Consider the following 72,089-nt stretch of genomic DNA (forward strand, 5'->3'; position numbering starts at 1 on the left):
TAGGTGGATCACTACCTCAACAGGAAATGGTTTTTCACCATGATTAAGTTTTGCAGCATCTGTGTTACCAATGGCAGGATTGGCAGAAAATTGTGGCCCCGGACCACCGTTCTGGTGGCACTAAAGTAAAGTAGACCCTACCATGTACCATGTAACACAAAGCGGTGCTGCAGGTTGGTCAGCATCTATCCATGCTGTTTCAGACCCATCAGTGCTATGAAAAGTCTGTCTTCTGTTTTCCACTGCTAAAAATGAACCAGTAACACCTTCTCTGATAACTGCTGGACTGAATATGCACCTAGGAACTGGCTGCTAATAGAGCAGAATGAAAGAAAACCATGGTCTTTAAGCAGGGTCAAGCTTCGTGTATTGCTCTAGAGTACACTGCTTGGCTTCTGACAGAGTACTGACCTGTTCCATCACTTATATTGGCCTTTCTGAATCATGACATTACAGTGAAGATGGACAACAAATCTCTTAGAAAAGGAATTAGTATATCTAACAGTAAATGTAGTTTAGAAAAACACAATTCGCCACAGACAGTGGAGGCTTCATACATCACAGACCCTGGCACTTGGCCTTGGTATGAATATCTTGAACATCATACATTTGGAAAACTCGTGCTCAACAGTAAACATAGTATGCTAAATATATTTTTTGAACAGTAGATGGATGTCATGGGTTTACAATCTGTGGTGGAAAATACTCTGGTCTTGAGAAGTTGTAATACATCTAAGAGTCAACTGTCTTCTTACAATGAACATTTTATTATAAACTAATACAAGCACACGCTGGAGCTTGGAGAGAGAACTCTCTCTGCAGATGCTGAAGTAACACCCGATTATAAACCATGCTTAACTCCTCCTAGTTGCTGGGCAGACCACAGAAAACAATCATTCTCTCCTCCGAAGCTAAACTGAGCTCACTAAGCATCAATCACTCACTATATTACTTTATTACCTTTAACCTTTAGACAACTGGTCAACCAAGCAGCTGACAAAAACAGATGCCCTGCAGGAAACTCTTCCTGTCTCAGACTTTGTCTGCACATTCCAGACAAGGATCATATGACTTAAAGAAAGCTTTGTGCATTGACACAAAACACAGCAGGATAACAGCAAATCAATGCATATATGTCTAATACTTAATTCAAACCAAAACCCATAATAATTTCTCCAACACTCTCCCTCCTCTTGGTCCTACAGGACCAACAATAAGAAGAGAAATTGTTATCAGAACGCAAAAATACATACAGAAGACAACATTCTCAAAACATCAGGAGCCTCATGCCTATAAGGTTTTAAAAGAATCTTTCAGAAATTACAATAGTGAGGAGCCATTCACTTCAGCTTCAAAATCTCAGTCTAAGGATAAATGTAAGAAAAGTGGAAACAAATCATTCCTCTTCGGGGGTGACAGAGGTGTAGTGAAGACACTGTCGGCGTTCTGGTGGGACTTGGCATGTCACAGTGGCAGTGGAGCGCTTCTTTCACCTCTCACTGATCTTGCTTGAGAGCGAAGGCTGGTCTTCAGGTGTGAGAGTAGACTATCTCACTTACCCACGCAACCACAGGGATTATTCTGCCCTTTGTTGGGTGGTGCGTTATTCTTCTGTAATTTCAGACTGAAGAGCTTCAGGAGGTTCAAGCAATCTGTAGTGCCAAGCAGCTCACTCTGCGACCTTTACCACTGTCTGGGTCGTCAGGAAAACCTGAAATGGCCTAAACCATCGATGTTGGTTCCAGCGCTGATGTTTAAAACTTCTTATCAGGACAAAATCTCCAGGCTGAAGTGAATAGAGCTGCGTAGATGCTGATCCATGAAGGGCAGCTTTCACCTGTGTGCAAATGCCTGAAAAGGGTTCTTATGAGGTTAGGACAGTATGTTAAAACATTACTTTCACACAGAGCTGTGTCTGAACAGGCAGTCTTGGAGGGAACTATGCCCACTTGGGTGAGGGTCCTGCAAAAAGAATCACAAAAAGGCCCATGTTTCCATGTTACGCATGCGCATGTACATCAGAACCAGAAAAAGTACTTTTGGTCCAAGGAAGACCTGAAAAGAGAGCCAGAAGGAAATTTCCCCGTCTGCAACCTGTGGGAGGAAAACATTCAGGAAAATGGCATCCAGAAAGTCATTCATAAGAGAGCGCCAAAACATGGACTTGTTTTCAGCTAAAGAGTAAGCTCAAGTAACGAGAACTGAGATGGGAGAGCTACAGCCTCCACCGCGTCACAGTCAGAGCAAACAGCATCAAAAGGAAAATCAAGTCAGGGTCAACTAGAGGTCGGTCAGGGGCCAGGCCTGGGGGGTGCAGAGGATAGTCAGTTTCAGCTAAACAGTCATGGAGTAAAACATGAACAATACAAAGCAACAGTTAGGGCCACTCAGTTATCTGGTAGGTAAGCATTCAAAGTAACCAAATTCATTTAATTAATTATTGCAAAGTTCCTATCAGGTAGTCTCATCTTAATCAACAACCAGAAAAATCCTCTAGTACTGCATAGCAGGACATGTGTCAAACTGGACTCCCAGCAGTCTGACCAACACTTATCCATGCTGGAATTTCCTTTCTGATTTACTGCTTGTGTTGTTTATGTCATGTCTGCTAAATGACAGAAGCAGAACCACACTGAAGAATCTCTGCATATATTAAATAAAGCTCATTCAGAACTGTTGATTTAATCAGTAATGTAGTCTAGTTTAGTCTCATGGTTTACTCTGATTTGTCTCTCAGACTCCAACAGACCCATTCAGGAGCAACACACACAAAACTGAGATCATGATAAGACTGGCTTTCTATTCCAAATATATTGTAAACATAAGCATAAGCATAAAGCAACAAGATGTAAACCCATCTTTAACAGCTGGACTTCAGGTACTGAACAGCCAGAGACCTTCAGGTCATAATAAAGCTGTTTGTTTTCTATCTACATTTGAACTAAAGCAGCATTTAGAAACAAACTTCTAATACTGATGGTAAAGCTGTTTTCATCTACAACAACACGACACACACATGTACATGCACACACTCACAGCAGCACTTCTTCCTTAATGATTTTAATGCAAACGTGTGTAACAGAAAAGGCCAAGGCTAACGGTTTAGCATAGTTAGCTTAACTTTGGAAGTATCAATACTGTTACAAATAATCTGCCTCATATTCATGTTATTTTGAGGACATACAGGGCTTAAATGACTTGTTTGTTTACTTATTAAGCGTGTTAACTAAGAGACTGGTCTGTTTACTGGCAGCCATCGCAAGAGTTGCTTCTACTATTTGAATAAAAATCATCTGATGTGTATTTTAACCACTGAGCATGTCTGCTTTAATTCAAAATAATGAGTTCAGATTAGGGATAAAACACCAGCTGTCAGCAAATAAAACACGGAGATTGTTGTACCTGTGTTGCATTCACTGAAGTCGGGAAATTACAAAGCTACCTTCTTATTTAATGTCATATAGCGGCTTATTTTTTTCTCGTGTTTTTGTTTTCTCTTGACATCTATTCTGTCTCAAACATTAAAAACTTAGTATTCATCACTTTTTTTTTTTTTAAATCTATTTATTTTCCTATAAAGCATAGCGTGCCAGAAGTTAACTTGTCTGTATGAACTGTTCAGCTTCCCTGCAGCAGAGCAGAGATGTCTGTGACATTGTTCAGTTGCAGAAGTCTGCAGGAGTGCAAAATTTTATGCATGCTCATAAATGTGGTATAAAGCTAAGCAGAAACAGTGAGTAAATGTTTGGTTGTAGGGCCTCATTCCTTGGCCTGGTCTTGTGGATAATCATTCAGCTCGTATCACTCGATATGCTCAGGAGTCAGACGCGCCACAGCCACCATGCCCTCCTCCAATCAGCATACAATCAGGAATTCATGCCAGGAAGTGCCCGACACATGTTCATCAAAGCTTCCTGGTAGATAAATCAGATTCATATGTGTAATTAACAAAGAGTGACATGTAAAGGATCAGAGAGTGGGCAAAAGTTCCAGGAAGCAGATCCAGGTTTTCCACAGAGAACTGAGTGAACCCAACAGTCTTTCTGACAGAATCAGGGTGCAGCTTATTCCAGAAAACATCATCTGACTCTGTAGTCGGGGTGGGACTTGTGCTGAAAATCCCACAACTGAAACACAGTCTGAGGACAAGGAGGATCCATCACCTCTAGAGGTCAAAGGTGAAAATCCAGCTCACATGTCCACCATAGAAGCCATATCCACACTGTTCACAGTCACAACTAACAGGGCTCTGCCAGACCCTCTGGTTCTGGGATTTCCAGGCCATCAGCAGCGGCCGGGTCCATGCAGCCACATCTGCATATCAGGTTCTGCTCCAGGACTTAGATCTGACACAGAAGGGAGGTGGAATGATGCTGTAGGTTGTAGGGACCGTTTCTGCTCCAGTCTCCTGACTGACCACGCGTGACACCCAGAACTCTGCAGTGACCCGGATCAAGAACTCACTCTCCCCCAGCCCCTCCTCTGAATCCCCTTCAGGCAGGATAGACAATTTTAGGACCCTGTGGACCAAGCTGCATGCTGACAAGGGTTTAGAAGGGAACGCTGCAATGTGTCCAACACCATACAGCAGACGAGCTTTTGAGACTGAACCATTTGGTCATGTGGTGTATTTTCTTCTCCAGTAAGGGGAAAATAAAGATCATAGCCTCATAATTATAATAGTTTTCTTCTGAATCCTGTGGCAAACATATTATGTGGACCATGTTCTGTGCAGTGAACATCATGTAACTTGAATATTACATTGTAATTGTGTGTGTGAGACTATATTGTCAGTGGATTCATAACTCAGTTCTCTCCTGGGAAAGCTGAACATGATCTTGCTAAGAAGATACACTTGTTCTGAGAACTTCTCTTCTCGCTGTTAGCTCACATTTAGCTAAAGTGAATTTATTGCAAGGGAAATTTACTCTAGCAAAGTTACGTTGGTTCACCATTCCTATTTTAAGGTCAAGAATTTTCTTTTTTTCCTAACATTATGCTTATTTTCAGCATCCTTCAGCTGCATTTTTTATTTCCAGTTTATCTAAATTTATTTAGACATGCTAGGCATAAATTTATAATAGCAGTAGTAAAGGAATAAAAATCACCTTATGAATGTCTGAAAGGGAACAGACAGAAACAGAAAGTTTATTGCCTACACAATGTACAGTAATTTAACATAATAAGTTCCTAATACTATAAATCACATCTCTCACATTTCAGATTTTTCATTCTTAATATGTTGTTGCTCTTTAAAATGTTCTCAGGTGATAATAAAGAATGCTTTTCCTTAGGAAAAGGGTTCCACATTCATACAGGGAGTGGCTTTTATGCTCTTATAAAAGCTTTAGGAAGAAAAGCACAAGCAGCTATTTTACACAGGATTTATATGTTTGTTTCTGCCTAACATGCTATGACATCATCTCCTTCAGTGAGCAGAAGGCCTTTAATAAACACACTCTTTTCCTCACTTCCCTCTCTCATACATTTTTTTTTTGTTTGTTTTTTTTTTCTTACTGCAGTAAATTAGATTTTACACAAACAATTCACTTCAACAGTTGGATGAATGCATGTGAATGGGTCATGCCCCCACGTTTGTCTATCCCCACACAAGCTTCTAGGCTCTCCTGCGAGAGTCCGGTGTGGCTTCACAAGACGTGGTTTTAATTCTCCACACAATCAATCCAATCAAGGAAATTTTACACAACCACCCCAGTTTCCCCTCACATGAAGACAGAGATTTCAACTTCTTAATGGTGCTGTACATCAACCTCCTACTGCAAAGGAACTAGTTCTGTTTGCAGCGGATGTACACAGAGGGTCAATCCCACACCTTTGTAGAATTATCAGGCAAAATTCTCAATGTCTCCAGAAACCAGCCCACACAGTTTCTTCTCTGTTCCTCCTCACTCAAGATGGCTTTCCTCTCAATTTTCTAACTCAAGGTTGGCCTGGTCTTGCTTCTCGAGCTCACAGGACTTACTGACTAATTTACTGGTCTCGGTCTTGTAACTCACAAGATTTACTGGTCTGGTCTTGCTACGTCTAGCTCACAGCACTTACGACTTGGTCTTGTTACTCACGATTTTTAACTTAAACTTTAACTTAAACTTAACTTAAACTCACAGGATTTTATTTATGACGTCAACCTGATCTCGTCTTAAGTTATTCTCTTATCCCTTGAGTTATTCTTTCGATGAGGAGGTGAGGAGGAGAATCCCTGTCACAATGAGAATAATGAAGACAATTGACCACCAAACAGAAAAATATTGTGATTATTAATTAAGACATTGATCATTAATTTGTGATAAATTTCTAGTAATGTTTGACTCCAGTTTGAGTCTGAAAATTAATGTAAATTTAGAATAATACTTCTCACCATTGTCTTTTCACACTGGTTCAGAAGGAGTCCTGGCGTAGTCGACCACGGGTGGGAGAAAGACGTCCTGTCCTCTGAAATTCTCTAATTGAGGTTCTTAGGATGAATCTGTGGATTCAGGTGGCCAACCCGTCTATCCCCAACCTGGGCGGACTGACGCAGGATCCCGAGACGAGCCCCCAAAAACTGTGGTGGAAAATACTCTGGTCTTGAGAAGTTGTAATACATCTAAGAGTCAACTGTCTTCTTACAATGAACATTTTATTATAAACTAATACAAGCACACGCTGGAGCTTGGAGAGAGAACCCTCTCTGCAGATGCTGAAGTAACACCCGATTATAAACCATGCTTAACTCCTCCTAGTTGCTGGGCAGACCATATGAAACAATCATTCTCTCCTCCGAAGCTAAACTGAGCTCACTAAGCATCAATCACTCACTATATTACTTTATTACCTTTAACCTTTAGACAACTGGTCAACCAAGCAGCTGACAAAAACAGATGCCCTGCAGGAAACTCTTCCTGTCTCAGACTTTGTCTGCACATTCCAGACAAGGATCATATGACTTAAAGAAAGCTTTGTGCATAGATACAAAACACAGCAGGATCACAGCAAATCAATGCATATATGTCTAATACTTAATACAAACCAAACTCATAACAATTTTCCCCAACAAATCCCTGCTAAAACCACAGATCTCACCTCAGAAACTGCTGTATTTGTTCTGCTAACTTTCAGAACATAAACATACTAATTGGACGTGAACCAGAGCACCATTTCCACTTATGGTGGTTTATTATACCCAACATGTCATCGAGTAATCCTGACAACAGACATGCCAAGTTTGTCTTGAAAATACCATATTTCTCACTCAGCAAGAACCAAAGTTTCATAAGGCCAAAGGACAGATTCATCTTCAGTGTTTTACAAAGAAGCAGAGAAGTTGAACAAACGTCTGCCTTCAGGTTGTCAGACTGACACGGTCTTTTTTCTTAACATCATCCTCAGAAAGTGTTTCTTTTTAAATTTGTGCTTCTCTGTTGTTGATAAAAAGCCTGAATTAACACCCTCAGAACTTGATCATGTGGCAGGTAATCCCTCCGTTCCTTTGTCATTAGCTCCGTTCTGTTTTATCTTGCTAGCTTTACTTTGACAGGATGCTAAATGAGCTGTCTCCTGGGCGATGCACGTGGCAACATAATGAAGAGCTGAAGTGTTTAGCAACAGCGACTGAGTGTAACCAGGGACAAATTAATTCAACATCTGACAGGAAGGAGCATTGTACAATTAGTTTTTTCCCTGGACTGTTAGCTTCGGAGGCGGGGGGGTCCATATGTAATTTCTGCCCACTTGCTGACCCCTATCAGCACATTCGTGTTCGTTTACCTCCTGGCAACTACTACAAGCTAATTGAAACAGAGATAGCAGATATTTTCACCCAGCAAATAAATGAACTGGACTGAAAATAAAAAGTATTTGATGAAAGTCAGAAAAATTAGACTCATATGAACACAAAATATCCAGGTGCAAATATAGACAAGAATACAGAGGATAAGAACTGTTCCAGTGTGTTTTATTTTCCCCAGCAGGGAAAGTCTTGGACTTGACCCTCTGCACATTACTGCCTTCACAGATACAATAATACCACAGTTTCACTCCACATAGCAAAAAGCACATTTACATTCATAATCCCACTACTTCGACCCTGGCTCCTGAGGGCCACTGCCCGGCAGGTTTCAACACACCAGATGCAGAAGCTCTCAACGCCCTCTTCCCAGGTTCTGTACCCCCTTTATTTTGAGCCATTAATCTGGTCCAGGTAACAAGGGAAATCCAGAACCCGCACACATCTGAAAATACTAAAATATTTATGAATAAATAACAATGAAATATCCAAGCACCATTAATCTGTTGCACACTCACAGTTCAGACATAAACATACTGGGAATCCCAAATCCCAATGGAATGGGTGGGGGGGTCTTTAATACAAACATTTTGCTTAATTTTGTGGTGATCAATCTGAGTTATGATCAATGTTGAATTTCCAAACATAGTGGACAGTTATCCAAGTTTTGTTCTTAAAACCATCATCTGTGTTTTATTAAAACACACAAATGAAAAAAAGAAGAACAACAACTGACTAAACAAACTAACATAAATCGGTTATACTTTACTTTTAATTTTGGAATGTGACAGCAAAATATGCAATAAGAAAGCTATTTTTGTGATGGATGTTATCTCCATGTTGCACTGTGGAGCCCAACACCACATCATCACCGTTTCTCTCCACTCAATGTGAAGGACTGCAGCTGAAAACTAAAAAAGAATCCATCATTTCATGACAAATAATTAAAAGTGCAAAGTGTTTTGTAATTACACATTTTAAACTGACATATTAAAATGGAACTGCAGATTGAAACATTATGTAAGGGATAATGCTTGACGAGTTGTCCATTATCAGAAATGAATGGACGATGTGAACAAATGAACCGGCTCCATCCCACTTTGGTCACATAAGAAATATTAAATCAATTATAAATATGAATGCCTGCAGGCATATATAAATATATATATATATATATATATATATATATATATATATATATATATATATATATATATATATATATATATATATATATATATATATATATATATACACATACATAATTAAACTTTCCCTAAAATCTTTTCTGTTTGCATGCCTGCTTATTCTACTGCAGTGTATATATATATATATATATATATATATATATATATATATATATATATATATATATATATATATATATATATATATATATAATTCATCTGAGTCTAGTTGGGTCTGCCTTGCTTCTTCTTGTGTGAATAGCTTGCTAGCTTGCTAGTCACGCTAAAAGTCCCAAGGAGATCTGATGCCTTTGACTAGTTTCATCCGCCACGTGACCCAGACAGCCAGCCTGTCCCCAGAGTGTGGCCCCAGCACACAATACAATACCCACAATTCTCTGCTCACATTTCAGTCTGTTGACATAAAGGTTCAGAGCCTCTGAGGATCCTGAGCGGATGCGTGACATGAAAGAGAGGACATTTCACACAGAGGACAGGAGGAAACACAATGCTGATTGTGGTGATGCAGAAATCCCTCTTGACATACAGCTGAAGGGAAACATATTGCCTCACCACAGTCACCCCCCCCCCCCCCCCCGACCTCTGGGTGAAAACTGCATGGTCTCAGTCTGTGATCAGAGACTTACACTGTCACATCACACAGACAACTGAAAACAGACAGCAACCCATCAGGTAAACACATCTTTTCGGGTGTCCGTAGTGTAAGAGTGTTAAACCATGACAATCAGATGGAAAACACTCTCCTGCTAAGAAAATGTCATTCCAATGTTTTACAAGGACGACATAAAGCAGATGCCAGTTGTTCCCAGTTACAGCTGGAAACCAGCACAACCAGCATGGTTCCAGTTATAACTTCTTCACATCTCCCGGTGTGAAATGTTCCACACAATAAAACAGTTCCTAACTGCATGGAGTTGCATTCTCCTCATGTATGCCTGGGTTCTCTGCAGGTACTGAGGCTTCCTCCTGCCATCCAAAGACACGGTTGGTTCATTACCCCGACTTGTTTGTTTTTTCTTTAACTCAAATAAATGACAAAACAGTGTCTTATATTACTAAATTATAATTTAGCACGTTTGATTATTTTTCCTTATTCCACTCTCCAGTTATCTGAGTGACTGTAATATATTCAGCCTTTTCTTTAATGAAAGGAGACGAAGACATCTGAGGACGACTGGAATGAAATCCATTGTGGTTATTGGACACAATGTCCTCCCAGCTTATCTGCTGGGACAAATATGTGTGTTTATACATAAAAATAAATGAATAAATGGTCTGGCCGGTGTGGTACCTACAATGGCGCTCTGCTGCTCATTCTGTTCTATCAGGAGCGCAATGAATTCTGGGATAGGAGAGGGCGCTTAGGATGCATCTCTTGTATCCTTCGTTTTAAGCTGATCTGGAGCCAAACAAAGTGCGACCCAGAGGACTGGGAGGAACCTTTGAATTGGGACAGCACTCGGCACCACTATGACGTATGCAGCCGATGAATCCACACTGGGAAGTGAGCAGAACCTGAATTGAGACAGCCGGGGTTTCTGTGTTGTGCTTTTGCTCTTCTTCTTCTTCTCTGTTTTGTTCCGTTTGCTGGTTGGTTGTCAGGAGTTCAACTCGACACTGCCCCGTGATTTCTGGTGGTATTGCTCCAGTTCCTGTGTAAAGTGATGAAAAGCCAAGACCCTTAAAAATGGACCAAATTGTGAGCATTCAGGCCTTTCCACCCCGGGATCCAGGCGAATAAAGGACACAAAACCGCAAACAGATGGATTCCACATCAAGCCACAACAACCATGTGCTGATGCTGCAGATAAAGGAGGAGAACTTGAGCAGTTTCCTTGTTTAATCCAGGATCTGAAGCTGGACCAGAACCAGGGACGGACTTCAGGACGTCCTTTGGAAAGTTGGAACTTCTGCTTTAGTTAAAGCTGCTTGCTTTAAGTAACAGAGAAGAAATAATAAAGATGCTCATCATGATGATACAAAGTCTGCATGGAAAAGGTGCGAATGTGACGCCTGTAGAGTTGTATTTGAACAACAAGTTTCCCCTTGGGAATGAATAAAGTATTCTTGTATCTTGTGTAACACGCCTTCTCTGATTGGTCGATTATATCTGTTGGATGCATAGGCACTGATACTGTGAGTGCTTCGGGGCCCGAGCACCCATGGACAATGTCGAGCACCAACATGGGATTGATAGCAAAGTCTGTCTGACCAAGCACAGATGCACATGCTCAGAGAAGTGGTTTCAAATTTATGCTCAGGTGACGTTCATTGAGGATGCTAATTTTGACAGAAAACATTAAAGTTAGAAAATGGACAAGTTTGTGATCAGGAATCCCCAAACACCAAGGGATTCCAACGCTTCAACAAATACAACCTCCAGTTGTACCAGCGCTCCCAATTCTGCCCACCCAAGTTGCATAAATATTGAATATTGAAGACAAAAACAGCCTACGTAGCAGGTGAAACCAGCCAAACCATTAGAATAATATCTCCCCATTCCCACCAGAGGGGGCGCTGCACTAGTATTTAGCAGAAGAGAGGACCAGACCGGCGTGAAGAAGAAAACTCTGTTTCTTCCACCTGCCAGTTAAACATGGAGACCAAACTATGGCTGTTTTGGGTTTTTATTGTGTCTTATGCAAGTATACTGCAGAAATCCACTGCAACAATGGACGTAGTATGAACACCAGACGAGGCAGAGGACCCTTAACGCCATCGCTATGGATTTACCCACAATGCAACGCTACGCCACATCCAGGAAGGGACTCTTTTGTAGTCCGCTTCCTGTATTTGGTCCGCTTGGAACGCACCAAGACCTGCGTTTGTAGGCGGACCGAGTCCGGTTGTTTGGTCTGGATCAGACCCCCTGGACATGTCGCCAGTCCATCGCAGCAGGGAACATGGAACATGGAAAATAACTGAAATATGTTAAAAACGTAACATAAAAATCTAAAATGTAAACATGATCTGCGACTTGCACAGCCTGTTTTATTCTTCCTTCTTTAGCCACGTCTTTCCTGCGACTCCACAGACACTTAAACATGTTTTAATACATGAACAGAAGGAAGTTAATTAATCTGTTCAGGATAATTTGCACAGCGCGTCCCACATGACATCCACAGAGGACCTCTGTGTTGCTGCTTCTACTGGATCAGTGGCACCAAGCTGCTGCGGAGTAGCTGTATGTTTTACTAAAAGAAACCACGTTGGAAGTTTTAAATGATAAACTGTTTAAATGATGGCAGATTAGGATAATACAAGCTTTTTTAAAACTCATATGTCCACCGTAAGGCTACAGCTGTTGCTTTTTAAAAGGAAAGTTTTCCCGTAAAGTAATAAAATCCATAGATCAGCAGACCGTCATCCTGACTGAAAGGATAAACCATCTTATGATGAAAGAAAACAAGAGAAAACTGCATGGGATGCTTAGAATGAAGCTGTTACTGGGGCTGTGCTCCTGCTTCTCCTCCTCTCGTCCCCTCCTCTCGTCCCCTCCTGCAGCATTTCAATTACTGCATCACCTTCAGTGAAGGTGGGACCCCAATTAGTTTCTGGACGAGCAGGAAGGCCAGAGGGAGCAGGACACGGGGAAGTCTAATTAGCACAATGGAAAGTTCCCGTCCTGACTTCAACTTTAAGATGAAAAGCACATCGCAGATGTGTGTGTTGGCTCAACAGCATCCTGCAGAGCTCTGGTCAAAACAATAATCTTGCCTGCATGCATAAACTCTTCTGGAGCAAACAGTGGTAGAAAGAAATCCACATGCTGAACAACTGCTTTACTTTTTTTTTTCATTTGTTAGTTAAAAAATCTGCATATAAAAGTTCCATATGATGGCCGACGGCTGCAAACCTGCTTTATATGTAAAAACATGCTGCATGTAGGAAAACAACTCCAGAAGATTCTACATGAAGCAAAACATCTTCACGAGACTGTCATCATCGTTTTCTTCCTTTTGTTATGGTGCGAGGACCCCCCCCCCCCCCACAGGGTTCATTCTTTTGTTCACCTTCTAATGTCGTCAGACGTCTTTTTACTTCATCCCTCTTCACATCGTTTCACCAACAGCATCAACGTTTTCATAAATTACAGTCTGATTTCTCTGCTGTATGTAGACATGGAACATGTAGATATGTAGACATGGAACATGTAGATATGTAGACATGGAACATATAGATATGTAGACATGGAACATGTAGATATGTAGACATGGAACATGTAGATATGTAGACATGGAACATGTAGATATGTAGACATGGAACATGTAGATATGTAGACATGGAACATATAGATATGTAGACATGGAACATATAGATATGTAGACATGGAACATGTAGATATGTAGACATGGAACATATAGATATGTAGACATGTAACATGTAGATATGTAGACATGGAACATGTAGATATGTAGACATGGAACATGTAGATATGTAGACATGGAACATATAGATACGTAGACATGGAACATGTAGATATGTAGACATGGAACATATAGATATGTGTCACATATATATATATATATATATATATATATATATATATATATATATATATATATAAAAAATGATATATATATATATATATATATATATATATATATATATATATATATATATATATATATGTACACACACACATTTCTTCACGGGTGATAAAACAGAAATCCTCATGCTGATATTTTGTCTGTCAGTGAGGAGGTGGTCAGTGAGTGAGTCGCTGCAGCTAGTTGCGGACATGATGGGAGTAAATCAGACAAACATACATGAAACTTTACAGCCAACATGTGGCAGAAGATGTCATCTGCACATGATCCTGGTAGGAACACCCATCTCTTTCACATTTGCACAGAAGGATGACAAACAGCCTGCTCTCTTCGACCACAAGGAGATGCTGGGGGGACAGAAGCTAAAGAAATACAGCAGGATTTCTACGCAGCTTTTCCAGGTCAGCCAGGTGGAAGACTCTGCGACAGAGGACAGCTCTGTTATTAGTCTTGGTAAAACAGGAACATGCAGTGTTACCACGACTGGCTACACAACATCTGGCACTGTAGGAAGAACAACAGCTGCTGGGGATCAAGGTGATGACACTCAGGTGTGCCAGTGGCCATGTTTACTCAGCATGCATGGCATATTGAAACTTGGCCTGTGTTGGACCCCATTTAGACCAAAGTCAACCACAGTTTGGCAGTTAATGACTTTTCTGATCAATGTGCTGTAAATAATGTCTGCTGCAGGTACCACACTAACTCCTTATTATGACCACGTCATAAAGAATTATTCCATTTAGAATCATCCCATTTTACATCATATAACTTTGACCTTAATGTGTAGAAAACTTTCAATTTTAAATAAATTGAACAACTGTTTCTCAAATTTGTGTCTCTAAATGATCAGAATGACCAGTTTTCCCAAAATAATAATGATTTTTTTTCGTGCTCCCCACAGATCAATATTCTTACAGTTTTGTGCTGACAGTGATGCTTTAAAGCCAGTCAGACTAATTCAGCCTGCTGGAAAACGCAGAGGTACGTTGATGCAGAGGTGGAACTGGCTGTGTTGTCTCACCTGTGAACAGAAAATGAAAATTCATCTTTCATTCGTATGACTGATGACTGGATGTCCCGAGGCAAAGCCACTGCTGGCTGCTGGGACAGAGTTTTTGTAGTGTGATCATGTCTCTGAAAACGTGTTTTTCTCCAGGATGAATCATCTTGACAGTGACAAGACAACACACACACGATGTGAGAAAGACAAACAGGCGGCTTTGGATCTGTGGCATAACATGAGTTTACAGCTCAGGACCAGATGTGACTGTGAACAAGCCTCTCCTTCTCATTGTTCTGTTCTGACAGCGTAAGCCAAGCCAGCAGGGAAAACATAAAGATATGAAAGAACCATCCCATTATACTTGGAACATGCCTGCTCTTGCCTGGAGGCTCGATTTTGTTCTTCAGGTTGCAGGAATTGGGAACATTTCCCTGCGCCTGGAAAGGACTGAAATCAAAATTAGGCCACCTTACTGTGAGAAAATCCAATCTGTAGGGGTGATATATCCAGCTCATTATGCCCTCACTGACACACATCTAACAAAGGAAAAAAGAACTGGTCTGTCTTAATATCACTGCAGCAAAGAGTTCAACGTGCTACTTCAGTTCTAACAGCTATGGGTGCCGAGCCAAGGCTAAATGCAAGGACACCAGACATGACAGTATATAATGTCCCCATGGACACAACTGTCCAATACAAACTGCTCAGAGGGCTCGTTAATAAAGCTGTTGCACAAAACCCGCCGTACGCCAATAGACAACTTCTGGGGTTTCTAAAAGCAGGACTTGGCGGTAAAACGTCCCGACCTCCACGCCAACTCTGACCCCGGCGTACGACAACATCTGGAGAAACGGGAAACGGCGACACCAAAGGCAGAAAATAAAAACAAAGAAATCTGAGCCATTTGTTCCAAATGAAATGTAAACTTTCCCCCAGAATGTTGGACATTAACAGCATCTGCAGAAGAAGAGAAAAAGTTCCTCCAGCACGTAAAACGTCCAGCAGGAAAATGTTCTGAAACCAAGCAGTTCTACATGTTAGAAAAGCCACATCACACAGTTAATAAGTCGTACAGAAGCTTCCGTACTAATAAAGCTCTACATGAAGACCTGCAGGTAAAAGGAGGTGGTCGCCATGACAACAGCCCATCATCAGGCTGCTCAGGTGTTTCCTCCACCTGCAGATACAGAACATGAAGTGATGGTTGGATATAAAATGCTCCCCAATGTGGCTTATCTGTCCCTGCTGGTGGACATGGAACATGGAGACTCTGGACTCCAGTCCGGCACCTTCCAAAGGGAAGGGACTGACAGGTCGGGTCCGCTCCTTTTCCCAACCCAGAGCAGAGGAACAGAACGATGTTCTCCACAGCCAGACGTGGTGTAGCGGCCATCGGGCAGATGGAGGCAGGTGGAGGTGCCTCCATGCCCAGGAGGAAACCTGTTGTACAGCTGCAGATGTGTGCAGATAGTGGAGACGCTACATAACATGCTACTAAATGGTAACGTGTCCCGTTCAGCTGCGACCAGCGCTGTTGTCCCCGACCTCCAACCATCATGTTGGAACCAAACTGCTGCCAAACGTCTAGAAGTGATGCAACACATCAGAGGTGGACAATTCTCATTTATTCACAGGTTTATCTTTAGTGTGGTTTCTGTCAGGGTGGTGTTTATTTCTCTCCATCTCCTGCACCTCCTCCTTCATGGCAGTTATTGGTTCCTCTGCGAGGAAGGAACACCACACAGGAACACCAGTATGTTCCCAGTAAATAAACTGGAGTCAGAGACGTCTCATTTATGTCCGTTCATTTTATAATCTAAAACAAAGGAATGAAGCACTTCCAGCATCATCTGGAGCATTTTGTTCCAGCGTATCTCTGGACTCCTTCATTTTCCCGCCAGCTTCTAATCTGTGGGAGTGGGCAGCGCCCCCCCCCCCTTCCTCCTCCTGTGGACCAAGATGCACTTTCTCCCTACATTTTATTGTCTGACCACTTTATTTGTCCTTTCTGGATAAGTCCGGTGTCTGATGAGACGCTGACAGCATCTGTCCCCTGCTGACCTCCTCTGTCTTTCTGGTGGTGGTGATGTCCATCCCGTCTCCACCAGATAAAATACTTTTACATTTTACAGCTTTATCTGTTAGAATTTCTTCCTCATTTTCCAGAAAATTCCTCTTTTTGGCTTTTTTCCTGCAGAACCGTCATGGAAATGAGATGGATTAATATTTATCAGGGTGTTCACCTGACCTTTTATGGCCAACATGTGGGCGTGGCCAGATGTTCCCTCACATGCGCAACATTTACTGTTGATCCTGATTTATGAAGCGAAACAGGCGTGGGACGTGCTGCTTTATAAACAGGGGAGTTTCTTGTTTTCCGGAAGTACGCCGACTGTAGTTATTCTTGCTACACAGGTTTAGAGATGAGGCCCTTAACATAGTTATTGTAAATACTTGATAGAAGCTATTCATTCTTCTTCACTCAGTTCCGCAGAGAAACTCACAAGTCAGTTTGATATGAAATGAAATGAAAAAATACTTTATTAATCTCCAAAGGGAAATATTGTAGTATATAATAATAATAACTAGAGGAGGTCTTGTTCCGGAGGCTGATGGCTGCTGGCAGGAATGATCTTCTGTATCTTTCAGTCTTACATTGGACCTGAAGAAGCCTCTCACTGAACACACTTTGTTGTTTCATCACTGTGTTGTGGAGAGGGTGTGAAGAATCCTCCATCATCTTCATCAGCATTCTTCTTTGGACAATCAGCTCCAGCGGCTCCAGAGTTACTCCAAGCACAGAAGCAGCTTTCTGGATCAGTTTGTTGATTCTCTTCAAGTCTCTGGTTCTGATGCTACTACCCCAGCAGATGCTGCAAAGCTGACTGCACTCTCCACAACAGACTTATAGAAGATATGCAACATCTTGGTGCAGACGTTAAACCATCTCAGCTTCCTTAAGAAGTACAGTCTGCTCTGACCTTTCTTGTAGATGTAGTCAGTGTTGCATTTCCAGTCCAGTTTGTTGTCCAGCTGAACTCCAAGATACTTGTATTCCTCCACCACCTCCACCTCCTCTCCCAGGATTGAAACAGTGCTTTGTTTATTCTTCTTCCTCCTGAAGTCACCATTCATATATTTTGTTTTGCTGCTATTTAATATGAGATGATTGTCACCGCACCATTTAACAAACTGACTGACCAGTTCTCTGTACTCTGCTTCTTGTCCATCCCTGATACACCCCACAACTGCAGAGTCATCAGAGTATTTCTGCAGATGACAGGACTCAGAGTTGTACTGGAAGTCTGAGGTGTACAGAGTGAAGAGGAATGGCCAGAGTACAGTTCCTTGTGGTGCACCAGTGCTGCTGACCTCCATCTCAGACACACAACCTTTCAGTCTCACAAACTGGGGTCTGTTTGTGAGGTAGTCATAGATCCAGGTGGTTGTGGAGGTATCCACCTGGAATTTATGGAGCTTCTCACATAACAAAGCAGGCTGAATGGTATTAAAAGCACTGAGAAATGAAAGAACATGACCCTCAGAGTGCTGCCTGAATGGTCCAGATGAGAGTGTGCTCTCTGGAGCAGATATATGATGGCATCTCCAACCCCAAGTCCATTACGATATGCAAACTGGAATGGGTCCTGAAAGGTGTTTACTTGCTTGTTGAGGTGAGCCAGTAAGAGTCTCTCCAGGACTTTCATGATGTGAGATGTCAGGGCAACTGGTCTGTAGTCACTTGGTTCAGCTGGTTGTGTTTTTTTAGGCACTGGAACAAGGCAGGAGGTTTTCCACAGCACTGGGACTCTATTTTGTCTCAGACTGGTGTTGAAAAGGTGCTGGAGAATCGGACATAGTTGTTTTGTGCAGGTCTTGAGAACTTTGGGGCTGACACCATCTGGACCTGCAGCCTTGTTCTGGTTCAGTTTCTCAAGTTGCTTCTTAACCTGATTGCAGGAGACAAACAAGGTGGAGGTCTCAGGATGTCCTGATGTGGAGGGAGATGAAGCTGTGTTCTGGTCCATGACTGAGCTGCAGGGTGACAGATTGGAGGCGTGACAGGAAAGCAGTGGGCTTATGGAGGGTGTGTGGTCTGTTGGGCTGGAGGTAGGGGGTGAACTGAACCTGTTGAAGAATATGTTCAGCTCATTAGCTCTGTCCAGACCTCCATCAGGCTGGTCCCCCTTTAACTTGAAGCCGGTGATCTTCTTCATTCCAGACCACACATCCCTCAGGTTATTCTGCTGGAGCTGATTTTCTAACTTCTTCCTGTAGTCCTCCTTGCACTTCTTAGTTTGTGTTTTAAGTTGTTTTTGCGTTGCCCTCAATAACTCCCTGTCTCCATCCCTGAAGGCTTTCTTTTTGATGTTCAGCAGCTTTTTCAGCTCACTGGTGATCCAGGGTTTGTTATTGGGGAAGCACCTCACTGTTCTTGTTGGGACGATGCTGTCCACACAGAAGTTTATGTAATCTGTCACACACTCAGTCATGGCGTTGATGTCGTCTCCATGAGGTTCACAGAGGACGTTCCAGTCTGTAGCCTCAAAGCCTCCTCTAAGAGCATCTTCAGCTTCAGCAGACCAGATGTTGATAGTCTTTGTGATGACTGGTTGCTGCTGAACGATGGGCTTGTAGGTGGAGGTGAGAAGAACCAGATTATGGTCAGATCTTCCTAAAGGAGGCAGGGCAGAACAACTGTATCCATTATTCATATTTGCATAAAATAAGTCCAACATCTTATTTTCTCTGGTGGAGCAGCTGACAAACTGCTGGAATGTTGGTAGAGTTGCAGAGAGGGAGACGTTGTTGAAGTCTCCGGAGATCGCCATGAATGAGTTTGGATGCTGTGTTTGTAGCCGAGCAACGACGGAGCTGATGACATCACAGGCTGTGTCTGGTGCGGTACCAGGTATTATATAAACCACTACCAGAATAACACAGGTAAACTCTCTGGGTAAATAATATGGACGGAAGCTCACAGCTAACAGTTCCATGTCCCTTGTGCATATCTTCTCCTTGACAGTCACATGTCCAGAATGACACCAACGCTGGTTAACCAGCACTGCAATTCCACCACCCTTTAGCTTTCCGCTGTGTTGTCTACTGCGGTCTGCACGGACCGTTTTAAAGCCCGGTACAGACACATTACAGTCAGGGATGTGTTCATGCAGTCATATCTCGGTGAAGCACATAATACTGCACACTCTGTATTCTTTCTGAGACCTTGTTAGCATCTCGACCTCGTCCGTTTTGTTAGCTAGCGATCTCACATTACCCATGACAACTGTTGGGAGAAATGGTTTAAACCTCCATCGCCTTCTTCGTTCTCTGACTCCCGCTCTGCATCCTCTTCTCTTTCTTTTCAACTCCATCGGGATTTGATGTGTTGTTTCGCTGATAATCCTGATTTGGGAGAGTTTAATCAGTTGATCCCGATTGTAAACAAGTCTTTCGTTGCCATGGACACTCATTAAAACAAGCCTTGAAAGAGCAAAAATATGCAGAAAAATCTTCCTTGCAACACACCCTCCGAACCGGCATGAAATCCTCAGAAAAAAATACCTAATTTGAGGTAATTTCTATGTGAGAAGAGTTTGTACTTTAAAAAAATATCAAGATAGCAAGTAAGAGTTACTACAATCTGCTGCCAACAGACGGTGCAATCTAGAATGGAAAAAAAAAAAAAAAGCAAAGTTATGTAGGAATAATAAAACACAACTGCATGTAACAACAGCACAAGGACACACTGACGTCATGTTACATCATACTGTTAAAAGACTACGTTTTCAAAAAACCATGTTCATCCTTTGCTCAGCTTACTAATGTTTTTTCCTGATTTTTTTTTCTCTCCTAAAAACCACATTATAATGAGAATTATCATGGAATGGGGGATTCTCATGGTGATGAGGTGGAACGGGAGATTCTCATGGCGATGAGGTGGAATGGGAGGTTCTCATGGGGATGTGGTGGAACGGGAGATTCTCATGGCGATGAGGTGGAATGGGAGGTTCTCATGGTGATGAGGTGGAACGGGAGATTCTCATGGTGATGAGGTGGAATGGGAGGTTCTCATGGTGATGAGGTGGAACGGGAGATTCTCATGGTGATGAGGTGGAATGGGAGGTTCTCATGGTGATGAGGTGGAACGGGAGATTCTCATGGTGATGAGGTGGAACGGGAGATTCTCATTGTCATGGGGTAGAACAGGGAATTCTGAGGAATGATTCCAGTACCATGAAGAAGGAAGACAGTACCGAAGGAAGAAAGGGTCTCTAACCTGGTACTGGTATGGTGGACCTAATAAAGAGGAGGTGTATTTTCAGTCTTTTGGTATTTTACCTTCTCTCAACAAATATCTTCAGAATGTTAAATTCTCTGAATTTTATATAAGTAAAGTATAATTTATATCTCTTTTTATTTTCACAATCTTATTGTTGTGATTTTATTGTTACAAGCCCTCACAATCGTTTATGAATTGTTTTGAATGCATCTCTTTATTTCACACATCATCTCAAACATTTTTCTCTAAACTAAACCCCATAATATTTTTTTACTTCTGTTGTTATTTTCTGCAGCTTTGCTGCCTTAAAAATCAGTTGTTTTCACCCAGAAAACAGCAGCTATCAGTTTCACTGTCTCAGCTCTCGTTCCACATCTCTCATGAAACCGATTGAAATCATTTAAGTCATTATTTAAATATCTGTTCAGGCAGCTGTGCAGAATTGCTTCTGTGTGGAACATCCACCTGTCACCAGTCGCTATGACATCCACAGAAAACCCTGCAGGACATACTTCTGCACTGTGTGTGTGTGTGTGTCCGTGCTGTGTGTGGTATTTGGTGTTTTGGCTTATCTGGCTGTAGAGAGAGGTATAGGAGCTCGCTGTGTAATTGAAATGTCATGCGTACAGGAGAGGAGTTTGACTGAACGGGAGCCTTTAGCCATGCCCCAACGAGCCGGCGACAGATGAGCAACAGCTTCTCCAATGAGAAGTGGCATTCCCCGACCCATTCCTCCTCCCTCCTGCGTCAAGCCATCTCGGCTTCTCCGGCTTCCCAGTCTCTGTGATTCCTCCCTGCCTATCTGCAGTCTAACAGTGATTAACGATAGCGCTCGGTAGTTGCTGAAATATTAAAATAAATGGTTGGCTGAATCGAGGTCTGACGGCAAGCCAGTGAATTTATCATTTTTATCTGAGGCTAAACTATTGTGTTATTGATGGCAACAGTGAGCGAGCCATTCAAGTGTACCAAGGCAGGTGGCAAGGAAACTCCCAGGGTCTGATTGCTGTCAAGCAGGGAGACAACATATTAATTCATTTTCACTTTGTCCGCAGTGATTAATAGAAGTGTCCTGCCTGGTTTATTTGCAAGCAGACACCTACCAGCTCCTCCCCTTCTCTGCTGTCAGTTGCTTCATTTCAGGCCATTCCACACCCACGGACAACACCAGATTACAGCTAAATAACCTCTTTTTTATCATTCAACTGACCAGTTAAATTTGGTCTTAGGAAATCATTCAGAAACATGGAATTTCTCATGTTTTTCACTTATCTTTGAACAGTGCCTTTCTGTGTGGAGTTTGCATGTTCCCCCTGTGTATGCGTAGGTTCTCCATCTTCCTCCCACTCATAGGACAGGCATGTTAGGTTAATTGCTCTGATTAATTGATCACCTATCACATGTAAGTTGCTTTGGATAACAGCATCTGCCAAATGACAGAACGTAGAACAAAATTTGTGTTTTTGATTTGCTTGGTTTATATGTTTGTGTAATTGAAGGGCTTATTTTTAATTTAATTTTGAAATTATTTTAATTTTATATTTAATCCCTGCTCTTTTATGTAAAGCTCTCTGCACTGCTGTATAAATTACTTTGGATTTTATTGGTTGTTAGAAAAACTGTTAAAACCATGCCAGAAATCAGCAGTAACATGTCTCACTCTAATCATAAAGATAAAAAAAAAAGGCAAAAACCTTTTAAATGTTTCCTTTAAATGCTTGACTGGTAAAAAATAATATATAGTTTATGACAATAAAGCATTGAGTGAAAAATAAAAGTGAAGTTTCAGCTTTTTTCATGAAAAAACAAAACGTTACAGTATCTACATTCACATCTGGTGAAGGTCTGTAACTGGTTAGATACTGATCTACAGCTGGTTAGAGACAGGTCTGTAGCTGGTTAGAGACAGGTCTCTAACTGGTTAGATACTGATCTATAGCTGGTTAGAGACAGGTCTGTAGCTGGTTGAGACAGGTCTCTGGCTGGTTAGAAACAGGTCTGTAGCTGCTTAGAGACAGGTCTGTAGCTGGTCAGAGACAGGTCTGTAACTGGTTAGAGACAGGTCAATAGCTGGTTAGAGACAGGTCTGTAGCTGGTTAGAGACAGGTCTGTAACTGGTCAGAGACAGGTCTGTAACTGGTTAGAGACAGGACTCTAACTGGTTAGAGGCTGGTCTGTAGCTGGTTAGAGACAGGTCTGTAGCTGGTTAGAGACAGGTCTGCAGCTGGTTAGAGACAGGTCTATAGCTGGTTAGAGACAGGTCTGTAGCTGGTTAGAGACAGGTCTGTAACTGGTTAGAGACAGGTCTCTGGCTGGTTAGAGACAGGTCTATAGCTGCTTAGAGACAGGTCTGTAACTGGTTAGATACTGATCTACAGCTGGTTAGAGACAGGTCTGTAGCTGGTTAGAGACAGGTCTCTAACTGGTTAGATACTGATCTATAGCTGGTTAGAGACAGGTCTGTAGCTGGTTGAGACAGGTCTCTGGCTGGTTAGAAACAGGTCTGTAGCTGCTTAGAGACAGGTCTGTAACTGGTTAGAGACAGGACTCTAACTGGTTAGAGGCTGGTCTGTAGCTGGTTAGAGACAGGTCTGTAGCTGGTTAGAGACAGGTCTGCAGCTGGTTAGAGACAGGTCTATAGCTGGTTAGAGACAGGTCTGTAGCTGGTTAGAGACAGGTCTGTAACTGGTTAGAGACAGGTCTCTGGCTGGTTAGAGACAGGTCTATAGCTGCTTAGAGACAGGTCTGTAACTGGTTAGATACTGATCTACAGCTGGTTAGAGACAGGTCTGTAGCTGGTTAGAGACAGGTCTCTAACTGGTTAGATACTGATCTATAGCTGGTTAGAGACAGGTCTGTAGCTGGTTGAGACAGGTCTCTGGCTGGTTAGAAACAGGTCTGTAGCTGCTTAGAGACAGGTCTGTAGCTGGTCAGAGACAGGTCTGTAACTGGTTAGAGACAGGACTCTAACTGGTTAGAGGCTGGTCTGTAGCTGGTTAGAGACAGGTCTGTAGCTGGTTAGAGACAGGTCTGCAGCTGGTTAGAGACAGGTCTACAGCTGGTTAGAGACAGGTCTATAGCTGGTTAGAGACAGGTCTCTGGCTGGTTAGAGACAGGTCTGTAGCTGGTTAGAGACAGGACTCTAACTGGTTAGAGGCTGGTCTGTAGCTGGTTAGAGACAGGTCTACAACTGGTTAGAGACAGGTCTATAGCTGGTTAGAGATAGGTCTGTAGCTGGGTCTTGTTTGCCTCTCTTCTTAGTCCTTAGCTATTATCTCTGTGTTCATGTTTGTGTTTACCGTCCCAACAGCATGACACAGATGGGCACCAAGTCATCTGATTCAGACAGATTTGGATGCACTCCATCAGGTATATTATTATTAGTAAACTATTAAAGCTGGGAGAATAAACTTTTCTTGGGAGCTGAATCTTTAAAAAAAAGCCAGACTGGCTTGCTTCTGTGCAGGATGCCTGACTCCAGTCCTCGAGGCCCAGTGTGCTGCAGACTTTCCATGTTGCTCTGCTTCAACTCTCTTGACTCAGATTAATGGCTCAATAGAAGACCTGTGCACATCATCACCGATCCATTTAATACTAATGAGGTTCATTAAATACAGCAGTAAAACACATAATACCTGCAAGATAGCAGGCCCGGACCTGGGTTGGGGTTCACTATTCAGCAGACATGTAGAAAGACAAAAATCTGACACATGAAGTAAACTACTAAGCTGGTTAGTTACCTTTTATAAAGTTACTTTGTTTTTCATAGAAAAGGGCATATTGACAGAATGCTGTTGTTCAGAATTTTCATGACAAAACAATAACAAAAATACAATTAAAGAAATGTATAATTAAATGTATCCAGCTGTTTTTACAATCTGGAGGATTTTCCAATAAAATAAAGTTCGGACTGTTAGAAGTTGTGATAGGTCGGTTACTTCGGGAATCTAAAAGGTGTTAGCCACATTGACTCGTGGTCAGAAAAGTTTATTTAGAGCTCTTTATATAACCTCTCACTTATACTACCATGCACTCACACAAACATGTGGATAACTTCTCATTTACAATGCGATCAGCTGACAGAAACACATTCATAACCTCTGACATACAGTACAGTTACCATTGATTCAAGTATGTGTGTTTTATATATATATATATATATATATATATATATATATATATATATATATATATATATATATATGTGTGTGTGTGTGTGTGTGTGTGTGTGTGTGTGTGTGTGGAGGGAAGGTGGGGTGGGGGGTTTTAGTTCATATTCATGTATGTGCAGATTTTTACAAATTTACATGTGAAATATTTCTTCTGTATATATGTGAGAGTTGATTTTATGTGTATGTACGAGTCATTCCAGTAGTATATGCATAATTTCAGATGTGTGTGTGAGACTTGAAAATGCTTTGTGTTCTTTGCGATGCCTCATAGAGTACCGTGCAGTATGCACTGTGTTTTATGTTTGTTCACAGCTTGTAGCATGGATGGGAATAGCGATGGCGCATCAGTGACATAGGGAATTATGTTGAAACAACAAAAAGTGTTTTCCATGAATACATAAATAACTTGTCATATTTATAAGTGCATTTGGGACTGTAGCAGCAAATGCAATCTATCTATTTATCTATCTATCTATCTATCTATCTATCTATCTATCTATCTATCTATATCTATATCTATATCTATATCTATATCTATATATATATATATATATATATATATTTAAACATATTTAAACATATTTTTTACTTCAATCAATCACAACATGTGATTCTACAGAGGAAAATAGACAAAACAGGAAATTTGTCACAAAACTGACCCCAACTTATTGTCTCTGTTTATACTTGCTTGATGATAATGAAACAGAAGCCATCAATTTAGAAATATCTTCCACAGACTGGCAAGTCCTCACAAGGATCTGCACTGCCTCCAGCAAAAGTTAGCAAAAAACTAGCTCTAGCTGGTGTCGCTTCTTGCATGATGCAGAATCTGTTACTGCAGTCCAGCTAGCTGCCTCTCCTGTACATGTTGGTGTGGCACAAGAAAATTCAACAAAGGATTGAGGCTTTTAAGTCATCTAGCATGTAGGCCTACTCCAGTTTTGTTTTTTAAACTTTTAAAACTCTCACTGATGTGACGTATGCAGTGAAGAAGCATTCCTTCATATCTATTGGTTCCTATAAGCATAAATCCCTCCACCAATGACATCATGTACTTCTCCAGCATAAAGAGAATAAAAGAAAACCAGCAGTAGCGTGATGCTCACCTCTTGCCTGAACCCAGAGTGCCTACTAACATTTCAGAGATATCCTACAACAACTCTTGACTTTGATTAAATAGTTAGTGTATTAAAAAGCCGACATCATCGGCAACTTCTGTAAAACACGACACAGATGTGTAACTCATAACAGTGGAGAAGAAGGTAAGTCTTCATAAGTTCCTCTTTAATTAGAGCGTATGGTTTTATTTCTAGTAGCTGTCATTTGTGTTTGTATGATTTTTGGTGCTACAAACAATGGGAATATGTTGACATGGAGGATTTCTAAAAACATAAAATTTCATGTTGGGACAAAAGAGTTTACGTTGATCTATGGCATGGGTGCCCAAGTCCGGTCCTGGAGATCCACCATCCTGCTGTTTTCAGGTGCAACCCTTCTCCAACACACCTGAATCAAATAAGTGGCTCGTTAGCAGACCTCTGCAGAACTGAATGACATGCAGAAGAGGAATTCAGCTATTTGACTCAGCTGTGCTGGACAGGGGTTGCATCTAAAGGTTGCAGGATGGTAGATCTCCAGGACTAAACTTGGGCACCCCTGATCTACAGGGTTTGGTTCATGAACTTAACTGAAATTTTTAAGTCTCTCCTTAGCTAATTGCACTGCATCCGCTGTAGTTATTTTATAAGCTAGCTTACTGCCGACTGTTAACGTAACTCGTGCTGGGCTTTCTGTTCCGAGTTTCTGTCTCTCTTGACTGTTGGCAGTGGTCAAATATGAAATATGTTTCCTGATTAATTTTGTTCTGATAATGAAAAAGACGTTCTGAATGTGCTGCTACTTTATTGCCAACTGAAATGACCAAATAATCTGTATTTACACATATACCCACAATCTTCAGAATACACAAAGAGAGGAAAAGTTAACTCGGGTGTTGTTAAAAGGTGAAAATCCTGGCACCATATCTGATTTGGGATTGCAGTTGTTTGGACTGTTTTTTGCAGCTAGCTAGCTAGCTAACAATAGACGGATCAGTGAGTTAATGAATGATTTGTTCAGAATTCAAACATCACTAATCAAAACTATATGTGAACAAGTTTAATAATAGAAAAACACCATATTTAGCCAAAGTCAGGAATCTTTGTAGTTTCTCAACAGGAGAGTTTAGAAATCTGCTTGTGTCCAGAGACTAACAGAACATGTTAGTATAGGAGGAGACGGCGCCTTTGCAGATCTAGCTCCAAAACTGTGGATCTGCCTCTGACTGTGCAGTCTGCTGAGAGTCTGTTAAATTTAACATCTAGGCAAAAAACACATCTATTTGCTCTGGCCTGTGGCTGATCATGGTCACAGCATGAGATTTTTTATGTTCAATTAAATTCAATTCAGCTTTATTTATATAGCGTCAAATCATGGCAATGCCATCTCAAGATGCTTTACAGACAGAGAAGAAAACATAATGAAAGCCAATTCATAACAGCCTATATAAGGAAACCAACAGATTGAGTTGAGTCCAATTCAATCTGCCATCCTGAGCAAGCACACTGGCGACGGTGGGAAGGAAAAAAACTCCCTTTTAACAGGAAGGAAACCTCCGGCAGAACCCGGTTCAAGGACAGGCAGCCATCTGCTGAGTGGGGGGAAGAGGACAGAAAGACAACAGACAACAGGAACTGCTACTCCCGGCCAGGGAGACCTGCTGAGACAGGAGACATACATGTTAATGATGCTACACTGTTATTGGGGGGGGGGGGATAAAAGAGAGAGATAAAGAGAAAGAAGCTCAGTGTATCAGGAAATGTCCCTCAGCAGTCTAAACCTATAGCAGCATAACTAAGGGATGCTAACCATCCCTAGCTATAGGACTTATCAAAAAGATAAGTCTTCAGCCTAGTCTTAAAGGTGGGGAGGGTGTCTGCTTCCCTAACACTAACTGGGAGCTTATTCCATAAGAGAGGGGCCTGATAACCAAAGGCTCTGCCTCCTGCTCGGCTCTTTGAGACTCTAGGAACCACAAATAAGCCTGCAGTCTGCGAACGAAGTACTCTGCTTGGTATATAAGGAACAATGAGGTCTTTTATATGTAGTGGTGACTGGTTGTGGAGAGCTTTATATGTAAGGAGAAGGATTTTAAATTATATTCTAGATTCAACAGGCAACCAATGAAGAGAGGTTAAAACTGGAGAAATATGATCTCTCCTGCTGGTTCTGGTCAGGACTCTGGCTGCAGAATTCTGGATCAGCTGAAGGCTTTTCAGGGCATATTTAGGACAGCCCAGTAATAGAGAGTTACAGTAATCTTGTCTCGAAGTAACAAAAGCGTGAACCAGTTTTTCTGCATCAATCTGAAACAGAATGTCCCTAATTTTGGCTATATTACGTAAATTAAAGAAGGCTGTTTTAGTAACCTGCTTAATATGTGGGCCAAAGGACAGGTCAGGGTCAAATATTACTCCAAGGTTTCTCACTGTAGCACTGGAAGCTAAAGTAATGCCATCCAGGTTCATTACAAAACTGGAAAATTTAGCTCTGAGTTCTTCAGATCCAAAGAGAATTACTTCAGTCTTATCTGAGTTTAAGAGGAGAAAATTTCTAGACATCCAAGTCTTTATGTCTATGAGAATATTTTGTAGCCTATTGGGCTGATTTGTTTCATCTGGTTTAAAGGATAAGTATATCTGAGTATCATCTGCATAACAATGAAAGTTTATTCCATGCTGTCTAATAATTTTGCCAAAAAGGAGCATATATAGCGTGAAGAGTATTGGTCCAAGTACAGAACCTTGAGGAACTCCATGACTTACTGTAGTTTGTGAGGAGGACTTGTCATTTACATGAACAAACTGAAGTCTATCACATAAATATGATTTAAACCATCTTAACGCTGTACCTGTAATTCCAATTACCTGTTCTAGTCTTTGTAACAGAATGTTATGATCGACTGTATCAAATGCAGCACTAAGATCAAGCAAGATAAGTACGGACACAAGTCCTTTGTCTGAGGCCATAAGAAGGTCATTAGTAACTTTCACCAATGCTGTCTCAGTGCTATGATGAGCTCTAAATCCTGACTGAAACTCTTCTAATAAATTATTTCTGCTCAGGTGGGCATGTAGCTGAGCTGAAACTATTTTCTCCAGAATTTTGGACATAAACGGGAGGTTAGATAAAGGTCTATAATTTGCTATCACCTCTGGATCCAGAGATTGCTTTTTAAGTAAAGGCTTGATGACAGCAGTTTTAAATGATTGTGGTACATATCCTGTCACTAAAGACATATTGATAAGATTTAGTAGTGATGTATTAATTAAAGGGAAAATGTCCTTAAAGAGGCTCGTTGGGAGAGGGTCTAAGATACAGGTGGATGGTTTAGATGAAGCTATTATTTTAGTTAATTCAGAGGGTTGGACAGGACAGAAACTATTTAGACACAAGTCAGATCCTGGTTCTAAGGATGCTTCGGAGACCACAACAGGCTCAACATTATAAGTAGAAGGATGAATATTGTGAATTTGATCTCTAATAGTATCAATTTTATTCCTGAAAAAATACATGAAATCATCACAGCTAAGTGAGAAAGGAATACATGGCTCCACAGCACTCCGGCTCCTAGTAAGCCTAGCTACAGTGCTGAAAAGAAACCGAGGGTTGTTTTTGTTTTCCTCTGTCAATGATGAATAATAAGCTGTTCTTGCCGTCTGTAAGGCTTTTTTTTTATATTCAATTAAACTTTCTTTCCAGGTTAAGCGGGACTCCTCTAATCCTGATGAACGCCATCTGTTTTCCAAACGCCTTGATGCCTGTTTTAGAGCTCGAAGCTGGGAATTAAACCAGGGAGCCTTCATAATCTTACCTAATTTCTTCTTCTTTAGGGGAGCAACATTATCCAAGGTTGTACGCATTGAAGCTGTTATAGTATCAGCATGTTGATCAATCTGAGCAGGAGTAAAGCTTAAAGGGGGACTCTCAGTCATGCTAACACATGGTAGAGGTGAAAAAATTGATTCAATTGATTGTTTAAATTTTGTAATATTATTGTCTGATAAACATCTACTATAGTAGAATTTATTTTTGGTCAGTGAGTAATCAAATAAAGTGAATTCAAAGGTTAATAAGAAGTGATCGGACAAGACAGGGTTTTGAGGAAAAACTTTGAGCTTATCAGTCTCAATACCAGATGTTAGAACCAGATCAAGAGTATGACCATGAGAGTGAGTGGCTCCTTGGACATTTTGTGACAACCCAATTGAGTTTAGAATAGAGCTAAAGGAAATGTTTAAACTATCATTTTCATGGTCAACATGAATATTAAAATCACCTAGTACAATGACCTTATCAGTAGTCAGCACTAACTCAGACAAGGGATCAGAGAATTGGGTCAGAAGCTCGGAGTAAGGTCCAGGTGGGCGATACACTAATGCTAAAAGGAGCGGTTTCTCTGAATTCCATTTGGATGAGATAAATTTAATGTCAGGAATTCAAAGGATTTATAGTTAGTTTTGTGCTTAGGATTAATTAAAAATTCTGACTGAAAAATATCTGCAATACCTCCTCCTCTGCCTGTAGTTCTAGGAATGTGAAAGTTTAAATAGTTAGCTGGCGTAGCTTCATTAATACTAACATAATCCTCTTGCTGTAACCAGGTTTCCGTAAGACAGAATAAATCAATGTGGTGATCACCTATCAAGTCATTGACTAATAAAGACTTATTTGGGAGGGATCTGATATTCAGTAGGCCACACTTTATTGTCTTATTTTCAGATTTTATTAGATCCATTGTTTTTATTTTTATGAGGTTTTCACGATTAACCCCAGAAGTGTTTTTGTGTTGTTTAATTCTTACTGCTGGGGAGTTGTATAAGGTCGGAATGGGGTTTTGGGTGGGCGGCGGCAGGTGGGAAGCTGCAGAAAAGTGTGTAGGACTACAATTCTGCCTCCTGGTCCCAACCCTGAGTTGTCAATTTAGCTGACTAATAAAAGAGTCCATATTGCCAGATAAGAGAGCGGCTCCATCCAACGTGGGATGGATGCCATCTCTCCTAATAAGACCAGGCTTTCCCCAAAAAGCGCTCCAATTATCTATAAAACCCACGTTGTTATCGGGACACCACCTAGACAACCAGCGGTTGAAGGATGACATGCGGCTAAACATGTCATCGCTGATTAAATTTGGCAAGGGACCAGAGAAAACTACGGAGTCCGACATGCTCTTGGCAAAGTTACACACCGAAGCAACATTCATTTTAGTGACCTCCGACTGGCGTAACCGGGTGTCGTTACCGCCGATGTGAATTACAATCTTACGGTATTTACGTTTAGCCTTAGCCAGCAGTTTCAAATACGATTCGACGTCGCCCGCTCTGGCCCCAGGAATGCATTTGACTATGGTCCCCGGTGTCTCTAGAGCCACGTTTCTGACTATGGAACTACCTCTAATCAGGGTTTCTGCCTCAGCGGGTGTGTCGCCGAGCGGGGAAAATCTGTTAGAAACGTGAACAGGAAGAAGAAGTTAAAAAGAAGTTAAAGGAGCCAACGGCTCGTAGCAATCTGCAGTGATACACGCTAGGGAAACAGGAAATGACACAATACGTTACCGCAACGTCAACACATCCAACAGGGGTAGGAAGGTGCTGTGTGTTCATATTTTCTCCTTGTATTAGTGTTTTTAATGTTTTTACTGTTATTTTTTACTTTTTGATTATGTAAAGTACTTTGGATGCTGTTGCTGTTTAAATGTGCTATATATATATAAAATTGACATTGACATCTATTTATTTATAATTATCTTCAAAGATAAAGTCAGTCCAGTTCATTGTAATTCAGTTTTAATGGAATCAAAACAAATCAGTTATATATTCTACATCAGTCACATTTATAATGGTGTTTAACCAGTTCATAAAAAAAACAAAAAAAAAAAAAACTACAAGAAGTCATTGAACCTACAGTCCCCTGGATGATGAATGGCAGGATGTATGGATAAATTTCTCCTTATATGTCCTTATGTCCATGGGTCTGTTTGCTGTCCATCATCTGCCAGGAGGGCTTCTAAGACTCTTAAATTTGGTGGCAGCTGTTTATAGATTTAAGTCTTAAATCTATAAACAGCTGCCACCAGACCAGAATAGCTAGATCTTTATATTTCTAGTCTATAGTAGAAGCAAAGCTTCAAAGCAATTGCTATGCTGGTCAGAGCAGAGATCAGAAAGCTCCACACATCAGGAGGAGGCTTCCATCATGGTCCCGGCGACAGATAAATGATATCCTGTGAAGCAGGTGTGTTAAATTATCAGCAGAACTCAAAGCAACGCCTACCAGCTTGGTTCCAGCATATTCTGCTGCAGCACGCCATGTCTCCTATTCTAAGCTGAGTGAAACCATCATTTTTCACCAGAACAATGAGCCAAAACGCCTCCAGGCCAGGTGAGGGTTTGACAAATAGGCAGTGATTGAGTGCTGCATCAAACGACCTGGCGGAGTCGAAGCGCAAAATAAGGACAAAGCAGCCAACAAAGGGATTTGCTGGTTACTTTGTCCTCATTTTCCCAACAAAGGAAGCGCTCAGCACTTTATCCTGGTGGACGCTATTTTTCAGAGGTATTTTACATTGTAAAAGCAAAAGCAACTTGAGGCTGTGAGTAGTGTCGTATGTTTGCTAAACTGTGAATCAACTTGAATTTTATTTGTTTGAAACATTTTTTCCTAAAAGAAGTGCTACTTAAATAGTTTCTGTAATTGCTAGTGTTTTCCCATTTATATGTGTCTTCATGAGTTTTACTGTGCCAGTTCTCATACATATCCATGCAGCACTTCATGTCCTGTAAACAAAAAGCTTTCTTTTTAAATGCCCACTCATCGGCAGTGAGGACTTTGAGAGCAATGTGAGGGTCCAAAGGACATTTCAGCATGTGTAGGCTGAACCTCCAGCTTTCCAGCAGTAGAGCAATGTTTCACTGCTGAAATCGTAGTTTACATTTATATATATATTTACATTTACATTTAGCAAGAAAGTATTGAAGGAGGGATTGACTTTGTGTCTCATTGTCTTCTGGTTCAGCAGCTTTGTCCGAGATGATTCTAGTAAACATTACTGTTTTATTTCTGCTCACTTTGTTTTAAAGTTGACATCTTGTTAGGTTTTCAATCTAGTTTAATTGATATATTATACTATTAATATGTATTATAATAATTATTATAAAAACAGAACAAGTTTACGGTGAAATCATCTCAGATGACAGATAAGACTTTGCTTAACAATGTTGTAACCGTATCTCAACAACTTGCATTTTTTGCACTTTGCTTTTATTTTGCTGTCCGTTTACTGATTGGGTCCATTAATATTTGCTAATTCCTGAAAACTGCAAGCTTTTCCACCAACGTAATGTACTAATGTAAAAGCCCAAAATGCCCGAAACAATCCATGTGACGCTTGAAGGAAGAAGCGGATCACTACATAAAGCATAGCCCAAAAGTTGTCAGTGTAGAGATGGTGTGAAATCTGATGCTCCCTGAAGTACCGACTTGCTGTTTGAGCCAGATCAGTCCTGACATTGCTGTCTTGGAATATGCCTTTGCCAAGAGAAAAAGGAAAAATGCACTGATGGAAAAAATGGTTATTTACTACATTCAGGTCATCAGCTGACTTGTTTTTGGGCACGGAACATTGCTCATCTTAGACCTGAAGGTTGTGTTCACACAGATGAGACTTTTCTACCTGCATGCAGAGTCAGATCATGTGTTTTTATGACAGCCTCAACAGCACAAGGCTGACTACTATGACTAATACATAACTACTTAGTATCAAAACAACCTCAATCTGAAACGGTCATGGTGCGTTTCATTCAACTTTTACGTCCCTGAAGTGTGACAGGCGCTGTAGTTCTGCACCATCAGTTTGTCTTATTTCTGGACTCTTCCAAAGTGTAATTATCTTTCTGCATGGACACATAATTTCACTGAATTCTAGTCTGAATCTAAAGTGTTGAATCAACTTTTACTGCATAAAGGCAGTATCATCTACTGAGGACTGGTGACCTGTCCAAGTGTACCTGCCTTTCACCTGCCAGTTGCTGGGAGGGACTTCAGTACCCTCACAAACCAGAACTGGACTAAGTGGTTTAGAAAGGGAATGTTTAAACACAGCATACTGTAGTCTAGTGGTTCATACTGTAGTCTAGTGGTTCATACTGTAGTCTAGTGGTTCATACTGTAGTGTAGTGGTTCATACTGGACTTTATTGGTTCATACTGGAGTCTAGTGGTTCATACTGTAGTCTAGTGGTTCATACTGTAGTGTAGTGGTTCATACTGTAGTCTAGTGGTTCATACTGGACTTTATTGGTTCATACTGGAGTCTAGTGGTTCATACTGTAGTCTAGTGGTTCATACTGTAGTCTAGTGGTTCATACTGTAGTCTAGTGGTTCATACTGGACTTTATTGGTTCATACTGGAGTCTAGTGGTTCATATTGGAGTCTAGTGGTTCATACTGGAGTCTAGTGCTTCATACTGGAGTCTAGTGGTTCATACTGGAGTCTAGTGGTTCATAACGGATTCTATTGGTTCATACTGGACTCTATTGGTTCATACTGGAGTTTAGTGGTTCATACTGGACTCTATTGGTTCATACTGGACTCTATTGGTTCATACTGGAGTTTAGTGGTTCATACTGGACTCTATTGGTTCATACTGGAGTGTAGTGGTTCATACTGGACTCTATTGGTTCATACTGGAGTTTAGTGGTTCATACTGGACTCTATTGGTTCATACTGGAGTGTAGTGGTTCATACTGGAGTCTAGTGGTTCATGCTGGAGTCTAGTGATTCATACTGGACTCTATTGGTTCATACTGGAGTGTAGTGGTTCATACTGGACTCTATTGCTTCATACTGGACTCTATTGGTTCATACTGGAGTTTAGTGGTTCATACTGGACTCTATTGGTTCATACTGGAGTGTAGTGGTTCATACTGGACTCTATTGGTTCATACTGGAGTTTAGTGGTTCATACTGGACTCTATTGGTTCATACTGGAGTGTAGTGGTTCATACTGGAGTCTAGTGGTTCATGCTGGAGTCTAGTGATTCATACTGGACTCTATTGGTTCATACTGGAGTGTAGTGGTTCATACTGGAGTCTAGTGGTTCATGCTGGAGTCTAGTGATTCATACTGGACTCTATTGATTCGTACTGGACACCATTGGTTCATACTGGACTCTATTGGTTCATACTGTAGTCTAGTGGTTCATACTGTAGTGTAGTGGTTCATACTGGACTTTATTGGTTCATACTGGAGTCTAGTGGTTCATACTGTAGTCTAGTGGTTCATACTGTAGTGTAGTGGTTCATACTGTAGTCTAGTGGTTCATACTGGACTTTATTGGTTCATACTGGAGTCTAGTGGTTCATACTGTAGTCTAGTGGTTCATACTGTAGTCTAGTGGTTCATACTGTAGTCTAGTGGTTCATACTGGACTTTATTGGTTCATACTGGAGTCTAGTGGTTCATATTGGAGTCTAGTGGTTCATACTGGAGTCTAGTGCTTCATACTGGAGTCTAGTGGTTCATACTGGAGTCTAGTGGTTCATAACGGATTCTATTGGTTCATACTGGACTCTATTGGTTCATACTGGAGTTTAGTGGTTCATACTGGACTCTATTGGTTCATACTGGACTCTATTGGTTCATACTGGAGTTTAGTGGTTCATACTGGACTCTATTGGTTCATACTGGAGTGTAGTGGTTCATACTGGACTCTATTGGTTCATACTGGAGTTTAGTGGTTCATACTGGACTCTATTGGTTCATACTGGAGTGTAGTGGTTCATACTGGAGTCTAGTGGTTCATGCTGGAGTCTAGTGATTCATACTGGACTCTATTGGTTCATACTGGAGTGTAGTGGTTCATACTGGACTCTATTGCTTCATACTGGACTCTATTGGTTCATACTGGAGTTTAGTGGTTCATACTGGACTCTATTGGTTCATACTGGAGTGTAGTGGTTCATACTGGACTCTATTGGTTCATACTGGAGTTTAGTGGTTCATACTGGACTCTATTGGTTCATACTGGAGTGTAGTGGTTCATACTGGAGTCTAGTGGTTCATGCTGGAGTCTAGTGATTCATACTGGACTCTATTGGTTCATACTGGAGTGTAGTGGTTCATACTGGAGTCTAGTGGTTCATGCTGGAGTCTAGTGATTCATACTGGACTCTATTGATTCGTACTGGACACCATTGGTTCATACTGGACTCTATTGGTTCATACTGGACTCTATTGGTTCATACTGGAGTCTAGTGGTTCATACTGGGGTCTAGTGGTTCATACTGGAGTTTAATGGTTCATACTGGAGTCTAGTGGTTCATACTGGGGTCTAGTGGTTCATACTGGAGTTTAATGGTTCATACTGGAGTCTAGTGGTTCATACTGGAGTCTAGTGGTTCATACTGTAGTCTAGTGGTTCATACTGTAGTCTAGTGGTTCATACTGTAGTGTAGTGGTTCATACTGGACTTTATTGGTTCATACTGGAGTCTAGTGGTTCATACTGTAGTCTAGTGGTTCATACTGTAGTCTAGTGGTTCATACTGGACTTTATTGGTTCATACTGGAGTCTAGTGGTTCATACTGGAGTCTAGTGGTTCATACTGGAGTCTAGTGCTTCATACTGGAGTCTAGTGGTTCATACTGGAGTCTAGTGGTTCATAACGGATTCTCGTGGTTCATACTGCAGTCTAGTAGTTTATACTGGAGTCCAGTGGTTCATACTGGAGTTTAGTGGTTCATACTGGACTCTATTGGTTCATACTGGAGTGTAGTGGTTCATACTGGAGTCTAGTGGTTCATGCTGGAGTCTAGTGATTCATACTGGACTCTATTGGTTCATACTGGAGTGTAGTGGTTCATACTGGACTCTATTGCTTCATACTGGACTCTATTGGTTCATACTGGAGTTTAGTGGTTCATACTGGACTCTATTGGTTCATACTGGAGTGTAGTGGTTCATACTGGACTCTATTGGTTCATACTGGAGTTTAGTGGTTCATACTGGACTCTATTGGTTCATACTGGAGTGTAGTGGTTCATACTGGAGTCTAGTGGTTCATGCTGGAGTCTAGTGATTCATACTGGACTCTATTGGTTCATACTGGAGTGTAGTGGTTCATACTGGAGTCTAGTGGTTCATGCTGGAGTCTAGTGATTCATACTGGACTCTATTGATTCGTACTGGACACCATTGGTTCACACTGGACTCTATTGGTTCATACTGGACTCTATTGGTTCATACTGGAGTCTAGTGGTTCATACTGGGGTCTAGTGGTTCATACTGGAGTTTAATGGTTCATACTGGAGTCTAGTGGTTCATACTGGGGTCTAGTGGTTCATACTGGAGTTTAATGGTTCATACTGGAGTCTAGTGGTTCATACTGGAGTCTAGTGGTTCATACTGTAGTCTAGTGGTTCATACTGTAGTCTAGTGGTTCATACTGTAGTGTAGTGGTTCATACTGGACTTTATTGGTTCATACTGGAGTCTAGTGGTTCATACTGTAGTCTAGTGGTTCATACTGTAGTGTAGTGGTTCATACTGTAGTCTAGTGGTTCATACTGGACTTTATTGGTTCATACTGGAGTCTAGTGGTTCATACTGTAGTCTAGTGGTTCATACTGTAGTCTAGTGGTTCATACTGGACTTTATTGGTTCATACTGGAGTCTAGTGGTTCATACTGGAGTCTAGTGGTTCATACTGGAGTCTAGTGCTTCATACTGGAGTCTAGTGGTTCATACTGGAGTCTAGTGGTTCATAACGGATTCTCGTGGTTCATACTGCAGTCTAGTAGTTTATACTGGAGTCCAGTGGTTCATACTGGAGTCTAGTGGTTCATACTGGACTCTATTGCTTCATACTGGACTCTATTGGTTCATACTGGACTCTATTGGTTCATACTGGAGTTTAGTGGTTCATACTGGACTCTATTGGTTCATACTGGACTCTATTGGTTCATACTGGAGTTTAGTGGTTCATACTGGACTCTATTGGTTCATACTGGAGTGTAGTGGTTCATACTGGACTCTATTGGTTCATACTGGAGTTTAGTGGTTCATACTGGACTCTATTGGTTCATACTGGAGTGTAGTGGTTCATACTGGAGTCTAGTGGTTCATGCTGGAGTCTAGTGATTCATACTGGACTCTATTGGTTCATACTGGAGTGTAGTGGTTCATACTGGACTCTATTGCTTCATACTGGACTCTATTGGTTCATACTGGAGTTTAGTGGTTCATACTGGACTCTATTGGTTCATACTGGAGTGTAGTGGTTCATACTGGACTCTATTGGTTCATACTGGAGTTTAGTGGTTCATACTGGACTCTATTGGTTCATACTGGAGTGTAGTGGTTCATACTGGAGTCTAGTGGTTCATGCTGGAGTCTAGTGATTCATACTGGACTCTATTGGTTCATACTGGAGTGTAGTGGTTCATACTGGAGTCTAGTGGTTCATGCTGGAGTCTAGTGATTCATACTGGACTCTATTGGTTCATACTGGAGTGTAGTGGTTCATACTGGAGTCTAGTGGTTCATGCTGGAGTCTAGTGATTCATACTGGACTCTATTGATTCGTACTGGACACCATTGGTTCATACTGGACTCTATTGGTTCATACTGGACTCTATTGGTTCATACTGGAGTCTAGTGGTTCATACTGGGGTCTAGTGGTTCATACTGGAGTTTAATGGTTCATACTGGAGTCTAGTGGTTCATACTGGGGTCTAGTGGTTCATACTGGAGTTTAATGGTTCATACTGGAGTCTAGTGGTTCATACTGGAGTCTAGTGGTTCATACTGTAGTCTAGTGGTTCATACTGTAGTCTAGTGGTTCATACTGTAGTGTAGTGGTTCATACTGGACTTTATTGGTTCATACTGGAGTCTAGTGGTTCATACTGTAGTCTAGTGGTTCATACTGTAGTGTAGTGGTTCATACTGTAGTCTAGTGGTTCATACTGGACTTTATTGGTTCATACTGGAGTCTAGTGGTTCATACTGTAGTCTAGTGGTTCATACTGTAGTCTAGTGGTTCATACTGGACTTTATTGGTTCATACTGGAGTCTAGTGGTTCATACTGGAGTCTAGTGGTTCATACTGGAGTCTAGTGCTTCATACTGGAGTCTAGTGGTTCATACTGGACTCTATTGGTTCATACTGGACTCTATTGGTTCATACTGGAGTTTAGTGGTTCATACTGGACTCTATTGGTTCATACTGGACTCTATTGGTTCATACTGGAGTTTAGTGGTTCATACTGGACTCTATTGGTTCATACTGGAGTGTAGTGGTTCATACTGGACTCTATTGGTTCATACTGGAGTTTAGTGGTTCATACTGGACTCTATTGGTTCATACTGGAGTGTAGTGGTTCATACTGGAGTCTAGTGGTTCATGCTGGAGTCTAGTGATTCATACTGGACTCTATTGCTTCATACTGGACTCTATTGGTTCATACTGGAGTTTAGTGGTTCATACTGGACTCTATTGGTTTCTACTGGAGTGTAGTGGTTCATACTGGACTCTATTGGTTCATACTGGAGTTTAGTGGTTCATACTGGACTCTATTGGTTCATACTGGAGTGTAGTGGTTCATACTGGAGTCTAGTGGTTCATGCTGGAGTCTAGTGATTCATACTGGACTCTATTGGTTCATACTGGAGTGTAGTGGTTCATACTGGAGTCTAGTGGTTCATGCTGGAGTCTAGTGATTCATACTGGACTCTATTGATTCGTACTGGACACCATTGGTTCATACTGGACTCTATTGGTTCATACTGGACTCTATTGGTTCATACTGGAGTCTAGTGGTTCATACTGGGGTCTAGTGGTTCATACTGGAGTTTAATGGTTCATACTGGAGTCTAGTGGTTCATACTGGGGTCTAGTGGTTCATACTGGAGTTTAATGGTTCATACTGGAGTCTAGTGGTTCATACTGGAGTCTAGTGGTTCATACTGGAGTCTAGTGGTTCATACTGGAGTTTAGTGGTTCATGCTGGTGTTCCAATTTACATTTATGGACTAGAAAAATAAATTGCATTATCAGAAGGCGGTTATTTAAGTGTATTGCACAAAAAAAACAAACAAACATACAGTCACAGAAATGTTTCAACGGTCAACATGTCCTTGGTTGAAAACATTATTATTTCAAGTAGGAAAGAAAAAAAGATCCATAGAAAAACCCCACAGTTGAGATGAGAGGTATTTTTCCTCTTCTGTAAATAAACAGTCAATAATCTCCTACTACAGAGATAGTTCCAGGTTTAGTTCACCATCTTTTTCGTTATTTTATTTTTAATTTCGAACAAATGAAAGAAAATAAGAAAAGAAAAAAATATATATGTACATACCTATACATACATACACTCCTCACAAAAATTTAGGGATATTTGGCTTTCAGGTGAAATTTATGGCAAATGCAATATGTTCATGCTACAGTGATATAATATCATAAAAGTAAGACATTTAAGTAGAAGGATGCACTACTGATTTCCTCATCTCAAAAAATTCATTCAACACAAAAGGTAACAACAATGGTAGTTACACCACAACAAAAAATGTGAACGTCTCAATATCTCGTCATGTGCCCTTGAGCATCAATTACAGCTTGACAACGACGTCTCGTGCTGTTCACAAGGCAACTTATTGCCTGCTGAGGCATGGCATCCCACTCTTCTTGAAGGGCAGCCCTCAGGTCATTGAGGTTCTGGGGTGCAGGGTCTCGAGCCTCTACACGACGGCTCAGCTGATCCCACAGGTTTTCAATGGGATTCAGGTCTGGAGAGAGTGCAGGCCATTCCATTTGAGGTACACCAGTCTCCAACAGCCGTTCCCTGGTGATGCGGACTCGACGACACTTGGGTGCCTCTCACCTCTCTGAAACGTGCCTGGAGTTGAGTGGCATTCATCATCCGGTTTCTCAGGGCAGTGTTCACAATGTAGCGGTCATCAGCACGGGATGTGGCCAAAGGACGTCCACTTCTAGGCCTTTCTGTGACTCTTCCAGTCTCTCCATATCTCTGTTGCAACCTGCTGATGACACTCTGTGACACTCCAAGCTCAGTGGCCACTTCTGTCTGAGAACGTCCTGTTTGAAGCATCGCAATGGCAAGGGACTGTTGTTCCATTGTTAGGTGTCGTCTTGGTCTCATGATGTCAAAATGTGAACAGCATGATGAGGACAACTGTTTAAACACCAGCTCTAATTGAACCAGGACATTTATTGGTCAATTCAAGGATCACACACCTGCCGTGATTTTTGCCGTTAAGCTCCTTGTTAGAGAACAGCAACTTGTGCAAAATTTATTGAAACATTTAACAGTTGGACATGTGCATTTAAAAGCTTAGAGAAGATCACATTAAGTTCATCTGTACAGGTTTGAATGCATTTTAGGCTTGTTGTGAAATTTCACCCAAAAGCTGAATATCCCTAACTTCTTCATCTAGTTTTCCATTCAGTCGCTGCACGTCACAACATACTTATTCAATTTACAATCTATATTTACATTCACCTATTTACACTTACACACACATTTCCATATACCTCCATTCATATAAACACATCCACACAGGTATACTACATACATACAAACATATACTTACAGCCATATTTACAAAATATTACATATCCATCTGCTTATAATACTCATTTTATCTTTTTCATTTTTTTCCCATTTTTTATCCCTCATCCATGTACTTTTTCAAAATTACATTTTTTGTACCTCTTTTTGAATATATATATGTTTTTACTTTGCTTTAACTCTTCATCCAGCTTGTTCCACAAAGTCACTCCACAGCTTGATATGCACATACTTTTCATTGTTGTTCTTACTTTTTGTCTTTTAAATTGTAGCTTTCCCCTTATTATAATTCCTTTCTCTTTCTGTAAACATTTTCTGAATGTTTTTTGGCAGTAAATTATTTCTTGCTTTGTACATTTGTGACGGGATCAATACCATGGTTTTTAAATGAGATGGGTTTATTGCATGTATTTTTAACTTGTTGTTTGACTTCTAACCCCTCCTGGAGGCCTCACTAGCACAACCCTAATTATCAAGTGGGAACACCTGAGTAATTGGAGCGGACCATTTAAAAGATGAGCAACAGGTGTGAAGACGAGAGAAGAAGAGCAGAAGGGAAGCAGAGAGCATGACAAGGAAGGGGACAGAGCTCCTGGAAAATGGAAGACGAAGACGATGACAATGACGATGAGGAAGGAATCGCTGAGGGGCCGGTGACGACTGGTCCCACCGCGGCTTGGTGGTGGCAAGGCGGAGCCTGAAGTGCAGAAGCCAGTCTGGACCCTAAGGCACAGCTACTCAGTCCTGGGCCTACGGATCCTCCTGGCCCAGGACCAAGCGGGAGTAAAATGGCCTAGTTTAGGGTCCAGAGGGAGAGGCTGGCTGCAGGGCCAGGCAGGAGGGTTCCCCTTTTAAGTATGTAGACTGCCGTATATGCTCCTCTCTGCATCCTGACATCGCCGAATGGTAGGCTGAAGACTGGATCCGTCGCTGCAGAGAGGAGGACCACCCCAAGCAGCACAGTGGCCATTTCAAATGATATTTTAAAGGACTGGGTTTTAATATTTTAATATTTTGACCTTTTTAGTTTAAAAAAAAAATTATCTTGTTTTTATTAAACTGGTTTTATTGAGACTTAGTGTGGTTGACTCTGCTCCCAGTGATTTTTAAAAGAACCAAGGTGGCCAGGAGGACCCCCCCCCCCCCCCCTTTTTTTTTTTTTTTTTTTTTTTAAACCTGTCCTGTCCAGCATCTCAGCATACAGAACAACAATCTGCGTGCCATATTTTTGCCAGACAGATTTGCTCTGTCAAGGGAGACATCTCATGTAACTAGCTGCCCTTGATAATCTGAATATTTTTATTATTATGATAATTATTTTATTTTATTTATTTATTTATTTATTTCCTTTTTTCATTTTGCAATCAACGTCAGTCTTAATATGGCCGAGCTGGACCTGGCAGGTAAAGAGGAAAGAAAAGAGGAAATGAAAGGAGAAAAAGAGAGACAGAAAAGAAAGGCGTGTCAAAGCTGCTAAAGTTACAGTATTTGCAAAACAATATAAAGTACTGAAAAAATACAACAAGACATAAGTAGGATAGTGACAATATTCAAAAACAGACAAAAAAATGAAAAATAAAAGTAAAAAAAGTAAATGAATGAATAAAATAACAATTACAATACCAACCGTTATTAAACATACCTACAGAGAGTCATCAGCAACATTTAGTAGGAAGCAGATGGGAAGATGAGCGCATGTGGGCGTGCACGTGTGAGTGTTCAACCTGTGATCATGCAATCAAAGATCAGCTGAGTGCTTGTAGGGGAGCACGACCACGACCCGAGGTGTAGGGGAGGAAGCCAAGGCCCCCAGGGCCCGGCAAGCCCACCGCGCACAGAGCCCGGGCAGGCAAAGCAGAGAGAGCCTCCGTCCCCCGAGCCCAGAGCAGTGGAAGCCTCCAGGCAGGCGCCACCCGGCGCCACGAGGCAGGGGCACCGGGTAGCACAGGGCGACGGCAAGCCGGCCCGGCGGGCGCCGGGTGCTGAAGCGCGGGCCGCACAGAGAGCCGGCAGCCCACAGGCCCCAGGACCACCCGTACCCCCCGGCAGAGCCCCGGCCAAGACCCAGCAGGCCCCGCCCACCCAGAGCAAAACCATCGCGGGCCGGCGCCACCACGATACCAGGGGCGGGATCCCCAAGGACAAGGACACGTCCGTAGACCCTCCCCCCAACAACCCCTCCCCACAACCCTCCCGCTGCTTCCTATCCCCCCTCTCCAGCACCCTCCCCATCCCTCTCCCTCCCAAGCCCTACTGTCCCCAACACTCCCCCCCCTTCCTCCAACCCCCACCCCTCCCTGCCCCACCCCTCCCTCCCTCCCACACACCTCCTCCCATTCAATCCTCCCTCTCCGTCCCAATCGCCCCCCCCAGCGACAGCCGGAGCCGGAGGACTGCAGGCCCCAGACCTGAACTCCCCACATTCACACACCCACACACACACACTTATGCAGCCAACCAGAGACCCTGCCGGCCCCCCCATGCGCCCCAGGCATCGCCCAGGACAGAGGGCCCCCCGCAGCGCCCCGTCCCCAACCCCCAGGCCAGCACCAGGCCCGCCCCCCGTACCCCGAGTGCTCCCCATGAAGAGGGGACATAGGAAGACCCCTGCCCCCCCCATCCGCCCACCTCTGTGGTGTGTGTATGGGTGGGTCGTGGTTGTAGTGCAAGTAAAAAAAGGGGTGGCCGTGGGGGGGTGGGACCAGCTGCTGCCAGACAGCCAGACCCCCCCTCCCCAGCATTCCCTTGTTTATGTGAGTGTCTGTGTGTGTGTGTGTTAAGTGTGTGTGCTGCTTGTGTAAATGTAATAGTGTCAAAGTTGTGAGTAAAATCGAGGGGAGAAAGACCCCGATGGGAGGGGTCCTGTCCACCGCTGTAGCTCCTGTCCCCCCCCCCCCCCCATGGCCAAGGCGCCTGTCCCCTCCAAACCCTAAATGTATATTGGTGTCTATGTTGCAATTAAAATTTAGTGGGGCAGGTGGTCGCCGGGGTCCATCAGAAAATGCCCCTTAGGGTTCCCGGGACCACCGACTTCACCCCCCCACCGTGCCCTATATGCTGTATGTATGATGTCGGGTGGCAGAAGAGGAGGGGGGCATGGGGAGGGGCACAACCAGGGGAGAAGGACTCCTCCCCTGGGCGACCAACTCCTCAGCTGGCCGCAGTAGGTGCCCCCACCTCACTGGGACAGCCCCAGGGCAGAAGGGCAAGCTTCGGCCCGCCAAGTGGAGCAGGAGGCAGCACCCCGGTTGTCCCCCCATCCCCGGCAGCCCAGCACCAGCACTCCAGGGGCCGGAGAGTCCCCGGCTCCCACCCAGACATCCATCCAGGTCCGGGGCCCGGCGCCACCAGCAAGTCTAATGAAGTCAATGAACTTAGATGTATGAGAACTTATGAAAAGTGGGTTTGTGTGTTCTCGAAATCCCACTTTGTCAATGATCCTTAGCTTTTTTTTTTTTTTTTTTTTGCATTGTGCATATCGGATGTAGAGTGCTTTTGTAAATATTACCCCAGACCTTCACACAGTGTAAGTACGGTAAAATCAGTGAAGAATAGAGAATATACAGTGATTTAGTGTCAATCATGTGACTAATCTTGCCAATAATTGAAATGCTGTTTGCAAGTTTTGCTCTGATGTGGCTTATATGAGATTTCCAGCAGATTTTTCACCAAGAAATTTTATTTCATTTACTCTTTCGAGTTGTGTATTATGAATTACCAGTTCAACATGTGTGTCTTTGTTATTCCTACCAAACAACATAATCTTTTTTTTACTCAAGTTTATTGATAATTTATTTCTGTCAAACCACAGTTTTAGTTTTTTCATTTCTCCTGTAATCCTCTCCAAAACCTGCAGCAAATTCTCTCCAGAACAGAAAATGTTTGTCATCCGCAAATAAAACAATTTTCAATAGTTTTGTTACTCTGCACATGTCATTGACATATATTATAAACAACTTGACCTAATACTGACCCCTGTGGCACTCCACATGAGATTTCTTTGTATTCAGATTTATATTCACCTATTTGTACAAACTGTTTCCTGTTAAATAGCTTTTTAGCCAGTTCAAACCCACTTCCCTTATCCCCTTAAGGCTTTTTTTCAGATCTAAGAACACTCCTACTGCTATTTTTTTTTTTTTTTTACTGTCCATACAATCTGTAATTTCTTCACTAAGTTCAATTAGTGCCATAGACGTTGATCTGTCTGCTCTGAATCCGTACTGGCTTTCTGTAATTAAGTTATGTTTGTCAATGAACTTGTTTAATCTGTCTGCAAATATTTTCTCCAAAATTTTGGAGAATTGTGGGAGTAAAGAAACAGGCCTGTAGTTTGTGAATTGGTGTCTATCCCCAGAGTTAAACAACGGAATCACTTTTGCTATTTTCATTTTGTCTGGACAATGTCCCTGTCTGACAAGTTGCAGATGTGGGTCAATGGTTTTGCTATTTATAACGTTTTTTTTACTGTTGTCATGTTAATACCGTTCCAGTCTGTAGAGATTTTGTTTTTACAACTTCTTACCATCTCAATAATTTCTTTTTCATCCACTGCTCGGAGAAAGATTGTATTTTGGTTTCTGTCCACCAAATCTTCTTCACTTTCATATTCTGTTGCTTCAGATTCCTTTTTTTTTTATGCTAATTCTGGTCCCACATTTACAAAAAATCAATCAAATCTGTTCACCACATCTCCCATATTATTAATAGTCTTGTCATTTTCCATGAAGTATTCTGGGTAATTTGTTTTTGGATTATTTTCTCATAAAGCCATTTAGAACATTCCATAAGCCTTTAATGCTATCTTTATTTTTTTTTTCCCAATAATTTACTATAATGTTCTTTCTTACATGTCCTTTTAATATTGGTCAGTTTATTTTTATACATCTTATATTTTTCTTCTGCCTCTACTGTCCTTTGCTTTAGAAATTTTCTATATAATCTATTTTTCTTATTACAGGCTTTTTGTATCCCCTTAGTGACCCATTGACAGTTTGTATATTTATGTATATCCTTTTATTGCTTTATAGGAAAATTCTTATCATAAAGCTGATTAAATACATTGAGAAATTCTTCATATGCTTTATTAGTATCTTTTTGTTTATAAATGATCTCCCACTTCTGCATCCTTAAGTAATTTTTAGTGTCCCCATGGCTTCCTCTGTTACCACTCTTTTGTATTTATAATTATTAGTATCCCTTCTTTTTCTGTAATTGCAACTATATATAGCAAAAACAGGTAAGTGGTCGCTTATGTCTGTTAGTAATAACCCGCTTTCCATGTTATTGTCCAAAATATTTGTAAATATATTATTTAGAGTTGCAGAATGAGATGTGATCCTGCTTGGTTTGCTGATTGTTGGATAAAAACCCATGCTGTACATTGAGTTTATGAATCCTCTGTCAGGTTATGTTTCTTTGGATTTAATATATCAGTATTAAAATCTCCACAGATAAACACATTATTTGTTTTATTCTGCTTGCGAACAAATTTTCCATCCAGTTGTTAAACACTTCAATGTTTGATCCTGGAGATCTATCTATACAACTAATCATTATGTTAATCTTTTCTAAACACATCTCTATTGTTATGCACTCAAGTAAGTCATCCGCAGCTGTAGTCATTTTTTCAATAATTTTATATTTCAAGCTATTTTCAGTGTATATTGCCACACCTTAAATTTATAGCCATATAGTTCAAAATGTGGATCTCTCGTTATTTAGCCAAGTTTCTGATCCAGTTATTGTGTTAAATGGAGGAATAAACTATCTGAAATATTCTTAGATCCTGTTCAAGTTGGCATATAGACTCCTGCTGTTGAAATGAATAATTGATATCTTATGTTCACATTTAATATCTTCATTGTACTTGTTTTCTGTGTAATATCTGCATTTGTTGCCTATATTGCTGAGTAGATTAATATCTGGATCAATGTTATTTTCTATAGCTTGCATCTTATGTTCAGTGTAAGCAAACGTGTCCAGTTCCCTTGTCAGAAGTTCTGTCATGACTGGGTTGTGTTTAGTTCCTGAGTTGGATCATTTCGTCATTGTGTTTGGCTCCATCAGAATTTGTCCAGTTCCCCAATGTCACGGATGATCAAGATCTTTGCCTCTTCAGGACATCCCTGCAGTTTAATGAATACTTTACAGTTCAATGTCCATGTATTTTGGATTTTTCCTTGTTTTCTTAGTTGTCTAGCCTTTCTGGCTATCTCTGCATTTTTTTTTTGGTCAAATGTTCGTTCAGATATACTTCCAGTCCTTTGAGTTTTCTTCGTTGTTTTAATAGTTCCATTTTATGTTTCCTGTTCATAAATCTAATTATTATGGCCGGTTTTCCCGTGTTGTTCCTCCGTAGGAGAGGGTGACGTGCATCAGTGTTGTGTTTGCTCACCTCAATCCCCTTGGATTGAAGGAATGTTGCTCCACCACAGTGGCAGTCTCCTCGCTCTCTCCCTCTCCGTCTCCTGCATGAGCATATGATCTCGGTTTGATCTTCAGCCCATGACAATGATGTCAGTCATGCGGATATATTGTTCCAAATCTGCCACTCGATTTTTAAGAAAAACGATTCTTTTCTCCTTCTCAATGTTTTGCAGCCGCAGAGCTTTGATCTCTTCCACCAGGTCTCGGATGTTCTTCTGCTGCAGCTTGACGGCAGACTTCCTCACCCAAAAAGTCGAGGGATTTCTTGATGTCGTCTATCTCCTCCATTGGGGGAGTTTTCTTTGGGCCCATCGCGTTGTTTGTGTTGTTTTTTTTTTTTTTTTTTTGCTCATAGACCCCTATGATGACGACCAACCTGGGCATGAATGTTCCCTTGCCCGGACGCGGGTTACCGGGACCCCCCTCTGGAGCCAGGCCTGGAGGCGGGGTACGAGAGCGAGCGTCTGGTGGCCGGGCCTTCGCCCATGGGGCCCGGTCGGGCTCAGCCCGAAAGGGTTACATGGGCCCCACCTCCCGTGGGCTCACCATCTGCGGGAGGAGCCGTAGGGGTCGGGTGCAATGTGAGCTGGGCGGCAGCAAGGGGCGGGGACCCTGGCGGTCCGATCCCCGGCTGCAGAAGCTGGCTCTAGGGACGTGGAACGTCACCTCTCTGGTGGGGAAGGAGCCTGAGCTTGTGCGCGAGGTTGAGCGGTTCCGGCTTGATATAGTTGGACTCACCTCGACGCATGGCTTGGGCTCTGGAACCAGTACCCTCGAGAGGGGCTGGACCTTCTTCCACTCTGGAGTTGCTCGTGGTGAGAGGCGCCGAGCAGGTGTGGGCATTCTCATCAGCCCCCAGCTTGGTGCCTGCACGTTGGGGTTTACCCCGGTGGATGAAAGGGTAGTTTCCCTCCGCCTCCGGGTGGGGGGACGGGTCCTGACTGTTGTCTGTGCTTATGCACCGAACAGCAGTTCAGAGTACCCACCCTTTCTGGGGTCCTTGGAGGGAGTGCTGGAGGGTGCTCCTTCTGGTGACTCCATTGTTCTGCTGGGGGACTTCAATGCTCACGTGGGCAATGACAGTGAGACCTGGAGGGGAGTGATTGGGAGGCATGGTCCCCCCCCTCTGAACCCAAATGGTGTTTTGTTATTGGACTTCTGTGCTCGTCATGGATTGTCCATAACGAACACCATGTTCCAACATAAGAGTGTCCATATGTACACCTGGCATCAGGATTCCCTGGGCCGCAGTTCAATGATCGACTTTGTAGTCGTATCGTCGGACCTGCGGCCACATGCCTCGGACACTCGGGTGAAGAGGGGGGCGGAGCTGTCAACTGATCACCACCTGGTGGTGAGTTGGCTCAGATGGTGGGGGAGGAAGCCGGTCAGAGCTGGCAGGCCCAAACGTGTTGTGAGGGTCTGCTGGGAACATCTGGCTGAGTCCCCTGTCAGAGCGAGCTTCAACTCCCACCTTCAGCAGAGCTTCGAACATGTCCCGGGTGAGGCGGGGGACATTGAGTCCGAATGGGCTGTGTTCCGTGCCTCTATTGCTGAGGCGGCCAGCCGGAGCTGTGGCTGTAAGGTCGTTGGTGCCTGTCGTGGCGGTAATCCCAGGACTCGTTGGTGGACACCAGCAGTGAGGGATGCCGTCAAGCTGAAGAAGGAGTCCTATCGGGCCTTCTTGGCCTGTGGGACTCTGGAGGCAGCTGATGGGTACCGACGGGCTAAGCGGCATGCGGCTTCGGCCGTTGCCGAGGCAAAAACTCGGGCATGGGAGGAGTTCGGCGAGGCCATGGAGAAAGACTTCCGGACGGCTTCGAGGAGATTCTGGTCCACCATCCGGCGGCTCAGGAGGGGGAAGCAGTGCTCCATCAACACTGTGTACAGTGGAGATGGGGTGCTGCTGACCTCAACTCGGGACGTTGTGGGTCGGTGGAGGGAATACTTCGAAGACCTCCTCAATCCTACCAACACGTCTTCCCATGAGGAAGCAGAGCTGGTGGACTCAGGGGTGGACTCTCCTATCTCTGGGGCTGAAGTCGCTGAGGTGGTCAAAAAGCTCCTTGGCGGCAAGGCCCCGGGGGTGGATGAGATCCGCCCGGAGTTCCTTAAGGCTCTGGATGCTATGGGGCTGTCCTGGCTGACATGCCTCTGCAGCATCGCGTGGACATTGGGGGCAGTACCGCTGGATTGGCAGACTGGGGTGGTGGTCCCCCTTTTTAAGAAGGGGGACCGGAGGGTGTGTTCCAATTACAGGGGAATCACACTCCTCAGCCTCCCTGGTAAGGTCTATTCAGGGGTCCTGGAGAGAAGGGTCCGCCGGATAGTCGAATCCCGGATTGAGGAGGAGCAGTGTGGTTTTCGTCCTGGTCGCGGAACAGTGGACCAGCTCTATACCCTCTCTGGGGTCCTGGGGGGGGGCATGGGAGTTTGCCCAACCAGTCTACATGTGCTTTGTGGACCTGGAGAAGGCATTCGACCGTGTCCCCCGGGGGCTCCTGTGGGGGGTACTCCGGGAGTATGGGGTACCGGACCCCCTTGTACGAGCTGTCCGGTCCCTGTACGACAGGTGTCAGAGCTTGGTCCGCATTGCCGGTAGTAAGTCGGATTCGTTTCCGGTGAGGGTTGGACTCCGCCAAGGCTGCCCTTTATCACCGATTCTGTTCATAACTTATATGGACAGAATTTCTAGGCGCAGCCGAGGGGTTGGTGGCCTCAGGATTGGGTCCCTGCTTTTTGCGGATGACGTGGTCCTGTTGGCTTCATCTGGTCGTGATCTCCAGCTCTCGCTTGAGCGATTCGCGGCCGAGTGTGAAGCGGCTGGGATGAGAATCAGCACCTCAAAATCTGAGACCATGGTCCTCAGCCGGAATAGGGTGGATTGCCCTCTCCGGGTCGGGAGTCAGGTCCTGCCTCAAGTGGAGGAGTTTAAATATCTCGGGGTCTTGTTCACGAGTGAGGGAAGGATGGAGCGTGAGATCGACAGACGGATCGGTGCGGCGTCTGCAGTAATGCGGACTCTGTGCCGGTCTGTCGTGGTGAAGAAGGAGCTGAGCCAGAAGGCGAAGCTCTCGATTTATCAGTCGATCTACGTTCCTACCCTCACCTATGGTCATGAGCTGTGGGTCGTGACCGAAAGAACGAGATCTCGTATACAGGCGGCTGAAATGAGTTTCCTCCGCAGGGTGGCCGGGCTCTCCCTTAGAGATAGGGTGAGGAGCTCAGTCATCCGGGAGGGGCTCAGAGTAGAGCCGCTGCTCCTTCGCATCGAGAGGAACCAGTTGAGGTGGCTCGGGCATCTGGTCAGGATGCCTCCTGGACGCCTCCCTGGTGAGGTGTTCCAGGCACGTCCCTCGGGGAGGAGACCCCGGGGAAGACCCAGGACACGTTGGAGGGATTACATCTCTCGGCTGGCCTGGGAACGCCTCGGGATCCCCCCCGCAGAGTTGGCAAATGTGGCTGGGGAGAGGGAAGTCTGGGCTTCCCTGCTTAGGCTGCTGCCCCCGCGACCCGACCCCGGATAAGCGGCAGAAGATGGATGGATGGATGGATGGCTAATAGCCAGCAGCCTAGCTGGCTAGTTAGCACTGTCGGTTATCAAAGTCCGTTTTTTCACAATCGGTGTCCCAATCCGAGCCAAATCCAGTTCTCTTAGTCAATCAGTCTGTAGTCCGTTATCCAAAATCAGAATCCAATAGAAGTAACTTTTTCAAAACTTTTTTTTTTTGTTGTTGTTTTTAATCTTCAGAGGAATGGGAGGGTGCAGGAGACCCAATTCATAACGGTCCTGACAAGAGAAAAAAAACACACAAAAAAGAAACCTGTCTCTTAAAAATAAAATTAGGGTTAACAAGCAACAGATGCTTGATAAAGCTAGTCAGCAATTGGTGAATACAGCTTTATCTTGCGTTGGCTCCTTATGCGACATGTCAGGAAACACAAGAAAGCCAGCTTGTTACCTAGGATGCTCACCCAAGCATGCCACAGCCCCAGTGGTGAGTGGAGGAGTGACTCATCACGAGGAGTGACACCGGAAGTTAAGTCACTGCTGCAGCACAGGAAGCTGACCCGCCAAATTAAAGGAGCCCTACATGATCAATGGGTTACACGTCCCCCCCTGAAGTCATATTTGGCTCTGTACATTTAGACGGCTGACAGCTGACAGCCTGCTTGCTGGCAAGGGCATAATAGGCTCCACTGAGGTCAAAAGCAGAGTTGAACGCTACACTGAGCCCCTGTACAAAAGACTGGATGCTATTAAGCAGAGGATGAGCAAGTTGGAGATATTGAAGCCGGTCTGGAGGTCACCGTGCCCAAGGCGGACGTTGGGCTAATGGAGCACATTCCGGACTGGATGGCTCAGACTCAACAGGGGAACCAGATACCCTGACAGACTCAGAAGAATTAGGATGAGATATATGCTCAGGTTCGCATGTAGGTGAGCCATCTTCAGAATGTTTCAGGGGTCCTGATTCTAGTTCTAGAGATTCTTCTGTTACAGGTAGCACGTTTTCCATCTCATGATGCTCCGCTCCCAACAGAGTTCTCTCATCTTGGACAAACTGTGATTGCTGGCCAGGCTGGACCACAGTTGAACTGGCTAGTTGATCAGGAGAACCGGGAGGTACAGGAGATGGCAACTCAATAACTGATGTAAATCCAGCTGGTTCCAGGACAGAGTAAGGTGCCCCTCTTCTGCAAAGAAATCATCTTCATTCTCTATAAAGGACTAGAACTGTTTTACTTTCCAAAGACGAAGATGGTGTTGCTTTCTGACTGATTGGTTTGACAGGGGCTGAAAGAAAACCACTAGGCAAAAGAAGGTCCCGGTGAAGTGTTCAGACAGGGCGCTCTTTTTTCTCTGGCTTCACAGTGTAAACTGGAAGTGAACCAACTTTCTTGATAACAGTGCATACTTCTGGCTCCCACTGATCAGCAATCTTGTGTTTTCCCCTTATCCTTACATTTTTCACCAGTACTCGATCACCCACTGACAATTCTGAAGCAATGATCTTCTGGTCAAATCGTGTTTTGTTTTGATATATCAACCTCTCAGTGTTCTCTATGGCGATTTTGTAGCTCTCTTCAAGGTGAGCTTTGAGCTTATCAACATACTGAGAGTGAGGTAAATGTTTCTTTTCTCCCAATGGTAACTCAAAAGCAAGATCTAGCGAAAGGCGAGGCTGGTGTCCAAACATCAGCTCATATGGAGAGAACCCTATGATGTCACTCTGGGTACAATTGTATGCACCTACCAGTGGTTTAACAAAATCTCTCCAGTGTGACTTTTGCTGATCATTCAAAATACCTAGCATGCCCAGAAGAGTACGATTAAACCATTCAACTGGATTACCCCGAGGATGGTATGGGGTAGTTCGGATCTGCTAATTCCAGTCATTTCACAAAGATTTTTAATAATGCAACTTTCAAAACCAGGTCTCGGGTCACTATGGAGCTTCTCAGGAATCCCATAGTGCACCAAGAAATTGTCCCACCAACTCTTGGCCACAGTCTTAACCTTTTGGTTAGGCGTAGGAACAGCGACCGCATACTTGGTGGAATGGTCAGTCATTGCAAGGATGTCTTTGGTCCTGCTGCAGTCAGGTTCCAATAACAGAAAATCCATGCATACAAGTTCCAATGGTCTGGACGGCTTAATGTTAACCAGCTGGGCTGCTTTGTCCGGTGGTGTTTTTCATCTGACACATCTTTCACAGTTTTTTTATCTTGCGATGAATGCCTGCAGGCATACGAGGCATTAAAACTGAGACCTTGCAAGGTCGAGCGTTCTTTCAATGCCTAAGTGGCCCATTAAGTCATGGAGTGGGTACAGGGCCCCAGAATGGCATTCTTTGGGCAACACAAGCTGGTAGGTGAACTTACTCCCAATCTGCCGCCTCCTCACTAGGACATTGTCGTGGAGTTCCAATTTCGTTAATTCTCGCAGAAGTAATGATAAGTCTGGAAGCTCTTCCCTTATAGAGGTAGGTGGCGTTTTGTTTCTTTCCAAGTGTGCAATGATATGCAGCAAGACGGGGTCTGAGCGTTGTTTGACTGGAATTTTGGCAACAGAGGGTGTTGCCAAAATTGTGACAGAGGCGAATTATGCGTCATTGACAAAACTGTTTGGAAGACTTATGGATCTGTAGACAGTGTCTGACAAAGAGCAACGACTTGGTCTTCCACAGTGGAGCTGTACACCAAATGTTCATCTGGCAACTCATCATGTGGTTGACGAGAAAGACCATCTGCATCAGCATTGTGTTTTCCTTCCCTGTAAACCATCTTAAATGAATAGGTAGAAAGGGCAGAAAGCCACCTGTAGCTTGTGGCATCGAGTTTTGCAAAGGTCAGTAGGTCGGTCAAAGGACTACTGTCTGTGACAACAGTAAAATGAGTGCCATATAAATAGTCGCTGAATTTTTCTGTCACTGACCACTTAAGTGCTACAAATTCTAACTTATCGGCAGAGTATCTGGCTTCACTCCGAGATAGACCTCTGCTGGCAAAAGCAACCACTCTGTTCTTGCCCTCATGTTCCTGATACCAAACAGTGCCAAGCCCTATCGAACAGGCATCTGTATATAGAATATAAGGTTTACTAGGATCAGCAAAGGCAAGAACAGGAGCTGCCGTGAGTTTCTGAATAGTGGTCTCAAAGGCAGTTTGACACGCAGCAGACCAGCGCCCACCAAATGGCTCCTTAGAATTCAAGTAGGTGTGGGGTTTTAGCAATTGTTTTAATTTCTTCCTGTTTGGTGGATAACCTGAGGTCAGTTCATTCAGAGGTTTAATGATTGATGAGTAGTCCTTCACAAAATGTTGGTAATAACCAGAAAATCCAAGAAAGGAGTTAAGTTCCTTCAAGTTCTTTGGTACTGGCCAGGATGTTAAAGTGGCAATTTTATGTGGGTTCGTCTCAGCTCTATTCCTTGACACCACATGGCCAAGATACCGCACATTTGGCAGGAAAAAGACGCACTTTTCCACAGACAGTTTCAGGCCAAAGTCCTTTAATTGATGCAGAACCTTCATCAACCTCTCTTCATGTTTTGCCAGAGTAGGAGCAAACACAATCAAGTCATCAATAAAGGCGAGTGCCTCCTTAAGGTTCAAATTACTCATGCACTTTTCCATCAACCGTTGAAAGGTCGATGGGGCATTTGTTACCCCTTGTGGCATACAATTAAACTCCCAGAATCCTATGGGACAGACAAAGGCATTGCATTTATCTGGCTCTTCCATTTCAATTTGATAGTAGCCAGACTTCAAATCTAGAACGGAAAACCACTTTGACCCGGACAATGCTGCAAAGGTGTCTTCCAGCTTTGGCAGAGGATATACATCTTTGAGCATTTAGCTTCCTATAGTCTATACAGAGCCTCGCGTTGCCATTTTTTTTTGCGCACCACCACAATGGGGGATGCAAATGATGAATCTGATTCCTGTATTATACCAGAGTCCAACAGCTCTCTAAGATGTTGTTTCACAGCATCCAAGTCCTGTGGATTGATGGGCCTGGGTCTTTACTTAACGGGTGTTGAGTCTGCAAGCTTGATTTGGAGCTTGACTTTGTCGGTACACCCAAATAAAGATCATGTTTGGCAAATACTTCAAGAATGCTGTTTAGCTTGGACACAATCCATTGCTTCCACAACGGTGAGTTGTTGAATTTTGTTGCTTAACTGATAACAGTAGTTTACACAGAAAAGATTTTTAACTTTTTGTTTGTGGTATTGCTTCTATTTTCTGATCCACTGCATCATGATAATTGTGTACACAAAGTTACTTGTGCTCATAGCAGTGTAATTGCCGCTAATGTGGATTCAAATATATGTTTTCAGTCAAAGCATGCCCATTGGGACCTGTGCTTTATTTGAATGAATTAATTCATATAACCTAAGCATTTTGATTGTTGTGCAACTTTATACATCTGCTTGGGTGTTTTAATGATTTTCTTTTGAGTCATATGCCTGAAGCCAAAGATATGGGATATCCTGTATGAATTCCAAACTATGGAATATTTGAAAAGTGCACTTGAAGTCTGTTTTTGTAGGTTTTCTAAACTAACAAATTAAATCAACTAATCAATGGTTAGCATTTCAGAGTTACACACTGGGTTGAGGAGAAACTGCTGGCCGGCCAGTGGGGGAAGTACCAGGCTGTTCAGAAAATGTCTGAGATACAGCCACTGAGCTTGACGCTGTCTGGGCAGAGGTATTCCAGCTTTAGGCTCCTCTTCATCCTCATCATCACTTTCTCCATCCTCCTCTTCCTCCTTCTCCCCACCAGTTTCTGTCAGATGCTCACTTATTTTGTTCATCATTTCTTTGATGATTTGTTCGATAGGTTTCCCACGTCGCTGAGTCATACATTTAAGTTCGTGAGGGTAGTCAATAGGGAGAACAGTGGAGGCAACCTTCCCTCCTGTGGCTGTGGCATGCAATTTGTCTGCAAGTAAGTTTATTTCACAGACTAAATCCAAAGCACCTTGTGACGTGAATGTATGTGGCAAAAGTGGCTTCAACTTATGCAAAGAAGCAATAGTGCTATATTCACCAATCAGGTTTTTGTAGAAAGAACTTTTACATCGCCATAACTATTCAAAAAATCAACCAGTTCATCATCTGCTTTTGTGTTTGTTACACCAGTGACAAAAACACAAAGGGCAATATTCAACCCTGACTTCTCAATGTAATCCATTCCCACAACCTTTTCAACATTCACTTTAGTAAACAGTACAAAAAAACAATATTGATATTAAACAAACAAGGTTATTCACATAATAAACCTCTTGGCTAGCTCACCATTATGTAACTCTTCTAATTTACATTAATGGACTAGAAAAATTAATTGCGGTATCAGAAGGCGGTTCTTTAAGGAGCCCGAGATGTGAATAAACAACACAAAAAACCAGTTAGACTTAGTGTATTGCACAAAACAAACAAACTAACATAAAATCACAGAAATATTTCAACAGTCAACATGTCCTTGGTTGAAAACACTATTATTTCAAGGAGGAAACAAAAGAAAATCCAGAGCAACATCCTACAGTTGAGATGAGAGGTATTTTTCCTCTTCTTTAAATAAACAGTCAATAATCTCCTACTACAGAGACACTTCCAGGTTTAGCTCACCATCTTCAGAGGAATGGGAGGGTGCAGGACACCCAATTCATAACGGTCCTGACAAGAGAAAAAAACACACACACAAAAAAGACCTGTCCGTTGAAAACAAGATTAGGGTGAACAAGCAACAGATGCTATTGGTGAATACAGCTTTATCTTGCGTAGGCTCCATATACAACACGTCAGGAAACACAAAAAGCCAGCTTGTTACCTAGGATGCTCACCCAAACATGCCACAGCTCCAGTGGTGAGTGGAGGAGTGACTCATCACTAGAAGTGATCGCCAAATTAAAGGAGCCCTACATGATCAATGGGTTACACTAGACTCTATTGGTTCATTGTGGAGTGTAGTGGTTCATGCTGGAGTCCAGTGGTTTATAAAAGAGTCTGGTGGTTCATACAGGAGTCAAGTGGTTTATGCTGGAATCCAGTGATTCATACAGGAGTGTAGTGCTTCATACTGCATTATTGGTTCAAACAGGAGTCTATTGGTTCATTGTGGAGTCTAGTGGTTCATGCTGGAGTCCAGTGGTTTATAAAAGAGTCTGGTGGTTCATACAGGAGTCAAGTGGTTCATAAATGAGTTTAGTGGTTCATACAGGAGTCTGGTGGTTCATAAATGAGTTTAGTGGTTTATACAGGAGTCTGGTGGTTCACAAAGGAGTCTGGTGGTTCATACTGGAGTCTAGTGGTTTATGCTGGAATCCAGTGATTCATACAGGAGTGTAGTGGTTCATACTGCATTATTGGTTCAAACAGGAGTCTATTGGTTCATACTGGAGTCTAGTGGTTCATACTGGACTATTGGTTCATACAGGAGTCCAGTGGTTCATACTGGAGTCTAGTGGTTCATACTGGACTATTGGTTCATACAGGAGTCTAGCGGTTCATACAGGAGTCTAGTGGTTCATACTGGAGTCTAGTGGTTTATGCTGGAATCCAGTGATTCATACAGGAGTGTAGTGCTTCATACTGCATTATTGGTTCAAACAGGAGTCTATTGGTTCATACTGGAGTCTAGTGGTTCATGCTGGACTATTGGTTCATACAGGAGTCCAGTGGTTCATACTGGAGTCTAGTGGTTCATACTGGAGTCTAGTAGTTCATACTGGACTATTGGTTCATACAGGAGTCCAGTGGTTCATACTGGAGTCTAGTGGTTCATACTGGACTATTGGTTCATACAGGAGTCCAGTGGTTCATACTGGAGTCCAGTGGTTCATACAGGAGTCTAGTGGTTCATGCTGGAATCTAGTGGTTCATGCTGGAATCTAGTGGTTCATGCTGGACTATTGGTTCATACAGGAGTCTAGTGGTTCATATGAGTGATGGGTTAAAAGAAACAGAAGTCACACCTCCATCTATTTCAGAGTTATGAAAACCCAGCTCAGTGCTGCACACAAGCAGAGCATTCGAAGATGTATTTGATGCTGAACTTTGTCTTCCTGCTGCTGCCAACACAAGGTGCCACTCAGCACTAAGACGAGTGAAGGTTATCCTCTAATATGACCATCTAAAGCTCTGACATGTTCCAGACATGACTGGCCACAAGCAGTTGTCATTCACAACACAGGAGTGGAATCTTTTTAAGCAGCCAGTGGACATGCTGAAACCAGTTAAGATGTTAGAGATTTGACACAGGGAGGGAACCTTCACAGTAAGTTCTGGTTTTCTCTGTGTTATTCATGGACCTAAATGCAGAGATGCAAAACAGGATGCACGTTATGACTGCTTTAATCCAAAACCAAAAGACTCAGGGGACTAACACAAACACAATGATCCAGCAACTCAAGACTAAAACCGAGGGGTATAAATACACAGAACACAACAAGACACAGGTGAAACAGATTAAATGAATGAACCCAGGTGAACTACTGAACACAGACCAGGGCAAAACAGGAACAACATACAAAATAAAACAGGAAACCAGGAACAAAGGACACAGGAAAAACATAACCTCATGACATGTTATCAAAGCACTTGTAAATAAATACACTGGGCTTAGCCATAAAATAGGTCCTGTCAGATTTGGATCTTTGAAAAAATAATAAAGATCGGTGAGATATCCACTGAATGACACAGAGACAAGCTATTTTTATATAAATATGTTAGGTCTGATTGATCAGGTTTACTCTGGTTATGTCCATCAAGTGGAAAAATTTCACTTGACTCAATGACACTGGGCTTGTTTTTTATTGGATCACACATATAAAAAATAGTATCACAGCAGTCCCAATAGGTTTCAGGAGAAATTGGACCTTTCATTATTTATGGGATGTGTTGGACCTGCTGCCACTCATCATTTTGTATTTCCTATCTTCCTTTTCTTTTGTACTTTTTTTGTACCCTGGCTTGGAGGATGTCCTTTATGACTCTTACTTTTTATAAATGACTTATAAGTGTCTAAGCCAACAAAAGGTTGTTCACGGGGTAGCTTGTTAAGCATTTCCCCACCTAACATCAAGAATTTGACTTTCCAGTTAAATATATGCAGAAGCTGCTGCCAGGAGAAATAAGCTGGGGATAGTTTACACCATCTTTTCCCTCATTCATCTTAAGAAATGTGAGATATCAAGCAAATCAAATGAATGATCTTGAAGTATACACAAGGAAAAAGCTGGAATACTGGAAATTCAGTACGATCCCTTTCACTAAGACACAGCAGGAAGACACCAAACTGCAATGTTCCTCCTGACTGTAGGACTATACAGGCAGACAGAAGAAGCTTGTTAACTGATGGTGTAATCCTAGATATGTCACCGTGAAGGAGACAATGTCCATCATATTAAACTATTCGCTCAGAGAGTCCTCCTGTGTCTTATAGGTAGTGATCAATACACCAGTCTGGCAAATACCAGAAGGAGATCCTCCACCACTGCTGTGGTTGCATTTCTGCACACATACAACAAGGTCACGCAGAACAGAGAAGAAAATCGTACTGTTTGTGTGGAAACAAAATGAATGTGACAAACACAGACTTGCAGCTCAAGAAGGGGTGTGTGTGTGTGTGTGTGTGTGTGTGTGTGTGTGTGTGTGTGTGTGTGTGTGTGTGTGTGTGTGTGTGTGTGTGTGTGTGGGATGGGGATAGCATTTTATTTTTGTTCAGTATTTTCAGTAAAATGTATGTTCCTTTTGCTATTAACCTTTTAACCAAACCTTTAAATGAGCAGCTGAAAAACATAAAACCAGCAGAACAGATAAACAGGCTCAGTGCCCTTACTGGTGGTCTTCTGTCTTACTGCGTCCATCCAGCTATCCACGCTCCCGTCCATGTCGGCAGGCAGTTACTAGGACTCGTCCTGTGTACACAAGGTGTTGCAGCATGCAGAACAGTTGGTTGATTCTCTTATCACCTACTCTGTGCTGCTGCTGTGACACACAGACAATGGTGACTTCTGTAGCCCACATGCAACTGGCAAAAAGAACAAATCAAATGTAGCTGGAGAGGCTAATAAGCAGGGGCTTCAATAAAGAGGCCACCACAGTCAACTTGGGTCGTACCACGTTTGTTTTATTTTATAACTAAAACTCAGATAAAAGCAGATAAGAAGCAACAAGATGACAGAATGTCATGCTGAGACTGGGAGGCCAACCACTCATCATGAGGGGAGCTGGGAGTATACTAACTCAAACAAAGGGGTCTACATGAACACAACTTAAATGAAAACCACCACACCAATAACTATATACAACACATCACCCTCTAAAGTGAACTCCCAGCGTCCAAACCAAGCCGGTGGACGGCGGACCACACCAGCCTCAGCACTAGAAACAAGAAGAGAAGATGTTAAAACTCTAAAATGAAATAAGATCAATAACCTAAAAATGTATCACAACTAACTAAAACAAAACGGTGGCCAGTGTTGTACCTAAAAAGCCAAACACATAAAACGTGATTAAACAAATGTGGCAGACCCAAAATTACAATAAAATACAAATACCTCAGGGTCTTACACCCCTACAGTACCCTAACAATTAAAATACTAAAACTTATAAAACAATCAAACTCCCAAAGTCTCTTACCAGAGTACCTCAGTGCAGGTTCAGAGGACCAAAAAGTCAGGAGAGAACACACAGGGTTTTTAAAGACTGGAGTCCTGCAGTCGCGCCTGCTGCCAATTAGTCCTTACTCCAGTTCCTCCCTTATTGGTCTGCAGCTTCTGCAGGATTCCAGTGGCCCACTGCTACACAGAGAAGAAGAAAAGGACCATAAAGAAGATGACACACAAACTGAAAGAAAAACAAGCATCTAAATAAGAAGTTGTGAACAGCTAAAAACATTGTGGTTTTTTTGTTCTGGTGTTCTGGATGTTTGACAACAACTTTATAGCGGTGTTGGTAGTGGTGGTGCAAATGGAAATGAAATCTGAACTCTACACTGCCTGCTAGTGGATGAAATGACTTCACCACCATGGCAACATAAAAGCCTCATCGTGTAAGTACAAGGACGGCGATGTGTGTTAATGTTGGAAACAGACGCCACGGGAGCAGAAATATGTTGGAAGATAACAGCCTCGAGACTTTGAGGAGGTGGCCTCATGAAACAGAATAGATCAGTAAGGATGGTTTGTGAGAAAAGCTGAGGTTACATTAAGGTACTGTGATCTGTGCTAACTCTTATCTGTCATGGCCTGGCCACGTGTCCAAGGTGTTCCCTGCTATCCAGCCAGTAGCCACCAGGACAGGCTCCGCCCCCTGCACCCATGCAATCGGAGACGCAGGGATAGACCATGGATGGATGATGGATGGATGGATGGATGAAAGGAAGGAACTTTCATCCGGCAGCAATGTATAAATGTTCATTGCTATGCGGATGACACTCAGATCTACCTCTCCATGAAGCCAGATGAAACCAATCAGTTTCTTAGATTACAAAGATGTCTTACAGACATCAAGACCTGGATGACTCTGAATTTTCTCCTTTTAAACTCAGACAAGACAGAGGTCGTTATCTTCGGGCTGAAAAACTTAGAACAAAATGATCCAGTTATGTAATTAATCTGGATGGCATTAATCTGGCCTCCAGTACCACTGTGAGGAATCTTGGAGTCATTATTGACCAGGACTTGTCTTTTAGCTCACATTTAAAACAGGTTTCTAGAACCGCCTTCTTCCACCTGCGTAATATTGCAAAAATTAGGAGCATCTTGTCTCAGAAAGATGCAGAAAAATGAGTCCATGCCTTTATTACATCCAGACTGGATTACTGCAATTCCTTATTAATGGTTTGTCCCAAATATGCCCTGAAAAGTCTCCATCTGATCCAAAATGCTGCAGCGAGGGTTCTGATGAGGACTAGCAGGAGAGATCATATTTCACCAGTTTTAGCCTCTCTAGACTGGCTCCCTGTTAAATCCAGGATAAAGTTTAAAATTCTTCTCCTCACATATAAAGCTCTCCATGACCAAGCTCCATTGTAGATAAAAGATCTTATAGTTCCATATATTCCAAATAGAGCACTTGGCTCTCAGACTGCAGGTTTACTGGTGGTTCCCAGAGTCTCAAAGAGTCCTATGGGAGGAAGGGCCTTTAGCTATCAGGCTCCTCTCTTATGGAACCAGCTCCCACCGTGGGTTCAGGAGGCAGACTCCCTCCACACCTTTAAGATGGAGCTGAAAACCTTCCTTTTCCATGATTCTTATAGTTAGGATATGAGAATCTCCTGAGTTGGAGTCTGCATGTACGGGACCCAACTGTCCAGGTTCTGCTCATTGCTCTTATAGTTATGGGTAGTCTAGCCATCCATTACTTATGTAGCAATGGGGATGTTACCTGATGCACTGAGAAGTACCTCGCTCTATTTCTCTGATATATTAATGTATAAATATATGACAATATTGCCGTCTCTAACTTATTTCTCCTTTTTTCTGCAGGTCTTCCTGAATAAGTGCAGTTGTACATGTTGATCTGTCTTTCCTGTCGTCTCCACCCCAACCAGTCGAGGCAGATGGCCGCCCTCCCTGAGCCGGGTTCTGCCGGAGGTTTTCTTCCTGTTAAAGGGGAGTTTTTTCCTTCCCACTGTCGCCTCGTGCAGCTCAGGATGGAGGATTGGATCCAAGTCATGACTCGATGCAATCAGTTGGTTTCTATTATAAGATATGTATTAACTGGCTGGAAATGATGTGTATGTAAAGTGTCCTGGGACAACATTGTTGTGAAGTGGAGCTGTACAAATAAAGCTGAATTACGTTGAATGAATGGATAGATGGATGATGGATGGATGGAAGGATGGATGGATGGATGGATGGATGACGGAAGGATGGATGGATGGATGGATGGATGGATGATGGAAGGATGGATGGATGGATGGAAGGATGATGGATGGATGGAAGGATGGATAGATGGATGGATGGATGGATGGATGGATGGAATGATGATGGATGGATGGATGGGTGGATGGATGATGGAAGGATGGATGGATGGATGGAAGAATGATGGATGGATGGATGGATGGATGGATGATGGATGGATGGAAGGATGGATGGATGGATGGATGGATGATGGATGGATGGATGGATGATGGAAGGATGGATGGATGGATGGAAGGATGGATGGATGGATGGATGGATGGATGATGGAAGGATGATGGATGGATGGAAGGATGATGGATGGATGGAAGGATGGATGGATGGATGGATGGATGATGGATGGATGATGGATGGATGGAAGAATGGATGGATGATGGATGGGTGGATGGATGGATGGATGATGGAAGGATGGATGGATGGATAATGGATGGATGGATGATGGATGGATGGATGGATGGATGGATGGAAGGATGATGGATGGATGGAAGGATGATGGATGGATGGAAGGATGATGGATGGATGGATGGATGATGGAAGGATGGATGGATGGATGGAAGGATGGATGGATGGATGATGGATGGATGGAAGGATGGATGATGGATGGATGGATGGATGGATGGATGGATGGATGGATGGATGATGGAAGGATGGATGGATGGATGGAAGGATGATGGATGGATGGAAGGATGGATGGATGGATGATGGAAGGATGGATGGATGGATGGAAGGATGATGGATGGATGGAAGGATGGATGGATGGATGATGGATGATGGATGGATGGATGGATGGATGGATGGATGGATGGATGGAAGGATGGATGGATGGATGGATGGATGGATGATGGATGGATGGAAGGATGGATGGATGGATGGATGATGGATGGATGGAAGGATGGATGGATGGATGGATGGATGGATGGATGATGGATGGAAGGATGGATGGATGGATGATGGAAGGATGGATGGATGGATGGAAGGATGATGGATGGATGGATGGATGGATGGATGGATGATGGATGGGTGGATGGATGGATGGATGATGGAAGGATGGATGGATGGATGGAAGGATGATGGATGGATGGATGGATGGATGATGGATGGATGATGGAAGGATGGATGGATGGATGGATGGATGGAAGGATGATGGATGGATGGATGGATGGATGGATGGATGGATGATGGAAGAATGATGGATGGATGGATGGATGATGGATGGATGGAAGGATGGATGGATGGATGGATGGAAGGATGGATGGATGGATGATGGATGGATGGAAGAATGGATGGATGGATGGATGATGGATGGGTGGATGGATGATGGAAGGATGGATGGATGGATAATGGATGGATGGATGGATGATGGATGGATGGATGATGGATGGATGGAAGGATGAATGGATGGAAGGATGATGGATGGATGATGGATGGATGGAAGGATGGATGGATGGATGATGGATGGATGGAAGAATGGATGGATGGATGGATGATGGATGATGGAAGGATGGATGGGTGGATGGAAGGATGATGGATGGATGGATGGATGGATGGATGGATGATGGATGGATGGATGGATGGATGATGGAATGATGGATGGATGGATGGAAGGATGATGGATGATGGAAGGATGGATGGATGGATGGATGATGGATGGATGGATGGATGGATGATGGATGGATGGAAGGATGGATGGATGGATGGATGGATGGATGGATGATGGAAGGATGGAAGGATGATGGATGGATGGAAGGATGGATGGATGGATGGATGATGGATGGATGGATGATGGATGGATGGATGGATGGATGATGGATGGATGGAAGGATGGATGGATGGATGGATGATGGATGGATGGATGGATGGATGGATGATGGATGGATGGAAGGATGGATGGATGGATGGATGGATGGATGATGGATGGATGGAAGGATGGATGATGGATGGATGGATGGATGGATGGATGGATGGATGATGGATGGATGGAAGGATGGATGGATGGATGGATGATGGATGGATGGATGGATGGATGGATGGATGGATGGAAGGATGGATGGATGGATGGATGGATGGATGATGGATGGATGGATGGATGATGGATGGATGGATGGATGGAAGGATGGATGGATGGATGGATGATGGATGGATGGATGATGGATGGATGGAAGGATGGATGGATGGATGGAAGGATGGATGGATGGATGGATGATGGATGGATGGATGGATGATGGTAACCCTGACAGTTTAAGGAAGGGATACCTCTGCTTTTAAATGAAAACAGAATACCCAAAGTCACACACACATTAATTTGTTGACATGTGGGAGATGTTAGCAAAGACACTGACAGCAAACATAAAAAAAAATATGGAGCCACATGGATCAGCAATATTCCAGGAAACAATTAAACAAGTGCATGTCATAATATGCAACAAACAGAAGGCAGAATAATCTAAATGTTGATTGTGACAAACGTATTAAATCAATACATGTAATCGACTTTTTTACATCGAATAGCTGCAAATGGGTTTGAGGTGGATCAGAGAGACGTTTTGACATTTAAATATTGTATTTCATGCTAATATAGGTATAGCCATAAGTTTATACCTTACATGTCAATGTGTGGTGCATAACACGACAGGGAACACACGGCTGTTATTACGTGTTATTTTCAGATGTGAAACTAAAGGAAATGTCAGCAGCTGTGCTCCACATTATTTAGCAGGAGCTGAAGTTAATGAAACATTGAGGGTTTAGGTTTGGCTGCTGTTGGTTCTCCTGTCTGTTTGCATTACTATGAACAATCTCAGACAGGTTTGATAATTACTTTCTCAGCTGACCTTAATTAGAGGGAAACTATTTAAAGAGGTCGTTCCTATAAGCTAGTCTCAGTTCCCATCCAGTCTGGAGAAAAACAGACAAAAAACTGCAACTAAGAAGTGTGAAATGGTGCTTGTCAAGGGAAAAGATTGGACATTTTAGAAAAACGTAAGTGGACTGTTAAAAGTCTGTGTGTGTGTGTGTGTGTGTGTGTGTGTGTGTGTGTGTGTGTGTGTGTGTGTGTGTGTGTGTGTGTGTGTGTGTGTGTGTGTGTCATTCAGAGAGCAAACAGCTTGTTCGGGTAAAGTCAGACCAGGAAAGTCTGTTTTCAGGCAGGCAAATGGCATCTTCTGCTCTCCAGAATGCAGATTTAATCATTGTTTTAGGAAACAGTTGGAGTTTTCAGAACTGCTTTACAAACTTTACAGCCATGCAGATGATTTTCTGAACATTTACAAATTTACATTTTTCAGCCAGATTTCTTTTTAGCATGACAAAACATGTAAAAATCTAAACCCAGATACAGATGCAAACATCCATTTACATCTGCAAAACCTTCATGACTTCATAAAGGTCAAGTCTTTCAGGCTGTTGTCTCTGCTGCATCTGCCATCTTTCTCATCTTCTTCTGCTAGTACGACACATGATGGAGAAGTTCTACTTCACAGGGTTGGTGTACTTCAAAATGAATCACAAGCACAGAGTGGTGAGGTCTACACACCTCACTAGTCTTGCTTTGATGCTACGAATGTGTGAACGGCTTGTCAATCTCTTTTATGGAGACTATCATCTCCACAGTGACAGTTTGCTGCTTCCCTCTTCAACAAAAGCAAAGCAGCTGTTCTGATATCTCAGCTGGAATTAACCAAATAAACAAAGCAAGTGAACACCTTTCAGGTAAACGCTGAATATGAAAACAAGAACCTTCTGGGGAATAAACAAGTTGTTGAAAGAGTAGAGAAACAGCTGAAAAGGAATACGAAAAGCGAGACGTGTTGAGAAAAGAGCTGAAAAACAAATTCCAGCAGAAGGTGGTGGGGAGGATGAAGAGGGTCAGGTGGAGGGAGAGGTTCTGAATCATGGCAGTGTTGACAGAATCAATGATCTGAGCGTGTTATCTGATCGTCATGGTTCGGAACAACACACCTTTTTTTGCCGGACTTCAGTCACACAGACCCCACTCCGTCTGTGGACCTGCAGCTTCCATGTTCCACCTCCACGGTGTAAAACTGTTCACTTTCTACCTCCTGCTCTGGAATAACACGAAAGAGTTCAATGGTCTCTGCTTCCTCTTCGTCATGCCATGTTCCTTTTTTGTGTTATTGAGGATTTATTTCAAGCATATATTAGCAGTGAAAGTGATTTTCTAACTACTGTTTGGACCTGAAAGTTGCATTTTCCAGTCCAGATAAATGCTTCATCTGCATGACAAACATTTCTTAGTCACAATGTCTGACGCCAGTAACGAGGAGCGCTCCTGTCCGTGCTCTCCTGTTAGCCTCTCCACAGCAAGTGTGAGAATATCATTTGATCTTAGGTATGCATATATTTCCCTTGATGTTTTCAACAAAGAGTCTTCAAAGCATTGTCGTTGCCTGCGTTGTGAGCTCAGGACGCTTCCTGTGAGATGCAATCAGCCTAGAGATGCTCTCAGCCTCATCAGAAGGACCAGCTGGTAATCAAACCCCCGAAGCATCTATGTGACAATTAGCATTAAAATCACACTTCAGCCTTATGTATGCAGTCATTTTAATCCCTCTATAGCTGTATGCGTGTCTTTGTGTTCATATTATTTTCATAATGTAAACAAACTTGAAGGGATGAGACATTTGTCCTCTGAGGAGCCACTGATGAGAAAAGTGGAGCTTAAAACCAAAACAACAGCTTAATTTTCTAGCGCTGCCAAATGAGGCTGGGTTGAAACAGAGACATTCCACAGCGTAGTGTTATCAGAAGATGGCAGTGCAGGCTGTTAGACCACACTGTAACATCCCTGCAGAATAAACAAATAAATAGGCCATGCGCTGGGCGCCACATAGCTCGAATGGTTGAGATGATGCTGCATATAGAGACATGCAGAAAAGGCTTGTGGTCCTCAGCTTCATGACATCCCTTTTCTCTCAGACTTCCTTCATCTCAATGTGCTTTCAAGACGCCACTAATCCCAAAAAATATCTCAGAAAATCCGAGATCTTCCCTCCTGTCTGTTGCGGCTGGGTACATAGTCTGGACATCTGGAAACAGAAAAGCAGATCCAGATTCCTCATGTGCCTCTGTCTTCTCTCCTGGTACTGTGTTTGAGACTTTCCTCATCATCTCTTATCCTGACACACAACACAAGGTCTGACCTGAATCCTGGTACAGATTAGCTTCCATACTGGCACTTGTTCTTTCTGATGATTGACATTACAAACCGAGCCAATCACATGGTTAATATAACATACAACACTTTCAGCTGTCACTCAAAATGTCATCTGTCACATGACCATACCACGCAAAGTGCTTCAACATGTTTACTTCATGAGCTACTGTCCATGAGTCAGAGGACCATCATGACCAGGAGGCGCCCCTCCAACCAGCGTTTAGCGCCTTTACTGTGACATGATACTGAAAAATAGGTAAAGTTTATTTATAAAGAACTTTCACTGATAAAAACATAACGTGAACAATAAAACAACAATATGATGATTTTTTTTTTTTTTTTTTTTTTTTTTGTCTTTTCCAGCATTTAAGCGGCAGACTGATGTTCTGGATGTTCTGCTGAGCAAATTTATTTTGCCAAGGGGAACTTTTATAGATGTAATGATCTCCTTGTATTTCTTGATTCTTATTTTATTTTCCTATTTGTTTTGGATAAAAGTTTGTATTACAGAGTTTATGCTGCTGGACCGGAAAGGATAGAAAAGGGGCAGAAAGAGAACAGAGAAAACAAGAGAAAGAGATCAATGCATACACGTATATGCACATATATACCCACCTACATATATATGTAGTCCTGTTCATGTGTCCCTGTCTATGTGTCCCTGCCTGTCTCGGTTGGACTAAACGGTATAAGTGAATGTGGGATGTTCTGGATTCCTAAAGTCTGGCGGCACAAACTGAAGTCTGTTGAGTCGCCTGATTATAAACAAGTGCAAACAGAACTGTAATAATCAATACAAGATCAGATACAAACATGACTGATCATTTTAAGATCTGATCTTCAGCACATTCTCCTGACTTTAGAGATGGTTCTCAGAAGATAAAAACAGTAAGATGTTAACAACAGGTAAGACAAGGGAAGTTTTGTACATCAATACCTAAAACATTAACAAACCTACATAAAGAAGTTTTGTGCTTCCACCATTTTGATGCTCAGAAAAGACTTGTAACATGTTTTGCAGTTTTCACTGTTTTCACACTGTTTGCTGATTTACACTTATAGCTTAATAAACAGGGGTGACAGTGGCTCAGAGCTGCTTGTCATGTGACCTGACGGTTGGCGGGTCGAGTCCTGCTCCCCGACGCTGCTGCAGACCCGAGGAGGATTGTTCTCTGAGGGCGGTCCTAAGCCGAGACAAACACAGAGGCTTGCATCAGGAAGGTCATGTACCAAGACCCCTGAGCATTTGCTGTGGTAACCCCTTCAGAGGGATAAGCCAAAAGGAAAACAACAACATAGTAAACAAGCATGTGGAAAGAAACATCCTGTGGTCGCGGAAAAGATGTGACTCCATTTCAGAAGCGTCAGATCATCGGCATCAAGCAAAGTAAACATCTATAGAGATGGAGAAGCTACTACATTTGTGGTAAGAACTGTCTAACACTACTAAAATCTGGAAGAAGAATGGAGTATCATCATCACATGCTTGGTACCAACCATCACAAAGGTATCTAATCAGAAAAAAGCCTGGAGAGAAAAGGATTGGCCACCAGACCAGTCCAGACCTGAACCTCATGGAGAATTCTGGGATGTGCTGGAGAAGGCTTTACACTGCGGTCACACTCTCCACCATCAATACAAGATTTTGGACAAAACTAATGCAACCCTGGATGAAATAAATGTGGTGACATTGCAGAAGCTTCTTAAAACAACACCACAGTGAATGTTGTCAATGTGTGTGTCCCTTTTTACTTTAGACGGAGAGCATGTAAACACCACCCACACCAAACACACAGTAACTTCAGCTAGACAGAACTTTATTGTCATGACAACAGGAAAAGTTTTGCCCAAGTTGGCTGGTCTTATTTGCACGGTGGAACAGTGGTTAGCACTGTGGCCTCACAGCAAGAAGGTCACTGGTTTGATCCTTGGCTGGGGAGGGGTTTGGTCAGTGGCCTTTCTGTGTGGAGTTTGCATGTTCTCCCCGTGTATGCGTGGGTTCTCTCCGGGTACTCCGGCTTCCTCCCACTGTCCAAAGACATGCATGATAGGTTAATTGGCCACTCTAAATTGCCCCTAGGAATGAGTGTGAGCGTGAGTGGTTGTTTGTCTCTCTGTGTGGCCCTGCGATGGACTGGCGAGCTGTCCAGGGTGTACCCTGCCTGTCGCCCAAAGCCAGCTGGGATAGGCTCCAGCTTCCCCGCGACCCTGAATTGGAATAAGCGGTTCAGAAAATGAATGAATAAGTCTGGCTTACCAAAGCCAGAGTTTCATGGCTGAAATGATTTACATTGGAGTTGGTATATCTCCCAGTAGAGAACAAGCTTTTAAGGTTTTCATCAGTGAAATGGAAAGACAAGATTGAGTTTACCTACATAAAAAAAAAAAAAATCACACAGAATTAAAACAATTACAGACAATCAAAGAACAGTAATTAACACCTTCATCAAATTGTTGTAGAACAATTCTAAACAGTCAAAAGACAATGAGTCTGGACTGCAGGAAAACATGATTAACAAAGTCTTTTGAAAGGAGAATAAAAATGAGTAAATAGTATTACAATTGCAGTTGGAGAAACTGTTCAGAAGTCTGATCAAGCAGAAGTCTTGAGGGGTTCTGATGTAAGGGATAATGCTCGACGAGTTGTCCATTATCAGCAATTAATGGACAGCACGGATCACTTCGCGTCAGACGGTTCACGCCTCCGCGAAGTCCATTAATTTCTGATAATGGACACCTCGGAGGGCATTATCCCGCTTATACAATGGTCACTCACAAAGGAAATATTATAAGATCAATCACTAATGTTGTTTTTACTGTTAAAAAAAAAGTTTTTTAACAAGAAGCAGTGGAGAGGACTATTTGTAGTCTCTTGTTGTGGCGTTGCCATGGTAACCACCGTTGGCAGCACCTGCAGCCCGTTTGGCAGCAGATACTGTAGCAACAAATCGCAGATGATGGTGAAATATGATAGTGTTGCGGGATGTGTGTGACTGTGTGGTCCAGGGAGCTCAGTGTGTATGAACGTGATTGAGTGTGTGCGCACGGCGCGCCGTCAGGTGATTGTGCCTGAAAGGTAAGAGTGTTAAACGGAAGTGCCGAGCCCTCCTTTTAACGGATTCCAATGAAAATATAGTAATTTTCTGAAAATGCATATTTCTTCACAATATTAAGGAAATTGGGGAGGATGTGCGATGCCTGGTTTCTATATATAAATCTGAATGCGACCTTTTTAATTCTTGAAAATGGTTATGAAATTGGAGTAACAGCTGGAGCATTAAGGCAGAGAATCACACACATGGTCCGCTGCACCGCTGCAGGGTGACGTCAGAGCCGCCCTGTCCCTCTTTCAGAGA

The sequence above is a fragment of the Telmatherina bonti genome (genome assembly GCF_933228915.1).
Source record: "Telmatherina bonti genome assembly, chromosome: 20".
Lineage (NCBI taxonomy): Eukaryota > Metazoa > Chordata > Actinopteri > Atheriniformes > Telmatherinidae > Telmatherina > Telmatherina bonti.